This window comes from Adiantum capillus-veneris, chromosome 20 (genome assembly GCF_014529385.1).
Source record: "Adiantum capillus-veneris isolate H3 chromosome 20, ASM1452938v2, whole genome shotgun sequence".
NCBI classification, from domain to species: Eukaryota; Viridiplantae; Streptophyta; class Polypodiopsida; order Polypodiales; family Pteridaceae; genus Adiantum; species Adiantum capillus-veneris.
In genome coordinates this window covers 99,640,647-99,712,735 of record NC_140950.1, presented here as the reverse complement: position 1 = coordinate 99,712,735, position 72,089 = coordinate 99,640,647, and the positions used below count along the sequence as shown (strand labels likewise).

The following is a 72,089-nucleotide window of genomic DNA, read 5'->3' as shown; positions in this document are numbered from 1 at the left end:
CACCGGTCCAAATCCTTCGACCACCTGTACAACAACAACCACCACCCCAACCTCTCATTCCACCACTACCCCCACCACCTGCTGTGAACCAAGTGGTGAGTGTTATTAGCTTGGAGACTAAAGGGAAGGCAAAGGTAGAAGAATCAGATCGAGAGAAGCACAAAGGGAAAGCGAAGGTAGAAGAAGTGGATGCTATGGGAGTGAAGCGTGCCAGGCACGAGAAAGCCTCTCAAAGAGAAGAGAAGATGAAAGGGAAGGACGAGTCTAGCAAGCAAGCAGCTAGACTGCGACGGAAGATAGACATTGTGGACTTATCACTAGGTGAGTATGCAAAACCCTATGACTTAGTTCAGGATGTGCTAATGCAGGACCCAAAGATAACCTGGCCCCAATTACTCCACCTTGCACCAAGAATGAGGAGGCAATGGACAAAAATGGTGAGTACCAGGAATCAAGACCCAGGATAGCTGGGGCTATCTCTGGAAGGGATCTCGACGACATCCTACCAACTATGGATGCCCACATCAAGGGGCAACGGATCTCAAACGTCTACATAGATGGTGGCGCGCAAATATGCGTCATGAGTGAAAAGATGATGCACCATCTAGGTCTAGAGGTAAGTAGGCCGGCACCCTGCCGAGCCAAAATGGCAAACAATGTAAGAGTGAAATGCGTGGGCATTGTGAATGCGGTCAAAGTAAAAGCATTCAATACAGCCACACAAAGGGGAGGGCTACCCCATCATTCTTGGGAGGCCTTGGCTTATGGCTATGGAGGCTAAACAAGACTAGAGCACCGGAATGATTCAGATGAAGGACGCTAAAGGGAAGTCCATATTCTACGACATGAGGACTGGGAAGCAATGCAACATGATCTTGGAGGCTTCAGAAGATGAGTCCACCAACGACTATTCGTCTACCTCAAGAGAAGAGACAACCACCACTGACGGGAGTGACAGTAGCATCGAAGTGATGGGGGTCATTCTTAAAGACCCGAAAAGATTGACACAATCTGAAACACCCCCGACAAACCAAGAGGAATCATCAGGTACGCAGTCCTTGGAGGATGCAGGTAAATTACAAAAAATGCTCTCAAATGAGTTAACTAATGAAGAAAGGAAGGAATATGTTTCCATGCTAGGTAACTTCACTACTTTGTTCATTGATGGCTATGATAAGATCACAGGAATTACAATAGTGCAACACCACATAAAACTTAAGGAAGGCAGTAAACCCGTAGTGCAGAAGCTCAGAAGACTTGGAGTAATCCAACAATAGGCACTACTTAAAGAGGTGATAAGTTTTCTACAAGCAGGTTTCATCTACCCTGTCGAAGACTCAAAATGGGTCTCCCCAGTAGTAGTCACACCAAAAAAGAATGGTAAGTGGAGTGTCTGTGTGGACTATAAACCTCTCAATGCAGCCATGAAGAGGGATCACTTTCCCCTCCCATTCCAGGATGAAATTGTCAATGAAGTGGCGGGTCACAAACGATACACAGTGTGCGATGGCTACTCAGGATACTTCCAGATTAGCATTGCGGAAGAAGATCAGAAGAAGACAACCTTCATCACACCTTGGGGATGCATTGCTTACAGGGTGATGCCTTTTGGCCTCACTAATGCCCCGACCACATTTCAGCGCTATGTGACCTTTGTTTTCCAACCCTAGTTTGGAACATCAATACGGGTTTTCATAGATGATTTTTGCATCTATAGTTCACAAGCCCTTCATTTAAGCAAAGTCTATGATGGCTTAACCAGGCTGCAAACCTTGGGTGGCCAGCTCAATGTGGATAAGTGTCACATTGGTGAAAGCAAAGTCACTCTCCTTGGCCATGTAATTTCAGCAAAAGGGATTGAGGCTGACCCTAGCAAGATCCAAGCCCTGGTATCTTTGTCGTCAACCACCACCGCTAAGCAGTTGGTTTCTTTCCTTTAGAAGGTAAGATACTTAAGCAGGTTCATTCGCTTGCTATCTCAAGTGGTCCTTCCCCTACAAAAACTAACCCAGAGGGATGTATTCTCATGGAGTGAAGAGAATGAGCAGCAATTTACTGAGGTAAAGCAAATCATAGCTAAGCTTCCCACCATTTCACCCCCTAAGTGGGACGAGCCATTTTATGTGAACCCTAGTGTAGGAAGTGATACACTCGGAGCCGTGCTAATGCAAAAGGACCCCCAAACTTCTTTCATGCGTCCTATTTACTTCTCTAGTCGTGTCATGACCCCGTCAGAAAAGGGATTTACTAAAGTAGAACACATGGTTCTGGCACTAATGTTTGCTACCACAACGTTCCGCTCCTATCTCCTACCTAGACCCTTTGTAATCCTGACAATGGAAGAGGTTTTCCCATATGTAATGCGACACATGGATGTCTCATCTAGGATATCTAAGTGGTTAATTAGATTACAAGAGTTTGACTACACCATGCAAGTAGAAAACTCCACAGGGCTAGTTTAGCGGGAATTCTCACTCATCGCCACTATGAGAAGAAGCTGAAGGTCAACATGGAAGAAAAGGAAGAAACACCAATGGTAGAGAGTCCTACGCTAGAAAGAGCTCACTCTCTTTTCTTTGACGGAGCATACAAGAGAACAATGGACCAGCAGTCTGCGGCTGGCATAGTCATTTTCAATGAGCAACAAGAAAGAGTATTCTCCATTGGGCAGTTATTACACTCCCACTCCAACAATGAAGCAGAACATGCAGCCCTAATTCTTGGGTTGGAACAATGTATTTCACAAGGAATTCAGCCTCTAAATGTGTTTGGCGATGCTTTGCTTTTGATAAGGCAAATAAATGGCACTTGGGTTTGTAAAAATCAGGTTTTACTTGGTCAACTATGCCAAGTTAAGGATCTTCTAAGGAAATTTGAAGCAGTGAAACTATTTCATGTCTCTAGAGCAGAAAATCAGGAGGCAGATGCTCTAGCCAAAGAAAGAATACAAGATGTTCCCGTAGGAGCCATCAAACTGAAGCTACCTCTCTTTCAAGGTAGTGATGCTATGCCTGATGTCGTCAGCTTTCTAGATACAGGAGAATGTCCGGAAGGATACACCAAAGGCCAGAAACAATGGCTGGTAAGGAAGGCTACTAGATACCGCCTTGTAAATGACCACTTGTATTGTAAGGGCAAGGATCAAATTCTCAGGCGAGTGCCAAACTCCAGTGAGATCACAGAGGTAATTTCAAGTTGCCATGATGGTGTCAGCAGCGGTCATTTTGCTTTAGATATCACCAGTAGGAAGATTCTACAAGCAGGATACTCTTGGCCTAGCTTGAACAGGGATGTACACCATTGGTGTAAAACATGTAAGGCTTGTCAAGTGGCCAGTGATCGCACATTAACCTACGAACCACAAACTCCTATCATCTCATATGGTCCATTTGAGAAATGGGGAATAGATGCAATCGGTCCTTTACCAAGGGCCCAATCAGGTAAACTGTACATCATAGTGAGTGTAGACTACATGACTCGATGGGCAGAAGCAACAACCACCACCCGCATTACAGCCCAAGAGGTAGCAAAGTTCATTTTTGAGCATATATGTTGCCGTTTTGGCACTCCTCTTGAGATAATATCAAATAGAGGACCAGGTTTCAGAGGCGATATGGTGGGAGAATTGATGAAGAAGTTAGGCATCACACGCCAACATTCCGCACCATACTATCCACAATGCAATGGTCTGGTAGAGAAGGTAAATGGAATGATTTGTAAAATCATCACAAAACAAGTGAACAATCACACAGGAGACTGGGATAAACATCTCATGGCAGCTCTTTGGGCCTACCGAACGACATTCTGAACATCACTAGGTTTCACCCCTTTCCATCTAGTTTATGGGAAGGAGGCAATTCTACCCATTGAGGTACATATAGCTAGATTACGAGTCTTGGCTAGCCAGATACAACGCCCAATCGTAAATCTCCGAAACCATATCCTGGATCTGGAGAGGCTCCAACTAGATAGGGAAGAAGCCATCAATCACTATGCAGCGCAGGCAAAACGACGCTGGCTCACTTTCAATCAAGGGCTTAAAGAACAGGGATTGGAAAAAGGTATGTTAGTGCTGAGATACAACAATAGATCCGACACCAAGAAGGACAAGAAATTTCAACCCAGATGGGAAGGATCATTCATTGTTAAGAAACGCTATGACAACGGCAGCTATAAGCTGATGGAAGCAAATGGGAGAATTCACAAGACTAGGGTCAATGGATGGAGGCTAAAAATGTATTTTCTTAGGTTTGATCCAGAATTCATGCTAGACATTCCAGAAGAGGGAGAACCCTCTAAATCCACAACTAAAGATGCAGAGGAAGGGCTAGAAGCATGAATGCCTCTAGCCAGATGGGAGGGCTAATGATGCCCGGCTTTCGAAACCATGACCGTGAGAACCACACCCTAAGGAAGAAAAGGTTTGTTACCAAAAAGAGAAAAAAAAAACAAAAAAAGAAGCCCTTTACCATTCACCATACCCCCCCAAGGTTAACCACCAGTGGGGCCAGTTTGGCCACACCCCTCTATTATCACCAAAAGAGTGATACACTCGGAGCCGTGCTAATGCAAAAGGACCCCCAAACTTCTTTCATGCGTCCTATTTACTTCTCTAGTCGTGTCATGACCCCGTCAGAAAAGGGATTTACTGAAGTAGAACACATGGTTCTGGCACTAATGTTTGCTACCACAACGTTCCGCTCCTATCTCCTACCTAGACCCTTTGTAATCCTGACAATGGAAGAGGTTTTCCCATATGTAATGCGACACATGGATGTCTCATCTAGGATATCTAAGTGGTTAATTAGATTACAAGAGTTTGACTACACCATGCAAGTAGAAAACTCCACAGGGCTAGTTTAGCGGGAATTCTCACTCATCGCCACTATGAGAAGAAGCTGAAGGTCAACATGGAAGAAAAGGAAGAAACACCAATGGTAGAGAGTCCTACGCTAGAAAGAGCTCACTCTCTTTTCTTTGACGGAGCATACAAGAGAAAAATGGACCAGTCTGCGGCTGGCATAGTCATTTTCAATGAGCAACAAGAAAGAGTATTCTCCATTGGGCAGTTATTACACTCCCACTCCAACAATGAAGCAGAACATGCAGCCCTAATTCTTGGGTTGGAACAATGTATTTCACAAGGAATTCAGCGTCTAAATGTGTTTGGCGATGCTTTGCTTTCGATAAGGCAAATAAATGGCACTTGGGTTTGTAAAAATCAGGTTTTACTTGGTCAACTATGCCAAGTTAAGGATCTTCTAAGGAAATTTGAAGCAGTGAAACTATTTCATGTCTCTAGAGTAGAAAATCAGGAGGCAGATGCTCTAGCCAAAGAAAGAATACAAGATGTTCCCGTAGGAGCCATCAAACTGAAGCTACCTCTCTTTCAAGGTAGTGATGCTATGCCTGATGTCGTCAGCTTTCTAGATACAGGAGAATGTCCGGAAGGATACACCAAAGGCCAAAAACAATGGCTGGTAAGGAAGGCTACTAGATACCGCCTTGTAAATGACCACTTGTATTGTAAGGGCAAGGATCAAATTCTCAGGCGAGTGCCAACCTCCAGTGAGATCACAGAGGTAATTTCAAGTTGCCATGATGGTGTCAACAACGGTCATTTTGCTTTAGATATCACCAGTAGGAAGATTCTACAAGCAGGATACTCTTGGCCTAGCTTGAACAGGGATGTACACCATTGGTGTAAAACATGTAAGGCTTGTCAAGTGGCCAGTGATCGCACATTAACCTACGAACCACAAACTCCTATCATCTCATATGGTCCATTTGAGAAATGGGGAATAGATGCAATCGGTCCTTTACCAAGGGCCCAATCAGGTAAACTGTACATCATAGTGAGTGTAGACTACATGACTCGATGGGCAGAAGCAACAACCACCACCCGCATTACAGCCCAAGAGGTAGCAAAGTTCATTTTTGAGCATATATGTTGCCGTTTTGGCACTCCTCTTGAGATAATATCAAATAGAGGACCAGGTTTCAGAGGCGATATGGTGGGAGAATTGATGAAGAAGTTAGGCATCACACGCCAACATTCCGCACCATACTATCCACAATGCAATGGTCTGGTAGAGAAGGTAAATGGAATGATTTGTAAAATCATCACAAAACAAGTGAACAATCACACAGGAGACTGGGATAAACATCTCATGGCAGCTCTTTGGGCCTACCGAACGACATTCTGAACATCACTAGGTTTCACCCCTTTCCATCTAGTTTATGGGAAGGAGGCAATTCTACCCATTGAGGTACATATAGCTAGATTACGAGTCTTGGCTAGCCAGATACAACGCCCAATCGTAAATCTCTGAAACCATATCCTGGATCTGGAGAGGCTCCAACTAGATAGGGAAGAAGCCATCAATCACTATGCAGCGCAGGCAAAACGACGCTGGCTCACTTTCAATCAAGGGCTTAAAGAACAGGGACTGGAAAAAGGTATGTTAGTGCTGAGATACAACAATAGATCCGACACCAAGAAGGACAAGAAATTTCAACCCAGATGGGAAGGATCATTCATTGTTAAGAAACGCTATGACAACGGCAGCTATAAGCTGATGGAAGCAAATGGGAGAATTCACAAGACTAGGGTCAATGGATGGAGGCTAAAAATGTATTTTCTTAGGTTTGATCCAGAATTCATGCTAGACATTCCAGAAGAGGGAGAACCCTCTAAATCCACAACTAAAGATGCAGAGGAAGGGCTAGAAGCATGAATGCCTCTAGCCAGATGGGAGGGCTAATGATGCCCGGCTTTCGAAACCGTGACCGTGAGAACCACACCCTAAGGAAGAAAAGGTTTGTTACCAAAAAGAGAAAAAAAAAACAAAAAAAGAAGCCCTTTACCATTCACCATACCCCCCCAAGGTTAACCACCAGTGGGGCGTCGCCAGTTTGGCCACACCCCTCTATTATCACCAAAAGACGATCTCACTCTCTTACTGCCCGGCTCCGCTAAATATTCTCTCTCTCCTACTTTGCCGCTGCATTACACGGCCCGGTAGGTGCATTGGTGTCTCTGTCACACTCCAGCCCTGGCGGGCCGCCACAGATATTATCCTCTCTCTCTCTCTCTCTCTCTCTCTCTCTCTCTCTCTCTCTCTCTCTCTCTCTCTCTCTCTCTCTCTCTCTCTCTCTCTCTCTCTCTCTCTCTCTCTGTGTGTGTGTGTGTGTGTGTGTGTGTGTGTGTGTGTGTGTGTGTGTGTGTGTGTGCTTGTCCACACTCCAGCCCCGGCGGGCCGTACCCCCACCCCCTCTCGTCCACACTCCCTTCGGCCTTAAGCACCCCCCCCCCCCCCCGTTTTTTCCCCCCACCCTGGCGGACCACTGGCCTAAACACCCCCCCCGCCCCCCCACATCTTCACCTAGCTCTCTCTCCTCTCTCCCCCATCTCTCTTCTCTCTCCCCCATCTCTCTTCTCTCTCCCCCTCTCTCTCCCTCTTCTTCCCTTGGCGGGAACCTGCCTTAGGGGGAGATTATTTATATATATATATATATATATATATATATATATATATATATATATATATATATTCTCTCTCACCCCCCCCCCCCTAGTTCTCGGCGCCTGATGGCCCACGGCTCACCCTCCGCCCTCGCTCAGTCCGCCCAGCCCTGCCGGGCGCCTTGGATACCACACACCACCCACCCCTATCCTCTCACCCCCCCCCCCCCCCCCCCCCCCCCCCCCGCCCCCTCTCTCTCCCCACCCTCATTCTCTCCCGCTCGCGCTCTGCACCAAGCCCGCAGGCGGCCCGTCGTCACCCTCCCGTCGCTCGCACTCTCTCTGTACATAGCCGGCAGACACACACACACCACACACCCACACACACACATACACACACACACACCACACACACACACACACACACACACACACACACACACGTTGCGCACACACACACCCCCCATTTACCATCTTCCCCTACCTCCGCCTCTGTGTCGCCACAACGTCGCCAAAAAAAACCAAAGAATATATATATATATATATATATAAAATATTAATACACACAACAGCCCCCCGTTCCCACGTAGACACCCGCTTCCATATACATATATACGCACCCACCCATACATACACACACACACGCATATACGCACGCACCACACATAACATACAAAAAGAAAACCGAAGGAATTCTATGCAATTGACATCGACAACAAAGAAGACGGCCTGAATCACGCACCGCCGACAACAAAAAGAAGAAATGCGCCAAAGGCATGCCCCGGCCGACCCCAAAAAGACGTACACGCTACACCAACTCACCGGCAACACACCATTCACCGACATCACGCAACCACGACGCCATTTTCAGTAATTTGTAGGTTATGATCATCATTTCTTCAGTTTTCACCCAAGCCTTGTAAATTCCCAATTTGTAAATTCCCTCTCTTTAGGTGATGGTCACAAAGGCCCACCTAAAGGTTTTCATTTTAAATAACTCCCAAGACAAAGCAAGGGTCAACCACACCGGGCCCACCACCTTGCTTTGTCTCCCCGATTAGCTTACCCTAATCAAACCGGGATTACCCTAATCCAAGCAGCCAACACCTATAAAAGGGCACTGAGAGGTCACTATCGAGGGGGCAGTTCATGAGAGGTCAGCATTTGGTAGAGTTTTAGTGGGAAGAGTTGACACGATTGGCATCACGGGGAGGGGGCTTGTGTGATGGTTTGCTTTGGGAATTGCATCATGTGAAGGGAGCCACGTCCACCTCTCGACTCCAATGGTCGATGCACACACACACATACACGTTCTTGGTAGCAAAGTTTCACAATCATCGAGTCGTCTTTAGAGAACGCACCAAGTAGTTTCACCATCTTTTCTCCCTACCTCTCTATCACCACGGTGTGCCGCCTTGCTGGAAGGAAGGTCATTGTAAATACTGCATAAATAATTCTCCCTCACACTCCCGAGGGTCTTCATCATTTGTCAATCTGTGTGTGTGTGTGTGTGTGTGTGTGTGTAAGTTTGCGGTGTTCACATCATCGTGGTCTGCGTCCTAGGTGCCCCCTGTTCGCTTTATCGTGACAGGCTCGAGGCGTGCCATCGGTCCCCGGCGTTTTAGAGGCCGTCGGGGTTTGGGTGTCGCTTTGCTCCCGTCAATACCCTGATCGCAAATCTATCTTCGTAAAGATATGAGAATGGGTGATCTTATCAAATAACTCATCTACTCATTAACCATGTTTAGGCCACGATATTCTATATAATTTATAGTAGCTCCATCTGATGCATCCAAGAAGTCCAAGTGGCTTAGGGGCCATTTGTCTAGTGAAGAGTTTGAGAAGGCTAAGAAGTGTTTAGGGATTGGACATGGAAAAAGGATTGTCCCAAGGAAAAATCTGCTACCCAAGGTGAGAAGAAAGCAGTGTACATGGTGCAAATGTGTCCTTCTCTCTATTTTCGAATGAGTAAGTAACACACACCAAAGCGATGCACAAGTGTTGTACCACGACCTCAATGTGGTAGCCGACCTTTGGTCCACACAAGCTAGTGTATATGCATGGGTTTATCCAAGGTCACACGGTGAGAATCTTGGTAGACGATGGTGCTTCACACAATTTCATTAACTATAAATTAGTGAAACGACTCAATTTTCCCTAGAGTCCTAGTTCCCACCATTACAAGGTAGTGATGATTAATAGCCATGATGCCATTGTGTGGGATACATAGGTAAAGGATGTTTTGTTGGAGATTCAAGTGTATAATAGGTCCTTAAATTTCCAAGTCATGATTATGGATCAAACAGATATGGTCCGTAGTTGAGAGTGGTTATATGGTTTAGGGTCATCATTAAAATGTAGTTATGAGCATAACAATTTGATGTTCGAGTCCAATGGTGTGCATGTGCTATCGTTGGGGAGAAGGATGTTCCTTCCTTGCCATTGATTTGTAAAACTGAGCTTATGAAGCTCTCTTCTCAAGATAAAATAGAAGAACTTTTTTGTATTACTTGTTGTGCCATTTTTGTCAAATGTTGATAATGTTTTAAATGGCAATTTCTCAACACCACATTCTTCTTCTCTTCCAACTATGGCTAATTCTCTCTCACTAGAACAAGCTAATGTTGCTGATAAGTTAAAAGAATTATTAATGGAATACAAGGATGTATTTCCAGATGATTTTCCACCAAGGTTACCACCGACACATGTTGTGCAACGTGGCCTAGACACGATTCCAGGCAGTAAATCCAAAAGTAAACCACCCTACAGAATAAGTCATTTTGAGGCTAGTGGGGCAGAACATCAACTTGCTAACTACCTTAGTAGAGGATTTATACAACCCAAGTCTGCACCATGGGTCTCTCCCACCTTGTTGGTGAGGAAAAAGGATGGTACTATGTGCATGAGCATATATATATATATATATATATATATATATATATATATATATATATATATATATACACACACACACACACACACACACACACACACACACACACACATATGTGCCCATGTTGTGTTCGTGTATTTGTATCTGTAGTGTCAAACATGTGAGTGCTATGCAATGCTTTTTAAAAATTTGGATTGTCGTGTATATGTGCTTTCACTATAGCCGCCTCAAGCGTCTTCGGATCTTAGGTTTTAACATGCTTCTTGAGCTTTGATGTTAGCCCACGGATGAACCCACACACTTGTTGAAAGGTGTCTAGGCCCTCCAACTTGAGAATCACATCACGATACTGGGAGATATACTCCAATAGTGTCTTATGTTGACGCATAGATCACTTGTCCCATGCAAACCAATTTTTGCATGCTTCACTTGTGGATATAAATTCTTTTCTAAACACATTCTCAAAGGTTGCCCAAGTTTGTGTTATGATGCCCTTCTCCTTGAGTGACGTCCACCATTTGTTGGCCTTACCCTCCAGTGCTAGACTTCTTGCATCTGGAGTGCATCTAGGAATATATTCACAGTATTTTTGTTGCACTCCTTTTCCTCTCCTCTAAAAATTGGTGGCTTGGCATTCTTTAACAAGTCATCCACCTCTTTTTGAGAGAGAAGGTGCAACCCCTCCAGATTGGAGCCTTGCTCTTGGAAACCAGGGGTGCTCCTGCCAAGCACTTATGTCGCAAAAACCCTAGTCTGCTCATTAACTCGGCCCTTGGCTGACTGTTGCATCAATTTCACAAGCACATCAGACATCTTAGTGACATTCACATTCAACATTGCAAAATTAGACTCTAAAACAATCATACATGTTTGCAATGCTTTAAACTGTTGGATGTGAAGCTATCATCTACCCCATTGCCATGCGAGCACCCTCTGTAAGAGTGGCTGACTGCGGGATCAACAAGCGGAATTGGTGTAGGATTCTCAAAATCAAACATATGATGCATGCCAATATATGAATCCATGGTGTAACATGTTGTACTAGCCAAAGAAAAAATGTACCTGATAGAAAAATTTCCTGCCAAAACCAAATTGTAACCGGCTATGAGCAACCACAAACAAAATTGACTAGCCTTGCTAAATCGATACCGGCAATTCGTAATCAAGTGCCGATGTCCATTGCAAGCTCTAAAAGTCACCATCCAGCCATGAAATTTGTCGATACTTGAAATCTCGTCGGGAAAGACCATGTCAAATTCGAGGAAGATAAAACAGTCACTTCGTATAGAGCAAAAAGAATTTTCTAGGTATGGTCGGCTTTGCTTGGCACAACACTTTGTTGATCTCATTTGCTAGTCAAAGACTTTGCCGATAAAAATAAGATCAAAGATATAAATTTATCCTTGAAAGTTTTGATTTTTTTTTTGAAATTGCAAAGGTTCTACAATGCTACCTTGCATCGATCTCTGCTACCTTCACCTTCAAACCCCTTTGCCCTCCACCGTACTCGCTAGGAGAGGGGATGTGAGGGGGGTGTGCCAGCATGCTCCCTTAGGGAGTTTTTTTGAAACCAAAAAAGGGGTAGTCCCATTGACCTTGGGCGTCCATGCGAAAAAGAAGCTCTTTGAGCTATGGCAGTGACGGTGGCTACACAGAGAAAGAGAGAGGGAGACACAACACACAACACAGCACTCGGTAAGGCTCGAACCAAAAGGAAAAAGACTCTTTGCTACAACACGATCTCAACGAGCCTGAGCTCATGCATTTTGGTAGTCGTCGACCCTTGCTCCCCTTCCCTTCAAGCGATCGTTCCCACACAATTTTATGTACGCAAGTCTCCTTCTCCATGATGATTCACATGCAAGTTAGCTAAAAATAGGTCCACGACTTGCTTTGCTTAACTTAGCTCTGATACCACTATGAGATTAGGGAGTCTGCAACCTGTCTCACCTCCCAGTCTCTACCCCTTATATAGGCAACCCCTGAGCTCGATTCAGATTGGCCCTTGGCCTGACAAAGACAACAACATCGACGAGGAGCTTGAGATTGAGCTCAATGAGGTTAAACCAACCTTTTTAAGAGGGAAATAAGGTACTTGATGTGTCATCTATAAAAATTAAAAGAAATCCACATGGTTCACTTTAGAAAGCTACAAATGACACAATCTGCTTTAGCCAAAGAGAGAAGAATGTTGCAAAAGCAACAGCAAAGGATCATGCTTAATTCCATGCCAAAGGATCTCAATCTTCCTGGGGAATAACTCATGCCAAGAACATGAGAACGACATCTCGCTCATAATATTAAGCAAAAGCAGAAGTAGGTAAAAGATTGACTACACACAACCTTGAAGAGTGACTGCAATGTCTATAGCCAAGATTGTTGCTGAAGAATTTGGTTGCAAGTTTGGTCAAGAGGTTGATTACAAAATTAGATTTGAGGATTCAATCGGGCCTCAGACAATAATCAAGCATATGATAGATGGAATGTTAGAACCTCATAATACCACTATAGACTTTAATGGTGATGCTCTTCCCTACCATCGATTGATGGTGACCAAAGAAAAAAGGACATAATTAAAACTCTCTTGGTTTTTGGATGGGTATTTGAAGCATTTTCCAACATTTACAGTTTCAAAATATTGTCGGACAAGCTCGGAATTTTAGACAATACTTTGTGGTTCTAGCCAAGTAAAAATACACTAAATCCCTTTTTTTTTGCAAAAATTGACGCAAGGAACTTCAACATTATTATTAATTTTGTTTTGGCGTCTAAAATTCAAGACAAGGTTAATAACAACCAACACTCATACAAATAACAACTAACACTTATACAAACGATTCACTTATATGAACATTAGGATTTTCATTTCAGTCGAAAGGAAGGCGGTCTAGTGGTAAAGGTGACGGCTTTAAGCGTACCCACTATGGTTCAACCCTTGAGACATGTGGGTGTGAGTGAGTGGGCGCAATCCCGGCTTTAAAAAATAAATAAAATTCATTTCAACCTCAAAAATTACACTTCAAACTAGGAGATGTGACCATTAGTGTTTGCAAAACACCACACGTGTATTTTTAACTTGAAGAGTTTTAAGTGTCTCCTATTTTGACAATTGGGATTTATGCCAAAATCTAGGGGTTTTTTGGGAGAAGTTTTAGGGCATTTCGGAAGTTTTGGGTTGAAATATGTCAAATTTGAGAGAGGCATTCACGAGGTTTGAGGGTTGTCCTCGCAACCTCCCCATCCCCTCTCCCAACCCTCCCACATGCATATAGTGGTAGTGGACAAGAGTTACACCATATCTTCTCGTATAGGGACTTAATGGGCACTGGATCTAGTTGCTACATTAACAAGATGACTAGTCACAAATGGCTTGTGAGATGATGGGAGAGTGCATGTGTTCCCCAAGTTCTTTTTTCTTGTCCATCAATGCAACGGAAGGAAGTAGGGAGAGTGCTATGCATATCCGTGTATTTACAACTATACATCTACACCCACAAGGGGACATATAGTGGAAGCAACTTTTCCAATCGGGAAGTGGTTAACACACCCATAGAATGCAACTTGTGAGCCTTGAACTCACCTACCTTGCGGTTATATCATGAAGGCTCAAGCAACTGAGCTACACTCTTTGGTTGACATTTAATTAGAATATTACTTTACAGGCATCCAAGAGTTCCAAGAATCTACTAAGGCCTTATGCTTGACTAGAATATTAATTTACTAAGTGCAGGAGTCTTCAGAGTCCTACGATGGTTAACAATTGACTTTTCCATGTGGCCCTATTCAACAAGCTTAATACAATGGTTCGAAATTGCTCACAATAAGAGTAATCCATGGTCCACAATTAATCCGAATCTTTCTAGATCCCTCCTTGCAACATCATCAAACAGACAATCTCACAAGCAAAACTGTGACTGCAAATTGAACTTTGATGGGCACAAGGTGAAGCATGTGTCCTAACCACCACACCATCGCACACTTGTTGTCCATCAAGCAAAACTTTTAATATTAAAAAACAAACTTCTTCATATCATGGGCTCTACATGTAGCCTTTGCATCCCTTCTTTGCCTGAGTCGGGATGCCTCTACATGGTGCTGCCCATCCCCTCCAACTTCGTGCGGCGTGACGTGCCTGTCTTGCCCATCGTTTGGCTCCGCCCAATATGATTGACTCCCCGCCACACGCCCCCTCTCGCTTCCCTTTTCCTGCCATTGCAAAGCTTTCCCTTTTACTTCAGCTGGCACCCCCTACTTGCGTCCAAGAGTTCTAAGAGTTTAGGAAGGCCTTATGTGGTATAGGAGAATAAGTCTTCATACGATAAGAGTTAATCCAATGGTCCACACTTGCACCCAAGAGTTCTACCAAGGCCCTATGCTGAATATTACTTTACTAAGTGCATGAGTGGTCCTGAAGAATATAGGGTAAGGGGGCCAATAAACCCCCCCCCCCACCCAAAGAAAGGACAATGACACCCCACTAGTAAGATAAAGTTGGGCCCACTTTGTGCAATTAAAAAGAGCTCAACTTCATTTTATTTGAAATGAAACCTTTTCATTGGGCAAATAGGTGACTTTAAGCGTTGTTGGCACCCATGTCTTTCTTTTGGGGTTGGTGTGTCTTTTTTTTCACACCCATTTTTGTTACACGAGAATGTACAAATGGAATCGTAACTTTCGGCTCCGATCGTCAAAAAAGTTGAGATCAAATTTTTTGGAAAGCTTTCGACGAGGCGAATCAAATGAGCTATTGGCTGGTTATAATTGGTACATATTGGTGCGTTTCTAATCTTATTGGATGGAATCTTCTCAAATTCCTTTTAAAGGATGGAGAGTCTCCAAAATTCATTCGCCTGAATGAGATAGAGCTTGTGACGTGCAGCTTCAAGTAAAACTTTTTGAGCTAAGCCAACCCACCGTGAAGCCTCTTGTGCAAACCCCACTACGAGCAATCTTTAGAAAGAAAAAAAACCGTCTCAGCCTGCCCTGTCGCAAAACCTCCCCCACCACCTGGCTTGCGCCCCTCCTGGGCCTGCATTGCGCGAGGGTTGGGAGCTGCCTTGACTTTCTCCTGCGTTGCGCTTTCGCTGCCACACACCATATTCGCCCCTTCCATAACTCCTCGCTCCCTTGCCCCTACGTTGGCTACCCTCACAACCCTTGTCTCACCCATCGCCCACGGTGCCTAGACACGCAGTTGCATGCTCAGGTCTCCCTGTCCGCCAATAGCTTTACCTTGCTCCTCTGTACTAGCCATCGTCCCCTTCTCCGTAGCCATAGCTAGCTCTCTCTCTCTCTCTCTCTCTCTCTCTCTCTCTCTCTCTCTCTTTCTTCTACCCTAGTTTGCATGCTCCCTCCTTGAAAGAAAATTGTAATGTCCACCTGGGTTATCTTGCGTAATTCCATCGGCTATCAATTCAAAGATCCAAGAGGGAAAAGGAGGGGGTATAAGTAGAGGGCTAGCTGAGCAAAGCCAGAGAGAGAGAGAGAGAGAGAGAGAGAGAGAGAGAGAGAGAGAGAGACGCCATGCAATTCTCTCTCCTTTTTTGTTTTCCAAAAGGTGAATCAGAGATAGAGAGAGAATCTTGATAGATTCTTCTCTCAATTTCTTTCTCAAGAAGGGTATCACCTACTGGCTGGCTATAATTGAGGTCGGAGACCGGAGATCTAAAGCTCCCTCTCTTAAGTGGCCTTATATTGGATGTACTATGGAGACCTGCTCCGATGCTCGTCGCCATCGAGTCGTAGCATACTTCGTAAGAGTGTGTGTGCGCATGTGTGTGTGTGTGTGAGAGAGAGAGAGAGAGAGAGAGAGAGAGAGAGAGATGTTAATGTGTCTCGTCCAGGATGTGGATTGCTTCTATGCTCAGGCTGAAGTGCTGAAACGCCCCTATCTGCAAGGACGACCTGTTGGAGTCACTCAGGTACCTTGTTACAATGTCTGCAGTTATGGGTTGAAAACATGAGGTCTTGTCGCAAAGGGATACTTGCTTGTCTAGCAAGCGTGCACATTAAAAGGTCATATCTATGACTACTAGGATGCAAAGATAGCCTACGTGATGCATCAAGTCTGCTCAAGCAACCAAGGAACAACAGGGTTTTATGTAGTTGATAGATGTGGGTCATTATCCGCTTTCAAGGAAGAAGTCCTTCAAAGACAATAACCTTCATTGGCAGAGTGCCAGTGTTCAGCCCGTGAAGCTACGCATGCGCATGTGCGAGATCACCTTGAGGAGGTGAGGCCATGCAAGATTATGTACTGCTCATGGAGAGTGCCATTGGTCAGCCCGTGAAGCTACGCATGTGCGAGGTCACCTTGAGGAGGCTTGCAAGACTATGTGCTGCTCATGGAGTAGTTCATTTCTTGGACTCGTGTCTCCCTCATGTGTTACGCATCCTCAGGCCAAAGAAGTGCTCATCAAATTCCTCTTTCTCCTTCTTCTTCTACATGTGATGCCCTTTTTCTTGCAACCCATTCTAAACAAGCCAAAGAAACGGAAAGTTGGCATTTTGAAGAGGTGGTTGATTGAAGGAGTGGATGTTGATACCATGAGGTTTTGAAGATTGCAATGAAATAGGTAGCCATGACTATTCATATTCTTGTTCGGGCATGGAAAGTATCTAGGTTTAGAAGAATCACAATCCTTTATGTTCCTTGACATCTATAGGCAAATCCAAGAGAGATGGATCTGCTATAGACATATTAGATGTGAATAGAAAGGTGATAGATCTTTCTATATATATATATATACACACACACACACACACACACACACACATATATATATATATATATATATATATATATATATATATATATATATATATATATAAGCACCAGTAGTACCAAAGTACCCCGTAGTACCAAGCACCATGTACTCGCAGTATCCAGTCCTTAGTCTCACAATATCAAGCACCTCCAGCAAGTACCCATCAGTACCTCAACAATACCCATCATCAGTAGCATCAAGTACCCATTAGCATCTCACATATATATATATATATATATATATATATATATATATATATATATATATATATATATGTATGTATGTATAAAGCACCAGTAGTACCAAAGTACCTCGTAGTACCAAGCACCATGTACTCGCAGTATCCAGTCCTTAGTCTCACAATATCAAGCACCTCCAGCAAGTACCCATCAGTACCTCAACAATACCCATCATTAGTAGCATCAAGTACCCATTAGCATCTCAGTATCTCATCAGTTAGCATCATTGTATTAACATTTTGTGCAAGAAATGAAGCAAGTACTTCCTCTGGCAACAGAGCAAGGGGGCCCTTGAGGGTGGTTGGGACACGATACGACATGCCATGTCGTCTCTCTCTCTCTCTCTCTCTCTGTGTGTGTGTGTGTGTGTCTTTTTGTCTTTCATTCAGTTCAGTCCAGTGCTTTCAAGTGAAGTAAAGTAACCTTGTGTTTGTGCGGAGTACTAGATCTGAGCAAAATCCTTAAACACTTCCGTTGCACTTTGACATTGATATCAGAGTTCTGTGCGTGCTTCAACTTTGCGAACTCAAGGAAAGAACCCAAAGAACCCAAGTTGAACCAAGAACCCAAAGAACCTCTCTAAGTTTTTTTCTTGAAAGAATCTTCGTGTCCCGATCTCTAACTTATCAACCACTCCCGTCCTTTGTCCATCGCGCATTGGGCATGCTCCCGTCTTCATCGCTATGTCTTTGAAGTTTGAACGAAGATCGACATCGGATATACGACAATCAAGATCTTGAGTACCAAGATCTACTCACCTCCTATGCGGATATGGAAGGAGTTGGGAAAGAATCTCTACCCCTCTTCTACATTCATTTAGCGTGCATCCACTTTCGTCGCCAAGCAACCATTAAAAATACCTGCGAGCATCCTTACCTTTCATCTTCACCCGTAATGTTTTCACGACATGACTATTCGAGTGGTCGTACTTGCTCGCAAGGTAGAGTCAGCATCAAGGTTGGTATTCTGCGACAGTAGTAAGACTACCTAGTAACTCGTATGGTCGGTGTTTACATCGCAACAGTACCTACATCCGCAGTATCAACAAGTTTGGAGGAGTTTTCATCGGTTTATGCATCCACAAGTACAGAAGCATTCAGCATCAAAAGTATAGATAGAAGTGCGGCAGTTGTGCCTCACCTTTATAACAGGGGATGTCATGTGCGCACTGCAATTGAACCACATAAACAAGATTTTGCTAGAGTCTAGCGTCAGTCTTAGCTTAGGACCTAACCTGGCACCCTTGTGAGCCTCTAGCAGGACGTGCATGCCGAGGCCGGTCATAGTTGCATACCCTCTCTTGCACAGTTAAGTCACTTAAGCATATAGGCATATGAACAATCACTTAAGTCATTTATTAATAAGTGACTTTGACATGACATTTATTAAAAATAGGTAGGGCGAATGACTAAGAGACCTATAAATAAAGCCCCTTGGGCACCAGTAGAAGGCAGAGAAGCAGTAGAAGAGCCTCTTAGTAGTACCAGCGCTTGGGCAGCCATCAGCCAACGTTTTCTCCAGTAACCATCAGCGTTTTCAGCCCTATGGGTGCCATCAGATTTCAGCCCCCATTGTTTTTTGCATAGCCTTGTCCGCAGCTGCAATCCTTGCCGCATTACCACGAGCGTTTTCAGATTTCAGCCATCTTTATCTTGAGTGTTTTCAGTTTTCAGCCCATCGTTGTCCCCGGAGATAGCAAATCAGTCCACAACTTCGTCATCGCCGTCATCGTCGTTGTTGCAGTACCAAGCATCTCCAGCAGTACCCATTAGCACCTGAGCAGCACTGTAGCATAAGTACCCCTCATTGTCGTCGTCGCATTTTTCCCAACATCTAGCACCCCTTGCGTTTTGGCTTGGCTCTTGCCTAGCCTAGAGTAGGGACCATCAGGACCTCTGTGTCCTTAGCACCCAAGTACCTTCAATACCCAATATTTTTCGCAATACCAAGCACCAGTAGCACCAAAGTACCCTGCAGTACCGAGCATCAAGTACCCGTAGTATCCAGTGCTTAGCCTTGCAGTATCAAGCACCTCAACAAGTACCCTCCGTACCTCAACAATACCCAACATCAGTAGCATCAAGTACCCATTAGCATCTCAACATCTCATCGATCATTGTATCAACATTTTGTGCAAGAAATGAAGCAAGTACTTGCTCTGGGAACAAAGCCAGGGGGCCCTTGAGGGTGGTTGGGACCCACCATGCCATGTCGTGTGTGTGTGCGCGCGTGCGCGTGCGTCTCTCTCTTTCATTCAGTTCAGTACAATGCTTTCAAGTGAAGTAAAGTAACCTTGTGTTTGTGCGGAGTAATGCTGAATAGTTCTTAAATTTCACTAAGAACCGCCAAATACTTTACCTTTCACATTTCTATCCTTATGTACCAAAATCTGTTCTGGAACCAGTATCTCCTCGCTCTCTTCCACTTCGGGTTGCTCATCAGGCTCCCCATCAACTGGCACCTCACCCTTAAAGGGTTTCAATAGACTCACATGAAATGCATTGTGAATCTTTCAAGTATTCGGCAACTTGAGTCTGAAGGATACATCATTTATCTTTTCTTTAATCTAGAAAGGGCCGTAATATCTCACGGTAAGCTTTGGAAAAAGCCGCTCCTTTCCCTTTCGTTTCCTTAGGTGTGCCTTTTTAAAACGTAAGATCACCCAATCATTTTCCTTCAACTTCAAGTCGCATCGATGTCGATCTGGTGCCTTCTTGTGCCGTGCTTGAGACTTCTCCTAAGTCTCGCGAACCTTGGCAAAAGCAGTTTCCAAGTCCCTCGTGTACTGATCGGCTTCAAAAATCTTGTCTTTAGTGCTTAGAAAGGGAGGGACCTTCTTAGCACCTTCGATTACCTCAAATGGTGCCTTCCCCGTCGAGGAGCGAATCGTGTTATTGTAGGCAAATTCCACTAAAGGCAAATATTTTTCCCATTGAATCTTCTGATCAGAGATGTAAGACTTCAATAAATCCAGAATCATTGAATTGGCTATCTCAGATTGCCCATCTGTCTGCGGGTGGAAAGATGACGTGAACTGCAACCGCGTGTCAATGTTCTCCCAAATAGCTTTCCAAAACAAACTTGTGAATTGGGGATCTCTGTCGGAGACAATGGTCGGTATGCTATGTAATCAAAATATCTGAGCAATGAACGGTCTCGCTAAATGATCCGGCTTGACTGTTTTCTTTAATGGAATGAAGTGAGCTTGCTTGCTGAATTTGTCAATGACAGTCTGTAATAAACTTGGACACTCCAAGTCAAGATTCTACCGCAACACAACAGAGATTCATATCAAAACAGTTCACAGTTCACAATTGATTCGACACGGCTCGACGGAGTTCCGTGCCTAGAGATATTGGCTCCAAAGACTGGCGCCCCTTTCGATATTTCTTTTTGTACTAAATTTGTGCTCAAAGTACAAGGGAGTGGGAGGGTCTCACTCTCAGACTCTGCGTCAAGATGCTCTGCAGAGTGGGAGCCCTGCCCACGCTTATAAAGGTTTACAAGGGATGCTAAAAGCAAAGCCCCAAAAGCTGCCATAAAAAGCCTAAATAAAGCAGTTAATCTCACAAGCCATTGCTTGGTAAAAAAAAAAAGCAACTAATCTTCAAAAGCTGCTCTCTCTCTCTTTTGCGTGTATTTTGCATAGCCAAAAGCTGCCAAAAACAGTGAGTTTTTTCGTATAGCCACCCATGCCCACACCCGCTTTTTGCACCATGATTTATGGGGGTCCATACAGCAGTGCCACGTCAACCTGCAACGCAGATTTCGGGAGTGCTGTTACATCACTGCCATGTCAGCATTTCAGCCAGCCCGGGGCGGGGGTGTGTGTACAAGGCAGCCGCGTCACCAGTGTCACAAACTGGTGACGTGGCTGCCAGTGTGTGCACACACACTTTCCCTCTTTGGCATGGAACAGTCCCGACTGCAAGCAGAAAGGATGATGTGGCAGCCCGTGTGGCATGACTGTACGGAAGCCCGCTTTTGCGGCGCGACAGATTTTGTACGGAAATGCTAGCTTTTTGTGTGGGCTGTTTTCTACGCAAGGGGCTGGGAAATCTTACACTTTTTGGCCTTGCTTTATTTTACGCAAGGAGGTAGATAGAGAGAGAGAGCTGTAAAAATTAAAAGCTTGCTTTAATTACTCAAAGAGAACTTGTGAGAGCCATGCTTTATTTTTTGAAAGCTTTTAATTCTCAGCTTGTGGGGCTCTGCTTTTAGCATCCCTTGTAAACCCTTTAAATATATGGGTAGGCCTCTCACAACTCAGAGCATCTGGACGCAGAGTCTGAGAGTGAGCGCCTGCCTACACTCTTGTTGTCACAAACGGGAGCGCATAACAATATAAAATATACTCGGAGAAATAGAATTTATCACGTAATAGTGAAGCCAAAGGATATAGAGAGAAATAAATAGAGAGAGAGAGAAGATCGACACAGTACTGGGGACCAGAAGATGGGCTGGTCCCCCCCCTTAAAGAGTATTCTTTATTAGGGAGAATCTTTTTACAAGCACAAGAACCGGAGAAAACCCCTCCGTTCTAAATCTCTGACTCGATGGTCGTTCCTTCTCGTAAGGGAAATCCGAAAGACAAGCTCTCAATCCTTTTTCCGTCTGTACTCGGAGTTGAGACTCCGCAGACAATTTCCGAATTCTGTTTCCGGAATTCCCAAGTGTAGGCCGAAGCCTTCTCGCTTCTCCTTCGCGATGAAGTACCTGCAAACACACACGCAAACACACGACAACAATTCGTATGGCGAATCCACAATAGGTACCTGTCGCTCTTGCGCGAGAAAAGCGACTTCCGTGCTTCGTAGTCTCACGATCTCTCGCGTCTTCTGGCGGCAGAGTCTTCTCTTGCTGGCGTTGGCAACCTCCCTTCAGTGAGGGCATGTGATGCTTTTATAGCTCCTTCACCACAGCACGAATAGCGGCTCGCAGAGAGATCGCGGCCGGTTTTTTTTTTTTTCTGTTCTATCCGAAATAGGGAGAGAGAATTCGTTGGCTGGTTTTGTTGCTTTATTTTCTAAGTGGCTGCCCACTTATTAAGTGGACGGCCGGCATATTTTTAAAATTGGTATGAACCTGCCCAAAAGCTCAATAAAACCTTATAAGTTAAAAACAATGCTTTCACAGCACTTCCCAGGCGTCCCTGGATGCAACCACATGCACGAATGCAATGCAAACATAGATTCCTCGCGGGAAAGCGTTTGCTCTTCCCGGAAAACACGTTAAAATATTCTGCTTTTTAAGAAAAGCTTCTCAGAACCCATCTTTATTCTTGTGCTTGCGTCTTTACGCGTATTCCTCTTTCCAGTTCGGATTTCCTCTCGACTATGGATATCCCCTTTCTGATGCACCCGTTACCCACCTTGTGACGCATCAGGAATACCCATCACCTAGTCCTTTCCTATCGAACTTACGGTACAATCTCCTTCACGATGCTCTATGTCACCCATCCTATGACGCATCAGAGATGTCCGTTCCCGAATGGTCGGATACTTCTTCCCGATGCTCCCTGTCACCCATCCGATGTGACGCATCAGAAGTACTCGTTCTTGGTGGCCTTACATATATTCCCGTTCACAGTGCTCCCGTCATTACTTTGAATGACGCACTAGGAATACTCTGTACTCGGATGTCTCCAGTGAGAAAAACCCTCTCACTTAAAATTCCAATAATTCATTTAGAATTGGTTTCTTGGTGTTCCAAGCGAGAAAACCCTCTCACTTATAAATCCAATAATTCATTTAGAATTATTTTTCTGTTAGATAAAGCCAATTTAGCACCATCCCTCTCACTTATAAACAGTTGTCCTCAACTGTAGAGGTCCAACTGAACTGCCGGGGAGAAACCGGAAAATTTCAAATCTTGCTCAATGGTGAGTTGAGCAAGTCCTTTCTCAAAAGAGAACTTAGAAATTAAATTAAACAAAAATTCAATAATTCAATACTTACCTTGTCACCAGCGTGTGACTACTATCTATCCTTTTTGTTGATTTCTTTCTTATTATCTATTTACTTTCACTTTTTGGAAACACCCCTCGGGAAATCTAACTGCCCTGCATTGCATAGCTAGTGTGGAACTGTCCAGAGGCAGTCCAGGCCTGAGGGCAAGAGAGCACTAAGGTTGGACAAGGACTATGGTTAGCCAAAGTGGGGTCATTGACTAGCCAAAGTGGAATCCTTTGCTACAGAGGCTACATTTCAGTTCTGGATGTGGTCGCAGTGTACAAAGAGGGTCGGATGACCTAGAAAGATACAATGGCAGCATCTCCTAAAATTTAGGGAACTGCTATTTTGGGACCTGAAAATGTGTTGACGTCATTATCTCCGGAATGACAAGGGGAACATTTTCTTACTCTGTCGTGAAGTCAACTGGGCAACCGGTTGGGATATTTTTAGACGGCAACCCCGAAACGGGAAAATGCTTATAAATGTGCCAAGTGGCACCTTCTGGTGCACTTTCCTCATGCAAGAGAAGGGGGCGCTGAATTTGAAGAGAAAAGAGCCTCATTTTCAGTTTTGTCATAGGTTAAGAGCTATGGAGTGCTTGCTTTCCCTCTTATGCACAGTGCGGTGCCAGGAGTGATGCCCTGCACGCTACGCACTGCCCTCTCTCTCCCCTTTGGCAGTATGTTATGCCCCTCTAGTGGGCTTTTCATTTGACCAATGTACAGTTGTGTGGGTTCATGCGCGATTGCCGAGGCAAGAGCCTCTTGCACAGGTACTGGATTAGCTAGCGGCTAATCCCCCCGCAGGTACAGGTGAATTCGGAGAGGTTTCACGCCAGAAATCTCGTCCGATTCAAAGGGCAAGTAGCCCTACAGGTGCGGGAGCTTGAGGACTTGCTACGGATGCGACCGGCACGCGAAACGGAGCCCGAAACAGTGAATTACAGCCTGCTGTGTATTTTTGCAGGTTTAGGGTTTTGGCCCTAAACGGACCCTAATACCCCCAGGAGGTTCGGGGACGCAAGGGGACCGCTGTACAGGTGATCTGGCGCATTTTAGGGCTGAAAACAGAGAATTCAGCGTGCTGCAGATTCTCGCCAGGTTTTGCAAAGTGCCCGTATGCGTCGGGAAAGTCATCCAATGCGTGGGAATACTGACTGTGAAGGGTTCTAGTATAGTTATGCTACCGAAATCAGGCTGGAACAGTGGAAATTCAGCCGAGTTTGTGCGGGGCAGCTTGTAGGGAACCACAATGTTTATTCCCTCTTTTGAACAATAAAGAAATACCGAAAGGGGCGCCTAAGTTAGGGGCCAATCTGGTGTCCGTCTACTCATACAGGTGCAATCTAGCAGCCTGTATCCCTCTCCTCTTTGTTGTGTCTTGAAAGTACAGGTAAAATAGACGACTAATAATGGGTGAAAGCTAAATCAAGGTTTAAAGTAAAGTCTACCGCCCTTTTTGGATTGAACAGGCCGGTTTCATGGTTCCATCGACGGGATTAAATCACTTTTTCCCATAGAAGTGAGCCCTGGTCAGTTTTGGGCTTGAAGACACAGGGGATCATAGACCAGACACAGGGAATTGCAATTATGGCTGACAGACCAGATGATGTGACTGAAGAGGTTTCCTCTTCACAGGGTCAACAGACACATGAAGTGGGTGAGTCCTGAAGACCACCACAGACAGATGACGATATATTCAGGACCCAGTTGACTTCTGCTGTGGCTATGTTCACACAAGTAATGCAGAACCCGAGGTTTTTAGCCTTTCTACAACCTCCTGTTCCGTCTCAGCAAGTTGGGTCACTGGATCATATTCAGAAGCCTGTTAAGGCTCGAGCACAGGTGATTCATACCGCACAGTCAATGGAAACACCTGTACACTTGACGGAGAACATGCAGTCTCCACAACCTATGCCTAAGGTGCAAGAACAGGTGGCTGAGATGCCAGTATTTCAAGCTGTACCAGTTCAGCCCGCCACCTTTCAGCAGCCTATAGCTGGTTCTAATGGGCAGGGAAGCAACCTACAGGCTATGCAACAGGTCTTCCCACCACCTTCAGTACACCCTGGCTATTTTGGAGGTGGATCGGTATTCCAGAGCATGGTTGGTCATGCACCTGGAAATCAGTTTTACATGCCAGGAACAGTGTTCGGGAGTGCTCAAACGATGATGCCTAACCCCATGTACAGTGTCATGGGTATGCAACCAGGGTTTCAAAGCACTCAGGGCCAATTTGGGATGCCACAGGCAAATTTTGGTATGGCTGGAATTACAAATCAGCAGCCAAATATGGCGTTTCCAGGTCAAGTTAATAGCGGCCAAGGAACACAGATGAACCTTAATAGTGTTCCCATGTTTTAGTCACTTCCATATGACAATTTAACGCCGCTGGAGAGGCCAACTCCGTACAAAGAAGGTGGCAAAGGTGTGTCATTCACGACCTTTACAGGGTTTGATGACAGAAAGAAGGCTCTTTCATTCCTCCAGCAGTTTGACAAGGCCTATGCAGGGGGAAACTTTACAGAGGCTTCAAAGGTCCGCAAGGCAGCCACTTTCTTGACAGGGAATGCGGGACAATGGTGGACAACTTTATTGCTTCAAGGGCAAGCTCCGTCCACATGGATTTACTTTAAGCAGATTTTTGCAGCAGCATGGTTATCTGATGACTTTGAAGCAGATGTCATGACAGAATGGCACCAGCTTAATGCTGCCACTTGCAGAAATCTGGATGATTACAATCGGAAGTTTTGGAAAGCTCTACTTCCAGTAACTTCCTATAGGTTTGTGCCATTGACAGAACAGATTGAAAAATACTATTGTGGCCTATCCAAAGGATTGAGAAAATACTTCACGAAGACAAAAGTCACTACTTTGACGCAGCTCATCGAGGTAGCAAACACTGGCAATGGTTTGCTCAAGGGAGAAGATTGTGAATTTAACACTGGCGTCAAGGCAGGATCAGGCAAGAAAAATTCAGCCAAGAAGCACGTTCCCAATGAGGCTCCTAAAGGGACTCAAGAGTCAGCCAACGCAGGGAAAGACAAAGCTACGGCTGAATCAGAAAAGGGACCAGCAAAGAAATGGAAAAGACGTTTTCCTCGCAAGTCAGAAGAGCAAAAGAAGGTCCTGAGGACAGAGAACAAATGCTTTATATGTGAGCAGCCTGGCCACATTGCTTACAACTGTCCTACAAAGAAAAGGCAAGCTGATTCTGATGACAAGGAAGACAAGAAAGGAAAGAAGCCCATGGCTGGTCTAGTGCTAGATATGGTGGGCGACAAGCCAAATTCAGATGCAAGTGAGCTTTGCAGAGCATGGGGGAAGGTCAGGGATCAAACAGTGCTTATCTTCTTTGATCCAGGTGCCAAAGCCAACTTCATTTCCCCAGAATTGGCTTCAAAGTTGGGAATCAGACCTGAAGAGATGGGGTATACAGCAGAGGCAGGTGTGGCATGTCCTGGCCATACAGAGGCTGTGACACCCATCATTGGAAAGTTGCGTCTACATATCCAGTCCTATGTAGATGCTGAAGAATTTTACATCATGCCACTGGACGGATGTGATGTGTTGTTAGGTATTCCTTGGTTGTTTCGTGTACAGGGAATCCTGGATGCCTACAACAAAAAGATCACTGTACAGAGCAAGGGAAAGACTCACATTCTGGATGTAAAGCTTAAAGGGGAGTCTATTCCTACTGTATCAGCTTCTGCTATTACTTCTGTAATGAAAAAGCATCTTTTTGCGTACTTGGTTTTTGCACGTGAAGTGTCAGATTGTGATGAATCAAATTTATCTGTGCTAGATAAAGAAAGGTCAATGTTTTTACAACAGTATAGTGACTGTTTTTCCGATTCATTACCGTCTCAATTACCGCCAGAGAGACCCGAGGACCATGCGATAGATTTGGTGCCAGGCAGTAGCCCACCAAATAAGCCTCCGTACAGGGTTAGTGCGGCTCAACAGAAAGAGATAATGGGCCAAGTACAGGAGTTGTTACAAAAGGGGCTGATTCAGCCCAGTTCATCTCCATTCTGTTCTCCAGTGTTGTTGGTGCAGAAAAAGGATGGCTCATGGCGTATGTGCATCGACTACCGTGCACTGGACAAGAATACCATCAAGAATAGGTTCCCTATACCTAGAATTGATGATATTATGGACAAATTAGAAGGAGCAGCTATGTTTAGCAGGATAGATCTAAAGAGTGGGTACCATCAGATCCGCATTAGATCAGAGGATGTACACAAGACTGCTTTTAGAACGACGTTTGGCCTTTACGAATTTTTAGTGATGCCCTTTGGTCTCACAAATGCTCCTGCTACGTTCAATAGGATGATGGACATAATTTTCCGTCCACACTAGCAGTTTGTTGGTACATTCTTTGATGACATGATAGTCTATTCAAAGAATGAAGAGGAGCATAGGCATCACTTGGCCATTGTGTTCAAAGAGCTACGCAGTCATAGGTTGCTCATCAATGCAAAGAAAAGTGAGTTTTTTCTGGAAGAGATTCACTTTCTGGGACACATTGTCTCAAAGGATGGTGTCAGAATGGATCCTGCAAAAGTTGAAGCGATCAAGTCATGGCCAAATTTGAAGACGGTGCATGATGTCCGAAGCTTTTTGGGACTATGCTCCTATTACAGAAGGTTTATCCGAAATTTCGCTGAGATTGCTTCACCTTTACATGCTCTTCAAAAGAAGGCAGTCACTTTTAGATGGACACAAAAAGAGATTTCAGCTTTTAATCTCTTAAAGGAAAAGATGACTTCAGATCCAGTCATTGTGTTGCCAGATCTTAGGAAGTCATTTGTGGTCCAGTGTGATGCCTGCGGTAGTAGCATTGGTGCAGTGCTAATGCAAGATGGCAGGGTAGTAGCCTATGAGAGCAGAATTTTGCAAGGGCCAGAGATGACCATGCAGGTCTATGAGAAAGAGTTACTGGCTGTGATTCATGCGCTCTTAAGTTGGAAACACTACCTGCTAGGTGCAGACTTTGTTGTCCAAACGGACCATCAGACCTTGCGATACTTCTTGACACAGACAAAGTTATCTGAGAAGCATATGCGATGGGCAAATATCTTGTCCATGTTCCATTTTCAGATTGTGCATGTGGAAGGCAAGAAGAACGTTGTGGCTGATGCCTTGTCAAGGAAGCCACAGATTTCAGCTGTGTCAATTCCTTATCATCATGAACTTGATGATATGAGAGAAGAGTATGCAAATGATGAAGATTTTGCAAGGGTCTTCGAGCAACTAATGGATGGACAACGTCATGAACACTATCTTCTTAAAGACGGGTTCATGATGATGCATGGCAGATTGTGTGTCACAAAGCCATTGCGACGCAAAGTTATGGAAGAGAGTCATGTCCCACCGTATGCAGGGCATCGTGGTATTGATGCTACAGTTAAAGCGGTTGAGACATTCTTCTATTGGCCTACATTGAGAAGGGATGTGGATGCCTTTGTGCGAGAATGCCTAATATGCCAAAAGGTCAAGTTTGACAGGCAAAAGGCACCAGGGTTATTGCAACCACTACCTATTCCAGATAAACCATGGGAAAGTATTGCTATGGATTTTATCTTTGATCTTCCGAGAACGCAGACAGGAAACGATGGTATTTGGACCATTATTTGCAGATTCAGCAAACAGGCTCATTTTATTCCTGTCAGGAAGAAGATAAAGCCAGATCAGATGGCACGCTTGTTTATGAGCAATATTTTCAAGTATCATGGCATGCCACAGTCGATTGTTAGCGACCGTGATCTACGCATGACAAGTTTGTTCTGGAGAGGCTTGTTTGAGAATATGGGCACCACGCTCAAATTCTCTTCGTCATTTCATCCTCAAACAGATGGGCAGTCAGAAGAGGCAAATTCTACTGTCCTAGATCTGCTGAAGTGCTATGTGTCAGAGCATAAAGGAAAGTGGGAGCAGTATTTGCCATTGGTGGAGTATGCATACAATAATACAGTGCATTCATCAACTGGCAAGGCACCCTTTGAGATAGTTGAAGGTGGCAAGAAAGTTCCTCCCATACTGCATACAAAGGACAAGATATTTGAAGCAGATAAGTATGTTCAGGACATGGATGAAATGTACAAGAAGGTCAAAGTGGCCTTAGACAGGACTCAGGCAAAGCAAAAGAAAGCAGCTGATCGTCACCGTCGTGAAGTGGTATATTCACTTGGTGATTGGGTGCTTTTACGCTTTGAAAAGGCAAGGTTAAAGAAGATGAAGGGCAAGGAAAGACTGTTTCCAAAGCTCAGCATGCGTTACTATGGGCCTTTTCAAGTGTGCGACATAATCAGTGATGTTGCGTATAGACTGAAATTGCCTGACACTTGGAAGATTCACAATGCGTTTCATGTGAGTCTTCTCAGACCCTATGTGGGTGATGTGCCAGAAGATATGCCAGCTGAAGATCAGCCGGAAGTCGAGGAACTTGACGAGATCTTGGTCCCTGAACAGATTTTGGCACACAAAGAAAGGAAAGTGAAAGGCAAGGTTGCTAGGCGATACTTGGTAAAGTTCAGAAACTATCCACCAATGGATGCTAAGTGGATGGAAGAAAGTGAACTTGCAGAGTCACCAACTGTGTTATCACTTTACCTTGAAGCCTTCGATTTGCAACCTACCTTGACCCCTTGAGTTTCAAAGCTAAATGGATTGTCAGTGTGACAATGGCTTCTGAAACAAATGATGTACATGGTATTTAAAGTGAGCTCAAATGAAATACCTGTTACATGAATGTTAGAGCTGTACAGATTGTCAGTTTGGCAATTGCTCTTATGGAATGTCCAAAAGTTTGGTTAGTGCTATAGAAGTGAGTATTTCTTGTCAGTTTGTCAAGGATACAGTGATTGCTTCTATTGAAGAGTACATGTGTAACTGCATTCTTAAACTGTCGGTTTGGGTATGCTCGAAAGTGTTACGGGATCCAACGTGTACTATAAGACAGTGGCAAAATGTGCAGCTACCATTTTGTCATTGGAAAGTTAGTGACTCAAAGCAATGGCAGAGTGCGCAGCTACCACTATGTCATTGGGACAGGGTTCACACGCAGGCAATACATGAGTCGACGAGGTGTTGAATACACCAGGGTTGACAATGAGCATGTATGTGTCGTACATGTGTCGACAGGTGTTGAATACATCAATGTTGACTAGGAGCTTGTACGACATAGATGCAAACGAGGACGTTTGAGATTTCAAGAGGGGGGTATGTCACCAGCGTGTGACTACTATCTATCCTTTTTGTTGATTTCTTTCTTATTATCTATTTACTTTCACTTTTTGGAAACACCCCTCGGGAAATCTAACTGCCCTGCATTGCATAGCTAGTGTGGAACTGTCCAGAGGGAGTCCAGGCCTGAGGGCAAGAGAGCACTAAGGTTGGACAAGGACTATGGTTAGCCAAAGTGGGGTCATTGACTAGCCAAAGTGGAATCCTTTGCTACAGAGGCTACATTTCAGTTCTGGATGTGGTCGCAGTGTACAAAGAGGGTCGGATGACCTAGAAAGATACAATGGCAGCATCTCCTAAAATTTAGGGAACTGCTATTTTGGGACCTGAAAATGTGTTGACGTCATTATCTCCGGAATGACAAGGGGAACATTTTCTTACTCTGCCGTGAAGTCAACTGGGCAACCGGTTGGGATATTTTTAGACGGCAACCCCGAAACGGGAAAATGCTTATAAATGTGCCAAGTGGCACCTTCTGGTGCACTTTCCTCATGCAAGAGAAGGGGCGCTGAATTTGAAGAGAAAAGAGCCTCATTTTCAGTTTTGTCACAGGTTAAGAGCTATGGAGTGCTTGCTTTCCCTCTTATGCACAGTGCGGTGCCAGGAGTGATGCCCTGCACGCTACGCACTGCCCTCTCTCTCCGCTTTGGCAGTATGTTATGCCCCTCTAGTGGGCTTTTCATTTGACCAATGTACAGTTGTGTGGGTTCATGCGCGATTGCCGAGGCAAGAGCCTCTTGCACAGGTACTGGATTAGCTAGCGGCTAATCCCCCCGCAGGTACAGGTGAATTCGGAGAGGTTTCACACCAGAAATCTCGTCCGATTCAAAGGGCAAGCAGCCCTACAGGTGCGGGAGCTTGAGGACTTGCTACGGATGCGACCGGCACGCGAAACGGAGCCCGAAACAGTGAATTACAGCCTGCTGTGTATTTTTGCAGGTTTAGGGTTTTGGCCCTAAACGGACCCTAATACCCCCAGGAGGTTCGGGGACGCAAGGGGACCGCTGTACAGGTGATCTGGCGCATTTTCAGGGCTGAAAACAGAGAATTCAGTGTGCTGCAGATTCTCGCCAGGTTTTGCAAAGTGCCCGTATGCGTCGGGAAAGTCATCCAATGCGTGGGAATACTGACTGTGAAGGGTTCTAGTACAGTTATGTTGCCGAAATCGGGCTGGAACAGTGGAAATTCAGCCGAGTTTGTGCGGGGCAGCTTGTAGGGAACCACAACGTTTATTCCCTCTTTTGAACAATAAAGAAATACCGAAAGGGGCGCCTAAGTTAGGGGCCAATCTGGTGTCCGTCTACTCATACAGGTGCAATCTAGCAGCTTGTATCCCTCTCCTCTTTGTTGTGTCTTGAAAGTACAGGTAAAATAGACGACTAATAATGGGTGAAAGCTAAATCAAGGTTTAAAGTAATGTCTACCGCCCTTTTTGGATTGAACAGGCCGGTTTCATACCTTACCAGTTCATGTCCTTCCTCTAGTACCTCGAGGATATCCTTCACCATTCATTAAACTTACGAGCCATGTAAGAACTCGTCATTCGCGTCTTTCCGAGAATCTGTTAACTCAATTCCACCTTCTCAATCCCGAGAAGAATCATCCTCCTAAAAATTAATTTAGGTCTATGTCCTTGCGCATAACCTTGCACTATTAGTCCTGAGGATATTAAACCTTTTGTGTCCTCCCACATAGGGAATGCTCAAATCATAAGAGTATTAATCTTGATGTCTTCCTTCACAAACAAAGTGTGTGATCACCTTAAAGAAGGTTCTTGTTTCGGGCCGTCGCTCAACGTAGGCGGACGGTTCCAATCCGAAGATTCCTTGTGCACGGCGCACTTCCTTCCATTCTTTTCCTCCTTGCAAGCATCAATGACGCCTTGCAAAAATCTCTGGCAGATAGGATTCTAGCCATAGCATTTTCTGAACGTACGTTCAAACCTAATTCACAATAGAGCGAACCCTCTTTGATTCTCAGGGATGTTCTCCCATATGTAGTTCTTACCATTTTGAAACGGTTGGCGAATCATATTCTTACGAACAAAATAGTTCGAATTTATTCCAGCAGTGTGTAAATGCTACTTGACCTGCTCATGGAGAAACATATACCGCAGCCAAAAGTTGCTCTGTAATGGTAAAAGCACATAGCGTACTCAATGATCAACGACCATCAGAAAACCTCTTCTCCGTAGAGAAACTCAAATTCCTTCTACCAAACACATCTCAAATAGAGATTCTCGTGTCGGAATATCCTTGCGCGCAAAAAGGCGCTCAAGAGAGTATAACAAACTCTCGTCCAGTTCCTTGGCATAGGTCTGCATCTTCGTGTGTTATCCATGTACCCAAAGTTGTACATAAGTTTCAGTGAGCCTAGGAAATTACCTTCCCTTCGTAAGATCCTTAGAGCGAAGACGCTCAACCTGACGATCCCTTGGCTCAATCTTAGAGCAAAACCCGCTCATCAAATAAACTAGGAATTCAATCCTTGGATTCCTCGAGCACAGGCTGTAGTCGTCGCTTGTTTCTTCCCTCGTAATGAGAGTGTTCATTCACTTGTGCGGAAAGCACTACCATATCTTCCCTTATCGGGTAGGGGGTGTGGGCTTAAAGAGTATTCAAGCTTAATGAAAGCTTTTCTTTGTTGGAAAACTCAGAATGGTTCATTCATAATTTCCTACCCACAATAGCAAGTAATTTGTTGTAGAACTACCGGATACCATATCAATCATGGACCTTCCGGATGGTTAAGCAAAGCAGTTCATCGTATAAAACAATGTTCTGACTCAACCTTACTCTCATAAACACTCGAGAGTGATTGTCTTGGTTAGAGACGTGCATATTTCGTGCATAAAAGCAATACGCAGTTGATGAGTTTCTCAAAGATTTAACTTTGATCAAAGACCTGTCCTCTCACTTAGAGTTTGAGGGTCTTCTATTCAAGCATTCAGGAGTTAGATTGAATTCCCTTACTCCAAACTTTCTCCGGATAGCAATGTATCCTTCGAGGAGAGGTAACAAAAATTCGTTGTTTCTGTGTTCAATGGTTCTCGTCCCACTGCAGGGATAGTATTCTATGTACATCAAGGTGTACACTTTCAGCTTTTATTGTTGACTCCACCATCTGCTGCAAAGTATCTTGCAGATGCGTTTACAAATTGGGCAAAAGTCCTTCGTTAAATTTGTTCACCTTTCCTCCCTTAGAGAGGGTCGAGAGTGGAGCTACCTTGGCAAGAGTGAACCACTACTTGCTTTGACTCACTCGTGTTCCTATTGGGCAAACCGATCCCAATCTTCTTGGATGCCTTCCTCAAAGCATAGAGGAAAAAAATTTGTCGAAAAATTCAGCCTTGAATTGAATCCAAGTTGTAAGTTCCTTGCAGAGCTTTGGTATACCACCAAGTACTTGCAATTCCCCTTGAGGTGTTTGGTCACATGCCTCACCTTTGATGCTTTTCAGAAATTGCCGTTTGCAAAGGCAACTTCAAACTGTCAAATGAAAGCTACCAATGAAAGCGGTAGCTTTCGGAACATCTTCCCTTCTGTCAAAAGTATGAAACTTGACCGGAGTGTTCTAAGGTCTAAAGACCTTCTTCATATCCTTCCCAGAATGACGGGATTTCTTGGCTATGGTTCTGGATTGATGTTCATGGATATTTTCTGGATTCTGAAGGATCTTGAGCATTCCGCTCCTTGGATTCTCTAGGTTCTTAAGCATCATGCTCTTGTCGCCTTCTCAGAGAATCCCAAGCCTTGTGTCGACTTCTTGCAGAGAGAAAAAAAATTTCCAACTCTGCGAGCTTTTCCTTGCAGGACTTAGGGTTCCGCCTGCTTACTTCTCTCTTGGCTTGTCATGGCTTCTTCCCGTATCTTCCCAGAGTCGTCCTCCTTTACAGAGAAAGAGAGGAGACCATGCTCTGATACCATTGTCACAAACGGAAGCGCATAACAATATAAAATACACTCGGATAAATAGAATTTATCACGTAATACTGAAGCCAAAGGATATAGAGAGAAATAAATAGAGAGAGAGAGAAGATCGACACAGTACTGGGGTCTAGAAGATGGGATGGTCCCCCCCTTAAAGAGTATTCTTTATTAGGGAGAATCTTTTTACAAGCACAAGAACTGGAGATAACCCCTCCGTTCTAAATCTCTGACTCGATGGTCGTTCCTTCCCGTAAGGGAAATCCGAGAGACAAGCTCTCAATCCTTTTTCCGTCTGTACTCGGAGTTGAGACTCCGCAGACAATTTCCGAATTCCGTTTCCGGAATTCCCAAGCGTAGGCCGAAGCCTTCTCGCTTCTCCTTCGCGATAAAGTACTTGCAAACACACACGCAAACACACGACAACAATTCGTATGGCGAATCCACAATAGGTACCTGTCGCTCTTGCGCGAGAAAAGCGACTTCCGTGCTTCGTAGTCTCGCGATCTCTCGCGTCTTCTGGCGGCAGAGTCTTCTCTTGCTGGCGCTGGCAACCTCCCTTCAGTGAGGGCATGTGGTGCTTTTATAGCTCCTTCACCACAGCACGAATAGCTGCTCGCGGAGAGATCGCGGCCGTTTTTTTTTTCCTTTTCTTCTGTTCTATCCGAAATAGGGAGAGAGAATTCGCTGGCTGGTTTTGTTGCTTTATTTTCTAAGTGGCTGCCCACTTATTAAGTGGACGGCCCGCATATTTTTAAAATTGGTCTAAACCTGCCCAAAAACTCAATAAAACCTTATAAGTTAAAAACAATGCTTTCACAACACTTCCCAGGCGTCCCTGGATGCAACCACATGCACGAATGCAATGCAAACATAGATTCCTCGCGGGAAAGCGTTTGCTCTTCCCGGAAAACTCGTTAAAATATTCCGCTTTTTAAGAAAAGCTTCTCAGAACCCATCTTTATTCTTGTGCTTGCGTCTTTATGCGTATTCCTCTTTCCAGTTTGGATTTCCTCTCGACTATGGATATCCCCTTTCTGATGCACCCGTCATCCACCTTGTGACGCATCAGGAATACCCATCACCTAGTCCTTTCCTATCGAACTTACGGTACAATCTCCTTCACGATGCTCTCTGTCACCCATCCTATGACGCATCAGAGATGTCCGTTCCCGGATGGTCGGATACTTCTTCCTGATGTTCCCTGTCACCCATCCGATGTGACGCATCAGAAGTACCCGTTCTTGGTGGCCTTACAGATATTCCCGTTCACAGTGCTCCCGTCATTATTTTGAATGATGCACTAGGAATACTCTGTACTCGGATGTCTTCAGTGAGAAAAACCCTCTCACTTAAAATTCCAATAATTCATTTAGAATTGGTTTCTTGGTGTTCCAAGCGAGAAAACCCTCTCACTTATAAATCCAATAATTCATTTAGAATTATTTTTCTGTCAGATAAAGCCAATTTAGCAACACTTGTATCTTGAACACAGATTAATACAAAAAGAAATACCGAAAGGGGCGCCAGTCTTTGGGGCCATTATCTCTAGGCATGGAACTCCGCCGGGCGAGTGTCGAATCAATTGTGAAGTGTGAACTGTTTTGAACTAATTATTTGTGTTGTCGTGGTAGATTCTCGACTTGGAGTGTCCAAGTTTGTTACGATGGTATCTGAGCATGGCTAATTTCTCCTCTACGGGGAATCTGATCTCTTTTTTTTTTTTTTTGCGCGGCACTTATGGCTTCGGGCAGAGATCGGATGACTTTCTCTGCATCCGGAGATGTGGGAAGAGATCACAACGAAGATTCACGCGAGGAGTATGGCTCGCCTTGGTCTACTCAGGCGAAGCTCGAAGAGATAGAGCGTCGACGATTGATCGGCAATGCAACAAAGATGATGCATAATTTTGCGAAGGACCCAAAATTTGCAAAATATATGAGCGAGACCTCTTTCGATGAGGTGCACTCACAGTGGAAGAAGACCACAGAGCCACCCCTCAAACCGGCTCTCAAGAAACCTCCTACGCCCAGGATGTACATAGAGCAAGAATTAGAAGAGGTGGTTGATGCAAGAATTGCTCAGCTTTTTGACGCGCAGAACAAAGCTAAAAAGCACGACAAAAAGCAGAAGAAAGGCACTGACTTCCCAGGTTATTTGGGTCGTCAGTCTACTTTTGAATCGGCAAGAAAGCAGAAGAAGCATGTCCGATTTGAAGGAGTACCCAGTTCTTCTTCTTCTTCTTCTTCTTCTTCTTCTGACAGTTCTTCTAGCTCATTTGACTCAAGCGAAGAAGACAGAAAACGCAAAGCTTCGGAAAGGGCAAGAAAAAGGCAAAGAAGTCTAAATCTCGCCCCGTGGTTGATAGTTCTACAGAGGACTCGTCTTTAAATAGTTCAGACTTTGACGACAGCAGCTTTTATGCAAAGAAGAATAATTTTTATAAAGCCAACTAATATGACTTTTTGGAAGACAAAAGCAAGAAAGTCCGAGAGTTTAAGGAAGGTGGACAGTCAATTAAATTTGACACGTTTTCTGGTTATAGAGATGCTTCGAAGGCTTTGTCTTTTATATAGCAATTTGACATAGCTTTCTCAACAGGGCGTTACTCAGAGCACTCTAAGATTCGGAGAGCTGCCTCTTACTTTGAGGGGAATGCTCGAACTTGGTGGTCCATGCTTCTATGAAACAAGACAGCGCGAGTCAAATGGCTGAAATTCAAGAGGCTTTTTATTTCTTCATGGCTGACTCGAGAGTATGAACGCGACATACGAACTGCTTGGAACCATCTTCGGATGACCAAGAAGGACACAGTGGACTGTCACAAGACGGGCACCACGTGCCAATAGAAAAGAACAGACTGAATAGACTTTTAGCACTTCAATAACAACTGAACTAAGTGAGAGAGAGAGAGAGAGACGACACGCGACACAGTGGCGGAATTCCACCCCAAAGAGTATTGGCCCCAAACCTTGGCGCCCCTTTCGGTATTTCTTTATATTGCATCAACATAGTACAAGCCGGTACTCCAGACTCTGCATCTTCTCCAGGAAGCATGCTAGAGAATGAGCCCTAACCTCATATTTAAAGGCCCTAGGCCCCAAAAGCAGTTTACAGTAAAAAGCCTTCAAACTCAAAAGCATCTGGTCCAAAAGCAAAGCCAAAAAGCTGCCAGCATAAATCACGGAAATCCGTATAGCCTGCCACATCATCAGCCAATGCAAAACGCAAAAATCCGTACAGCCTGCCACGTCATCAAACAATCAAATTAATTTTTGGAAAAACCTGCCACATCATCAGTTCCACGCAATTTTTTTTATTGTTTGTGTGTGGGTCCTGCTTTATTTTAATCCTTTATGTCACTTGGGCCCCATCGGACGGGGTCCCCATAAGTTGGTAGGACTTCTTCTTCTATTACTTGTTCTCTTAGGGTTTAGGCCCCTCGGCCGGCATCTGCAAGTTGGCTCCATTCTTCAGGACTTTGACACGTCAGTAGTTTGTTACATGGACGCTTATTGCGAGAGAATCTGGAGCTCTTTTCTACCCGCCTCTTCATTTAAGAAGATCTCGTTCAGGGAACAGATTGAGCGGTTTACCTTGGGTCTTCCTACAGAGATCCGAGATCACTGCTTAGAACAAAAGTCAGCTTCCATTCAGGAGTTGATGAGTCATGCGAAACGGGGTTTTGCCATTCACTCTGGCAGTCTGACATACCCCACAGATGAGATCATGACGCAAAGAGCCAAACAGACTTCGAAAATGAAAGTAGAAAGAGAAAGAGTAACCCATAACAGAAAGAAAAGGATGCACGACCCAAACTTACTCCTCAACAGAGGGCTCTCTACATCAAGGAGGGGAAGTGCTTTGGATGCGGGGAAACTGGGCATATCTCCGCGAAGTGCCCTAAAAAGGCACAGAAAGAACATAATGACAAGGACGACGAAAGGCTTGAGAGTTTGAGAGTAGCTGAGGACCGTGGAAGAAAAGGCAAGATGAAAACAGGACTGGTTCCAGATTGCGTGGGTATCAATCCCAGCACGATGGACGAGAGTACAGAACTTTGCCGAGCTTGGGGCAAAGTGAAAGACCAAGAAGCCCTGATCTTCTTTGATGGAGGAGCCAAGGCGAACTTCATTTCACTGGAATTGGCGGTGTTGCTTGAGATCACTCCCGATCGGATGGGACCACTTGCAAAGGCAGTTCTAGCGGTACCCGACAAGGATGTAGCCATTACACCTATCATTGGCAAACTTCAGTTGCATTGTCAGGGGTATTTGGGGTATGAGAACTTTTACATAATGCCTTTGGAAGGTTGTGATGTCCTCTTGGGAATTTTCTGGCAAGGAAAGCGACATTGACCACAGAGAAGGGCAGAACCATTGTACTCGATGTAAAACTTAAGGGTGAGTCTGTCCCTATTGTATCGGCTTTGGCCATTTCTAAATTAATGAAATCCAGTCTGCTTGTTTACTCGATCTTTTTGAAAGAGTTGAGTGATGAGGATAGGATAAATATGTCTGAACTTGATAAAGAACGCTAAGATTTTCTCCACTCATGTCGATTGCTTCTCAGAGGGCCTGCTAGGCGAGCTATCACCCGCTCGTCTTGAAGATCATACCATTGATATGATACCTGGAAGCACACCACCGAACCGACCACCTTACTTTGTGACCAAGCCCAGAACGAAGAGATTATGAACCAAGTGAAAGACCTCTTGGAAAAGGGTCTTGTCTAGCCTAGTACTTCACCGTATTGCTCTCCAGTGTTGTTGGTTTTGAAGAAAGACGGATCTTGGAGAATGTGCATCGATTATAGAGCTCTCAACAAAATCACCATCAAGAACAAATTTCCGATTCGTGGGATCAATGATATACTCGACAGATTACATGGATCCCCGTGTTTTAGCAGGATTGATTTGAAGAGTGGATATTATCAAATCCGAATCGCGCCGAAAGACGTTTATAAGACAGCCTTTTGGGTTATTTGAGTTTTTGGTGATGCCTTTTGGCTTAACCAATGCTCCTGCGACATTTAACTGGATGATGGATAGGATTTTTCGAGAGTATAGACTATTTGTTGGCACTTTCTTTGACGACATTGTTGTTTTCTCCAAGGATGAGGCAGAAACCATAGAGACCATCCGCTTCAATTCTTTCAGGCATTACGAGATCACAAGTTAGTGATTTGTCACAAGGCGGGCACCACGTGCCAATAGAAAAGAACAGATTGAACAGACTTTTAGCACTTCAATAACAACTGAACTGAAAGAGAGAGACGACATGCGACACGGAGTGGCGGAATTCCACTCCAGAGAGTATTGGCCCCAAACCTTGGCGCTCCTTTCGGTATTTCTTTATATTGCATCAACACAGTACAAGCCGGTACTCCAGACTCTGCACATTCTCCAGGAGGCATGCCAGAGAATGAGCCCTAACCTCATATTTAAAGGCCCTTAGTCTGAAAAGTAGTTAGAGTGAAAAGCCTTCAAAACGCAAAAGCTTCTGGTCCAAAAGCAAAGCCAAAAAGCTGCCAGCGTAAATCACGAAAATCCGTACAGCTTGCCACGTCATCAGCCAACGCAAAACGCGGAAATCCGTACAGCTTGCCACGTCATCATGTCAGCTCAAATTTCAAAAATATGCCACGTCATCAGTTTTTGTGTGTGTGCAGGTCCTGCTTTATTTTAATCCCTTTATGTCACTGGGACCCCATCGGACGGGGTCTTTATAAGTTGGTAGGACTTCTTCTGTTACTTGTTCTCCTTAGGGTTTAGGCCCCTTGGCCACATCTGTAAGTTGGCTCCATTCTTTAGGCTTTGACACGTCAGCAGTTTGTTACATGATTAATGCCTAGAAAAGTGAATTTTTCCTACCAGAGATACACTTTTTGCGACACATTGTATCAGCAGGCAGCAGGACTAGACATTGAAAGTGAAATTGACTACGGGACCAGTTTTGACTTTGTCGGACTTGCAGAAGTCATTTGAAGTATATTCTGATGCTTGTGGTCGTAGTCTGGGTGCGGTCTTAATGCAAGAAGGCAATGTCATTGCTTACGAGAGCCGATTGTTCTCAAGGCCGGAGATGACATCACAGATTTATGAGAAAGAGCTTTTGGCAGTTATCCATGCTCTTACTTAGTGGCGGCATTACCTACTCGGAGCGGATTTTACTGTCTTTACAGACCATCAGAGTTTGCGCTACTTCTTGTCACAGAAGCAGCTTTCGGAAAAGCAGATGCGGTGGACGAACATCTTGTCACAGTTTCACTTCCAGATTGTCCATGTGCAGGGACAAAAGAATGTGGTGGCAGATGCTTTGTCTCAGAAGCCGTTGGTTCTGGCTATTTCCGCGATACATCATAGGAGCTTCGAGGATATGGTCGACCAGTATGCCATAGATACAGATTTTGCAGACGTTTTCACACGGATATGGGATGGGGAGACAATAGCGGGATATTCCATTCAGGATGGCTACTTGATGAGAAAAACCATGTTGTGCGTGACATAGCCGTTGAGGGAAAAGGTTATGACTAAATGCCAATGTCCACCTTTTACGGGTCACCGCGGCATTGCTACCACCATGAAAGGGGTGAGAGATACTTCTTTTGGCCGAGACTCAAAAAGGATGTGGAAGAGTTTGTGCGCAGTTGCTTAGTATGCTAGAAGGTCAAGTTTGACAGGCATAAAGCACAGGGATTGTTACAGCCTTTACCCATACCCACCCGCCCCTGGGAAAGTATTGCAATGGATTTCATTTTTGATCTCCCGAGGACACAGAGTGTTCACGATGGTATATGGACTGTTATTGACAGATTTAGCAAACAGGCTTATTTCATTCCAGTGAAGAAAACAGTCAAGATGGATCACTTAACGAGACTGTTTGTGGCCCAGATCTTCAGATTACATGGCATGCCTGAGACGATTGTCTCCGACAGGACCCGAGATTTACGAGCTGCTTTGGAAGGCAATTTGGGAGAACATTGGCACACGATTGCAGTTCTCGTCATCTTTCCACCCGCAGACTGACGGGCAATCTGAGATTGCCAATTCAGTGGTTTTAGATTTATTGAAGTCTTATATCTCGGATCAGAAGACTCAATGGAAAAAGTACCTACCTTTGGTGGAATTTGCCTACAATAACACGATACACTCTTCGACGGGGAAGGCGCCATTTGAGATTGTTGAAGGTGCTACAAAGGTTCCACCCTTCCTAAGCACGAAAGATAAGATTTTTGAAGCGGATGAATATACGCGAGACTTAGATACAGCTTTTGCCAAGGTTTGCGAGACTTTGCAGAAATCTCAAGAACGACAGAAAAAGGCAGCGGATCGCCATCGTCGCGACTTGAAATTGAAGGAAGATGATTGGGTGCTCTTACGTTTTGAGAAGGCAAGCCTGATAAAGAAAAAGGGAAAGGAGAGGCTTTTTCCAAAGCTTAGTATGCGATACTACGGCCCTTTCCAGATCACTGAAAAGATAAATGATGTCTCCTTCCGACTGAAACTGCCAGATACTTCGAGGATTCACAATGCATTAAGGTGATGTGCCTGATAATGGGGAGCTTGATGAGCAACCCAAAGTGGAAGAAAACGAGGAGATCCTTGTTCCTGAACAGATTTTGGCACATAAGGATACGAAGAATAAAGGTAAAGTCCGAAGGCGGTTCTTGGTTAAGTTCAAGAACTATCCTGCATTGGATGCGAAGTGGATGGAGGAGGTGGACCTGGCAGATACTCCTCAGATTGTGAAACTTTACCTCGATGCTTTTGGTTTAGCAAATAGAAGCCAGAATTCAGCTTGGCTGGAGATCTGGTGCAGTGGGATGCACAAGAGGGGAGTCACCGCTCCTTTGTCAACATATGCCTTGATTTTGATACTAGAGTCACTGATGTCTCTTTGAGATTGAGGGATACTGAAAGCTGACAGTATTCTGTCGTATGACTTTTTATGATACTGATTTGTTCTTGACTTCTTTTAAGTGCAGGAATTGATAGACGAAATGACTGCAGCATTTTGGTCTGATTGATCTCGAATAGACATGGTTGCAATAGGGGTTAGTCAATCGGACATCGATGAGGTCCCGATTGGATCTAGATGCGATTGGTAGCTACATTGCCGATAAATCATGGTCTAAGATCCGAATGAATGTTGAATGTCATGTGATGTCCCGTGATGTCTAGTGATGTCCTGTGATGTGACTGTCGATTGGTACATGTGCTAGATGTATGTTCCTAGTACGTAGGTACTAACAGTCAGTGTCTGCTAAGACGGTTTATGGCCTTTGTCTGTTTTGCAGGCGTAATCGAGGGCGATTACAATGCTTTTAAGAGGGGGGTATGTCACAAAGTCATGACGTGGCTGCCCGAGATGAAACCCTGACTGCTTTTGAAAACCCTAACACCTGCAAATCCTAACCCTAAAACCTGCCAAAAACCACCCTAACCCTAAATTCTGACCTAACCCTAAAACCTGCCAGAAAACCCTAACCCTAAATTCTGACCTAACCCTAACCCTAATAGGCAGCAGGGCTGAGAATTCCGTGAAATGCGCTGGCATGCTGACGTGGCACCGTACGGCAGTCCCGGAAAAAGCGGCGAGATTTGCGTAAATCCAGCCAGCGATCAACTGCTTTTCTCTACGCAATTGTGTGTGAGAGAGAGAAAAAGACTTTGCTTTATTTCATTAAAAGCTCAAGAGAGCTTGTGAGAGAGATTCTGCTTTTGATTTGAAGCTTTTGGGGCTCTGCTTTTGGCAACCCTTGTAAACAATAAATAAGTGGTGAGGGCTCTCACTCTGCAGAGCATCTGGACGCAGAGTCTGAGAGTGAGAACCCGACCCACTCTTGTACTTTGAACTGATTAATACATAAAGAAATACCGAAAGGGGCGCCAGTCTTTGGGGCCAATATCTGTAGGCACGGAACTCCGCCGGGCCAGTGCAAATCTATTGTGAACTGTGAACTGTTTTGAAGTGGTTATTTGGTGCTATCGTGATTGATTCTTGACTTGGAGTGTCCAAGTTTGTTACAGAACGGGGGTTCTGCCTCATGCTAGCCTACCGGGTGAGCAACACCGTGGAGTGCATCGCCAAGAACAGGTACGTCTACCTCAGATACGGCTGGGCACAAGCACAATCACAAAACAGCCCGCACTCTCTAATTGAGATATTGAATCTACCACCAGACAGGAATCTGAACTAACATTTTGTTCTTTTTGCTGAGGTGTGTTGTGTTGAACACCGCTTGAGTTAAGAGTGCTATATTGTGCTCTTAGTGCTAACCATAGAGGGCATTGCACAACGTGATTGCACATCACAGCACCTTGAAGTGAACCGCGGACAACAAGAAAATTGTGCATGCTATGAACGTCACAAAATAATGACGTGGCATGTCCGTTGGACAAGAATCTAAAGTTATAAGTTGTATTAACTTGCAGGGTCCCGTCCTATGGGGCCCTGAGGACACTAGAGGAAATAAAGAGAGAGAGAGAGAGAGAGACTCGAGAGAGATCACGAAATTTGCTGACGTGGTTGTTGTATGGACGCTCCGCACTTCGCGCTGGGCCGGGGCTGGCTGATGATGTGGTAGTTGTGTGGAATTTTGTGATTTACGCTGCTGCCCTAAGGCAGCGCCAGCTTTTGGTGCCTAGAGCTTTTGAGTTGAAGCTTTTCATGTACTGCTTTTGGGAGGCCTTGGAGCCTTTAAATATGAACTGAGAGGGCCTTCTGTCTCAGTTTTGCTGACGAGCAGGTGAGCAGAGAGGACCCTTCGACTCTGTAACTTTGCTCAAGCATTAATAGAAAAATATATACCGAAAGGGGCGCTAGACTTTGGGGCCAATACCTCTAGGCACGGAACTATGCCGGGCCGTGTCGACTCAAGTGAATTGTGAACTGTGATTAGGTTTTGTGAAGTATTTTAAGTGATTCTCTCGTGTGTCGTGCCAGATTTCCGACTTGGGGTGCCCAAGTCTGTTACAATGAAAGTGCCTCAATTTCTAGGGGTCCTCATGAAAGCGTCGTACATAATCTTGGAAGACGTGTGCCTGGGATGCCTGGTATTAGTTCTTGTTGGTTTTCTTGATCTTTTTCTATTTTTTTATTTGATGCACAAGTGTGCACATTTCAAGGCAGTCTTCTTTCAAATGTGAGATTTTATTTCAAGGCTTTGCTTGCCTGAGAAAATAGCTTCTCGCAATTATTGCCTCAGACTGCTTAGGGTATTAAAAGCTGCCTCTTTGAGCAGGGCACATGGCATGAATCCTGATGGGGCTTCACCGTTGGGAGCCGAGTCAATGTTGCACCCTTGGGTTAGTTCATGTACAATTGATGCTGTATCGAGAAACTATGTGGGGTGTTGTATGGTTCACGTGAGACTACTTATCAGCTGGCCAACTTCGCCCAAATGGTTTGCTAGCTAAAACTGCCTCCTCTCACTCTCTGATAGATCTAGAAGATCATTATGTGTATCATTCAATTTTTACGACTTGACCATGTCACTGCTGAAGAGCATGCCATCTTGACTTCGTAAGGGTTGGTTAACACCCCATGAATTTAATGTGGAGCTTCTTGCCGATAGAAGTGCCTTGAAAAATGCAGCTTTTTGAACCATCTGTGGCATGCCGCATGCTAGCTTGAAGAAATCATGAAATGTTTTTTGTGCGACCTTGGGGAAGAGGTTTATTTTTGCTTTTTGTGACTTCAAATCATGAACAAGTGCATTTTTTTGCGCAGAAATTTTTGGTTGTCACATGCAATTATGAAGCCCGTCAACGAGGGGTGCCAAAGATGGCATCAATTCAAACAGCTAAAGAAAGGTATGTTAATTCTCCACAAATTTTTTATAGTAACTGCATCTTGAGTTAGTATTTTTCTACTCGAGGATGTAGAATTAGGAGTTGAACTTTTGAATATGGGTTAAAATCTAGGAGTGAAATTTTTTTACATGAGGCTTAAATTACTCATGAGGGCAGTCTCCTGCATTTGTGGCACTTCCTAGGTGTCACATTGGCTTCTCAGCGAGGAGGGTGGGATGCATTATGGAAGAATGTGTGGTGCTTCATAGATCACTCTGCTCTGGCCTCCAAAAATAAACAACAAGTTATCAGATTATTACTTCCAAGTAAAGTTGAGGCATGTCATTGAATAAATACTTGGAAGTAAAGTTAAGGCATGTATTATTTGCCTTGTGCAAAAACAGCCTTAACTATCCCAGGAGTGTCTGCGTTGGTATGGGCATTGTAGAGTTTGCTTATGCCTATACGTTGAAAATTATTTCTGTATCCTCTGAAGCTTTCTGTGATTCTTCTCAGATGTCCTGATTTGGTGCTTTTCAATGGAGAAGACCTGACCCCCTACAGAGCTGCAAGCAAAAACATAATGGCTGTTCTTGGTCGATTTGGTGTGTTGGAAAGGTTAGTTATTACGCATTTCTTCTGAGATATTGTTAACCAATTATCAATGAAGAATGACGTGTGCTACTTCATTGACATTATTTGTGTAGGAGAGGTCTTGATGAAGCCGCTCTAGATATTACAGAAGAGGTGATGAAGCGTATGGTAATGCCAAAGCATCAGGGATTTCAAGGCCATGTGGTTGGCTTAACGCACTTCAATGAGATTGGTTACAACTTGCATCTTGATTCAAATAGCAGTGATTATTACCTCATGGTAGGAAGCCAGCTTGTTTCCGAGATTCGTGCTGCTATTGAAGGAGAGACAGGATTTAGGTGCTCTTCTGGAATAGCCACTAATGTATTATTTCATGCCACAACTTCTGTATTATATTGTGGAGGGTTGCTTTTGCGTTTGTCACCTTTGAGGGAGCTTTTCAAATATTTTATGCTTGAAAGGAGTTTACTAAAACCTGCACTTGTTTGTTTGCTCATGTAACAGAAGATGCTGGCAAAGCTGGTGTCATCGGCAAATAAACCAAACCAACAAACGTGCATACTTGAATCTGCAGTAAATGGATTTCTAACCCCCCTCTGTGTACGAAAGGTTAGCCTAGGCATTGACTCTTTTGGGACATTGCGGAATAAGTGATTTTAATTCCTCTAGGCTAATATGAACATGTTGCAGTTGCCAGGCATTGGTCATCAGACCGAGTCTTTGCTGAAGGACATGGGCATAACCACAGTGGCTGATCTTCAATTAAGTACTTTTCAGCAGCTATCAACCAAGTAAGTTACGCTATCTTAGGAACTGGACTAAGTTCATTACTGTGAGCATAGGTTTTTCTGGACCCTACGATTGGGACTACTGGACCCGTCCAAGTCTGATTGAAGTATGATTGGGTTTTTGGGACTCCCAGAGCGATAAAAGAAAACCACTATCGACTATGAGTCTTTGTACTATGATGGCTGACCTTGGATTGAGCTAGATTTTAAAGTTTCTATGGTGTTTCATTACATTCACTGTTTTGTGCTCCTATGTACTGTTCTAAGTGTTATATGCAGACTTTTTTACTAATCCTCAGAGGGTCTAATCCATACCTATTCCATTCGTCCATAGCTGTCCGAGTCCTACGTATGGAAAAATTATGACAGTGAGCAAGGTTATTAAAGCTAGCAACATTTGATGGTATTCCAACAGGTTTGGGAACAGATTGGGCACAATCTTGTTTGACAGCTGCAGAGGTGTTGACGAAAGTGCTGTACAAGACAAAGGGCCGCTTAAATCCCTTTCAGTTGAGGACTCTTTTCAGCCTTGCACATCTTTCAAGCAGGCAGAGGTATTTTGCTTCCTATTATGCTGCTAAGAATGTGTATTAGTTCTGTCAGTGAATAAGTAAAGCTAATGTGAGGACTAATCAGGGCATCATCAGAGGTTTGGCTCCTGATTTGATTGCAAGGCTGGATGAGGACAGAGATGAATATTGTAGAAGACCCAAAATTTTTACGATTAAGTGGAGATATCCAGGAAACTGGTGAGAGCTCTTGCTTTTGTGTATAGGTCCTCAGTTTATTTCATTTTGCCTTCTCTTTTGACTTGTACTTGTTTGCAGGGCTTTCAGAAGTTCTTCGGCTACTATGCCACTCGAGCTTATTTCTACAATTGTGTCTATGGAGAAAAGGTTAGAAACGGTTGTTGAAGTGGCTATGAAGCTTTTGTCACAGTCATTGGGAAGGCAATCTTTCTCAATTGTTGTGCTCAATATTGGTGCAACAAGCTTCACGGCTAGCTCAAATGGTAGCTTTGGTGCTTCTCATGACATTCGCTCCTTTTTAAGCAGCCCCTCACAAACTTCACAGAAAACACTTCGCAAAGTTGTAAGCAAGCGGGAGGCAAGGTTTAATAGAGAGGAGACTGAAAAAGGAGGGTTGAACATCGAATCAGCTCAATCTGTCTTAAAGAACAGTGATAAGAATGATGCATGGCAAGGCAATTATTTGCCAATACATAATTATGATACACAACTGTCGGATGAAGATGTTTGCGAATTAGATTTGAATGAAGGTGGTTCTCCCAGACCCAGTTGTGGGCTTTTAAAATTTTTTATGCAAGTGCTTGACAATTTGGTTTATGCGTGTGTAGCAGATAGGTGGCCGTGGATGCTTGATGGGTTCTGCTCTTCTAGGGATCAAAGGTTTCGAAAATTGAGAGAGTTGCTGCCTTCCACAACTGACCATGCTGCATCATCTTCCATAGGGCTAAACAAAGGCTTATCAATGGAGGCTTCTGATGCTGTTTTACATGGTACATCTGATGTAGGTGATATAACCACAGATGTGCTTGAAGCTGGGAGTCTAGTCGAGGGAAGTGATGGGAATATGACTGCTGTTGCTAATTGTCAAGTAGATTTTTGTACCACACTGGTAGATAACATACCTGCAGAATATTTTGAGAGTTTCGTTTGTGAATTGTGTGGACAAGAGGTCCAGGGAGATATACAATCTAAACAGGAACATGCTGACTATCATTATGCCTTAAAACTGAACTCTCAGGAACAGACTTTTGCAACCTTAGCGACATTTGAGCCCACAAGGAGCAAGCAAATGTCTATGAAGAATGTTCTCCATCACCAGTCTCCTAATAAAAGAGCAAGGACCCAAAATGAACGAAAGAGGAGCCAGAGTGGCACATTGGACTGTTTCTTTGCTCAATCTCAACGTTGACATCCTCTTCTGTTTGTAATGGCGAACCATGCAGGGCTTGCAATTTACTGAGCGCATATTCTACTTCCAGTGGTCTATTGTGGCAAAGACCAAGGAGCGGTTTACAGTGCCAGAAGGGGAAGTTTCTATCTTGTTAACAGGACGTCTCTTTCCTGGCTTTGGTAATTGTCCCGCTCTACTTATGTATGCCACTGCCCTTGTATATTCTCATTTGTCTTGTAAATTACGATGTAGCCATTGTACTTGTCATGTGACAAGTAGTTTCACGTCGCTTTGATGCTGTCTGGGTAAGACTTTGTTAGTTTCAATATGCCATCCTTCAGTATGAAATGATCAGTGACGAAGTCGATCGGCGTGAAACAAATGTCTTGCATTCAGTAATGAGTAGTCTTGCCACTTCTAGCAGGCTCTTCACTGCGTCTCTGCTGAGTTTTTGAGAGTAACTGGGGTTCAATACAAAATGGCAAGAAAGGTGACATCTATCACTTTGGTTTGCCATTCTCCAAGAATATGTAGATTATGATGTAAGGTACAACCTGCTACATCATAGAAAGGGGAAAACAAGAGTAACAGTATTGAAAAGATCGTTCGAAGTTGCTCTCAAAATGTGGAGACAAATCTAGGTACTGATGCTGAGTACATGCATATACAAGATAAGCCACATTATTTGTAATGCCAATCAAAGCGAGATGCCAATAATTTTTTAGTGGAACTTATCAACCGCATTCCGTTTGTAATGGACCTGTTGGAAGAGCTGTGCATCTTATATATCCCTGCATTTAAAGTAAAGGATGCTGTGTGTTGTAGTACAGCCATGGGGTCGTTCATCAGTAACGTCCTAGGATTGTGCAGGTAATGACTGCTTTGGAAATCCATCCTTGAAGATTGCTATATTGCAATAGTGAATGCCGTCCCTAAGACTGGTTGGGCATCGTTTGAGCTGGGTTTCTCCAGCCAGTGAAAGAACTTTCAGTTTCTTCTACTGTATATCCAGAAGGTCTATCAATGTTTCCCACCCTAGGCAAAAATCATTTTCATAACCATAAACAAATGAAGTGGGTTTAGACTTGGAAGCCTTAAGTTAAGATGACTTTTAACTCCGTGTGCAAGTTGTGTAAGTAGGAGCCAAATGTTTATGCTTGGATGCTTGTGTTTCAGCCTTAGGTATATATCGGTGCCTATAAGGATATATCTTGCAAAAGGCTCTCTTGCCAAACGCTTTTTGTTTTGTACTAGCCATTTCCCCTCTTTTTGAAACTTGTTGGCTTGCTAAAGGCCTTAGTATTCATATAGGTGAAGGTCGTTCAATTCTAGTTGCTTGACATGTGTCCCTCAAAAGTTGAAGAGAGAAATTATTTTCTTTCACATGCTATTTCCCAAAGTTGCTTTCATTTTTCTATTTTGCATATTGAAAAAGACTTGAGAGAAAAGATTAAAGAGTATTCATAAGAGTTTGATCCATGATGTGAAGTATTCATTCAATATATAGTTTTCAATATTCTCATCTGTAAAGATTCTTTTTATTTAAGGACTTCACAAAGATTCATTTCATCAAATTGTTAAATTGTTTTATCATTCTTTATGCCTATTAAATCTATCATTTTTTAGAAAGACTATGTATTCTTTCTTTTTTTTATAGTTTTTCAATGTTATCTTTTTATTTTCTTTTGTTTTGTTTTTAAATGATAATGTGCATCATGGAGGTTGTCCATTGGCACAAATGAAATTAACACTTCTCTAAAAAAATTAGCGAGAACCCCCCCTCCCCTCCCCCCTCCCCCCCTGCCACCCACCCCCCCCTACCCCCATCACTACCACTAGACTATAGCTCAAATATCAAAATCTTGCAGAATAAAATCTATAGAGCTATCTCCATCTTGTGTGAACGAAGGAAGAGGTGGAAGAAAGAGTGAGGTTTTTGTCGCTAGCTCTTGTGAATCTAGCTTGTATATGTATAATGAATAATATTATGTATATTTTTATTTTTATTTTTTTTATTTTATTTTGTTTTCAAATGATAATGTGCAATGTATATGTTTCACCTTATTATTTAATTGAGACATTTCTTGATATATAAACCATTTGTGATTATGTATGTATAATGAATAATATAAATTTATATTAAAACACAACAAAATTTTTATGTGATTGTAGACAGTCGTTTAAACTTGCTTTTCATAAATCTCATTCCCTGCTTAACTTAGTAGGACTTCGTGCCTCTTAGATTTGCCTTGATATATAGGCCTCTTTTTATGCAAACCCTTTACTTGGATTACTTAACTTATGTGCCTTTTGATTTACATCCCTTGTTGAAACATCCATGATCACTCCATTATATGACAACAAGTACTCAAGCTCCTATGAAGGCTTACCTTTAAATGACAAACAACTTTGGGTACTTCTGACTATCAACAAGGTTATATTCAAAGTGCATTCACTATTATTAGTAGTGGTATACTGGAAATGTCCTATGAACTTTGAGAATAGTAGAATTAACAGAATTAAAGAAAGAATTTTTGTGAGACTACTTTTAGAACATAGAGGGTGAACTTGTTTAGCAGTAGCAACTTAATCATGATACTTAATTTATTTGGCATGAACAATACTTTTGCAAGAGAGTTTAAAGAACTTGACAATAGTTGCGGACCAGATTTATGTGGAGTCGATCCCCCCTCCAATAGGCTTTTGTATTGTAGATTCTCCCATCTAGAGAGACTTGGTACAATACAATCTTTGTGTTCCTTGTGACTTAAGTGATGCAATGAAGATGGAAAGCTTCATGCATCATGAGCATAACATAGACTTTGTAAAAAGCATTAACTATCCTCAGCCTCAGTCCCAATGCCTCAAACACCTTCAAAGGTGGAGAGAGCTAGCGAGGAATGAGGGTAGGGAGGAATAAGAAACATTCATAGGAGAAACAAATAGTTCCTCACTTATCATCACTCTTCTTGCTAGCATACATAATAGCATGGTAATGAAGGTGGAGAAGATGGCAAGCTTAAGGATTGAAGATGGCTCTTGGTTGGATTTGCATTCTATAGCCAAGAGTGCTGGTGTAGATTCTCAACTTCTCTACTAGCTTGGAGAAGGAGACGGAGCTCTTGCACTTTGTACTTCACACAATGGGAGTGTGTGTGTGTGTGTGTGTGTGTGTGGGACAATATATCCCCCAAGCTAGCCCCCTCCTTGCTTTGGTCGACCCCCTCTTCTAGCACTATCTGGCGTCTGATTGGACCTCCTCAAGCTTGGCCAATAACAGGCTTAGTGCATATCAAGTTGCAAGGGTAGCCTTGGGATAAGTGTCCCCCCTTTCCCCTTTGAGAAAGAGGACTTGATAAATGCATAGACAATTAACTAAATTAAGTAAATTATCATTGGACCCCTTGGGAGGTCAACCAATAAGCTTTAGGCACACCATGAGGGCAACATGAAGAGAAGCTTGACAAGTGTCCTATTTTCTTTCTTTGTACCAAGCTTGTCTTGTGTGAGGGTGTGTGTGTGCTCTCTCTAGCCCCTACAATGAGGGCTCGTCTCCCCTTGAGTAGGGATATGTATTGACTTTGTGGAACACCTTACCGCCTCAAGCACCTTAGCCATTAAGCACCTCAGGCACCTTAGTCAGCAAGCACGACAAGCACCTCAAGCACCTTACTCAACAAGCACCTTAGTCAGCAAGCACGACAAGCACCTAAATCTTGGGCCAGGTTTCCACCTCATGCTCATCCTTAGCTTGCCTAAGGTCAAAGGACTTTAACACTAACCTTTGGAGGTCTCTAATGAAGCTAACCCTAAGGTCTTTAAGTTCCATTAGTGTGCGCTCCTTGCTGCATTGTCGAAGCAAGGGACTTGCCGATACACCGTGTGCGAGCCACAAATGGCTCCCAGCACACAACAAGACTAATCTAGCAAGCTCAAAAGAGGTCAATGGTGTGTCACTCACCGCTCTATGCTCCTGCCGTGGAGGATTCCTCGTCGCGATAAAGAAGAAGCTGCAGTCGTGCCACGCTCAACCGCTTCGCCGCCGTCGTGCCTTCGTAATGCTCGATCGCACACACACTCTCCCTCTCTCTCTCTCTCACACATACACACACACATGAGGAGGTGAAGAAGAAGAAGATGCAGATGGAGATGGAGCAAGAGCACTCTTCTATTGCACAAATGAGAGAATGAGTGAATTTTAGGTTTAGTTGGCTTTTATATGAGCTCACCCCATTCACACTTGGGCGCCCATGCTTAGCCAACTAATCCCTTGAATGTCCCAGTTAGAGTGCGCCTCTCATCGACGATCACTCTTACCCTTTTCCTATTGGTCCGACAAGCCCGGTACCTAACTCTACCAAATACATAATACACGTCCGTCGTAGGTGATGGGGTGTCCGTGAGCCGTGAGGGTTAACATGCCCCCCTTCTTGATGTAGATTCCGTCCTCGGAAGCTATTGAGTTGAAGCTCGTTCGTCGAGGTGGAAGAGCATTTGAGATGAATTTCCTTAGCCTTCTTCAGTCACTGCAAAATCAAACAACATTGGCACAGTAATTGCATTCTCATAAGTGATTAAAAAGCATATGCAGTTTTAGGTAGACAAATTGATTGGTAAAAGAATTTCAAACAATTTGTCAGCAATGAACATTAAATTGCAATGTAATCAAATGCATAAACAGATGTAAAGGTAAAAAATTAAACAAGTCTGGGGTCGCTAATTTGACGGTCGAAAGGCACTAGGGATCGAATATTAATACCATGGGTAAGCTTCCTAATTTTCTGGGTCAATTAAGTTGTTTAATCGCGAGAGCCAAGTATTCATGTTCGAGGGCTGACTAGAGACTATATCTAGAAGACCTTGTAGTTAAGCTACCATAAAAGGAATTTCTCATGAAATCATTGCCTGACTGATTACTTTTTCTTTGACCCCCCAAAGTCTTTTCACAGTGATTCAATTTTGATGTGTGTGCTTATTTTGTATGCCTTGGGTTTTTTGCTTTTCAAGTAAAAGCGCCCATACTGGGAACCTCTAGGGCTCTAGTACCATAGGCAATACATGTGAGTGAAGTACCAAATCAAGCTGAGATTTCTCTTCCAGCTTAACATTTTACAGTGTGGCACTTTGATTTTTGGTTTGTTCATTTTCAGCATTTTAATTTGGTAACTTTGGGGGGTCATATAACACTGATACACCTCCGCAGGCTCATCACACTAGTAAACTCCCTTTATAATACTTAAGCTAAAGGTCAATAGGGTCAAGCCCACTAGAAAGCCCTAGTACATTTCACACAATGCTGCCTAAATCGGATTAAGAACCTAAGTAACCATTGCTTATTAGGAAGGCATTCCCCATGGTATTAAGAGAAGATTTCTAACACCTAGCTTGGTCAAACTAGCTTAGTCGGACTGCTTGATTTTTAAACCTAGACAAGTGATTATGACAAAAAATTACATTGAATTAAATGTTTGATACTAAGCAAATGCGGTGAATATTAGGCTACCAATCACAATTAAAGCAGACAAACATGGATGCAAAATAGATAGGGGCAATGCTAATGGACAAAAAACACCTGTTTGTGTTGATGGTCACGCTTGATTTGAAGAGTGAGTTGAGATAAAGATTCCCTGAAGGTCCAAATCCTACCAATAGCAACACGCTCCTGTACACACTAGGAAACAAAAGGAATACCTCCAGGAGGCACATTAGTGGAAAAAGGTACTAACACTTATTGAACACAACAAAAAACATAAGGAACCCTAACCTAATTATTTGCACTCCCCCTAGAGAGTCAAGGGAATAGGATATTGTAGAGGTTGGGGGGAAACCCTAAGGCTAAACCCCTATCCTCGTCGTCGAGATAAACAAAGTCATCATCCATGAGACCATATGTGCCATCCGTGTAGTCGTGTAAATTTTCTTCTTCATCATAGGTGCCCATGTTTACTAAGAAGGTCACTAAACGCCTATAGTCATCTTGGTCAAAAGGGTAGGCTTGTGCAATGGGAGAAACGCTCTTTGCTAAGTATGGATCAGACGTGGTCAAGAGACGTATTAGCCATTCTAACTCCTCAAAATTCCTCTCACATGCTAGAGTACCTATCAAATCCCATTCACATGCAAGCACTGGAAAGACCATGTGAAATATTTGTGAAAAGTAACGAGGGTACCTCTCACCCAAGGCAGGAGTGGATGACTCTAGCGTACTAGCCATATCTGTACACGCAAATAGATGATGGTTAGAGTGCAAATATTACAAGGGTCGTGTTCTTGTGCATAATTTGTTTTTATGATTTTGTGTTATGGCTCTTGCTCTTTTAATTTTTTATCTTGTTTTTGTGAGTATAAGGCTTTATATATACATTCCCTAAGATTGGAGATTAAGAGGTCAGGGAGAAAGGTTGAGAGGGAAGCAAGTGAATAATGGATGTTACCAAACACTCCCCCCTTCCTTGGGTAGATCATACCGTTTGAAATGATGTCGTCACCCTTTGAAACCAATTGTTCCAGTTGGTAATAGGTGAGGATTTTTGCCAGTAGTTTTCTATTACCCTAGGTGCCTCGTCAAGTTGCAAGGGTGGTAAGGTACTCTCCCAGGATCGAACTTGAAGTGGTTCATCAGGTGATTCCCCAAGGACACCTCAACAAAATGGGATTTTCCAAAGGATGAACAGGACAATCATGGAGCAAGCACGAAGCATGCGGCTACATGCAGGCCTACCGCTTGAGCTTTGGGAGAAAGTTGTAAGTATGTCTGTGTACTTAATCAACCGGTCACCTTCAACAACATTGAATGGGGGAGTTCCAGAAGAGGCATGGATAGGTAAATCGATGAATTATGCATTTCTCAAAGTGTTTGGGTGTGAGGCTTTCATGCACATAGATAAAAGCCTAAGATCAAAGCTAGATGCAAAGTCTAAAAAGTGTTTCTTCATTGGCTATGGAGAAGGTGACTTTGGGTATCGCCTATGGAATCCTGAAGATGGTAAAATCTTAAGGAGTAGGGATGTAATTTTTGACGAACAAAATATGTACAAAGATTACTTGGAAAGAAAACAAAAAAAAGAAACAGGTGATGAGTACATGGAGCTTGAGGACGGTGAAGACTCAAGGACTGCAAACGGTGACAATGTGCAACAACGTCAACCAAATGAGGAGCCTCAACCTATTCCCCGAAGATCTATAAGAGCAAGTAGACCTCCAGAAATGTTTGTTCCTTCCTTCAACCATCTCTTGATCTCAGATTCTAGAGAGCCGTAATCATACGAAGAAGCTATGCAACATGAATCCAAAGAAGAATGGACGAAGAACATGCAAGTGGAGATGGACTCACTACATCGCAACCAAACATGGGAGTTGGTTGAGTTGCCTAAAGGTAAGCGGGCACTTCAAACATATGGGTGTACAAACTGAAGGAAGAAGAAGGTGGGAAGAAAAGATACAAGTCTAAGCTTGTGGTAAAAGGGTTTTCTCAAAAGAAAGGTATTGACTTCAATGAAATATTTTCTTCTATTGTAAAAATGAACTCAATTAGGTTTGTCTTAAGCCTTGTGGCTACTCATGATTTAAATCTCGAGCAAATGGATGTAAATACGACATTTCCTCACAGTGACTTAGAGGAGGAAATCTACATGCTTCAACCAAAGGGGTATGAAGTAAAAGGTAAGGAGAAAATGGTTTGCAGATTAAAGAAGAGCTTGTATGGTTTAAAGAAAGCATCAAGACAATGGTACTTGAAGTTTGATCGATGGATGTTGGATCATGGATTCACAAGATGCAACTCGGATCACTGCGTCTACACAAAGAATTTGAGAGATGGGAAATTTATCATCCTAATGTTGTATGTTGATGACATGTTGATTGCAAGTGCTAACATGCAGGACATCAAAGACCTAAAAGAGGAGCTGTCTAAATCTTTTTCAATGAAAGATTTAGGTGCTACAAAGAGGATACTTGGTATGAAAATATCAAGGGACAAGACGAAGAAGACAATAAAGCTATCTCAAGAGGATTACATCAAGAAGGTACTAGAAAGGTTTGCAATGCAAAATGCAAAACCAGTTTCTACACCTTTGGCTGGTCACTTCAAACTAACGAAGGATATGTGTCCAAAGACACAAGAGGAGATAGCCTATATGTCTATAGTTCCATATGTTGCGGCGGTAGGTTCTCTAATGTATGCTATGGTCTGGACAAGGCCAGACATTGCACATGCAGTGGGAGTTGTGAGCAGGTTCATGGACAACCCAGGTAAAGAGCATTGGAAAGCTGTGAAGTGGATACTTAGGTATCTAAAAGGGACAACAACAAATGCTTTGTATTTTGGAGGAACTAATATTTTTCTTCAAGGGTATGCTGATGTAGATATGGCAGGTGACAAAGATACTCGAAGGAGCACTACGGGCTATGTGTTCACGGTTGGAGGCACAGCAGTAAGCTGGGCTTCAAAGCTGCAAAAAGTGGTTTCACTTTCTACCACGAAAGCAGAGTATGTAGCAATGACGGAGGCAAGCAAATAAATTCTGTGGCTTCACAGATTCTTAAAAGAGCTTGGATTCAAACAAGACAATTGTGTCTTGTATAGTGATAGCCAAAGCGCTATTCATCATGTGAAGAACTCAACCTTTCATTCAAGGACAAAGCACATTGAGGTGAGATATCACTTCATACGCACTCTTTTGGAAGAGGGACAACTAAAGCTAGGAAAGGTGCACACAAGTGAAAATCCTGCAGACATGTTTACAAAGGTGGTCAAGAAGGAGAAGTTGAGCTTTTGCTCATCTTCAATCGGCATTCAAGGATAAGAAGCCATGATAGAAAGCAGTCACATGTTTGGTTTGGAGATTAGTCTCCAAGTGGGAGGTTGTTAAGTATGGAGCCTGATTTACCCCTTGTAATTTCCTTTGGTAAAAGCGCACATTTGTAAGGCCCCCATTATGAGGAGAAGCCATCGTGCGTGAAGGAAAATCACTCACCGGAAATAAAAATCACTCGCCAGAAACCAAAATTTTCATGGCAAAAACCAGAGGCCTTTTCACCGAAATATTCCTTTTCATCGGAATATTATGGCCGGACGGCAGCCGGAAAGTGGTCGGAAAATGACCGGTTGGTTGGCCGATGGCCGGTGGTCGGAAGTCAATGGCCGGTGGCTAGTGGCCGAATTAAAAAGCGGATTTGTCTACACAAGGGTGGATTGGAGGGTCCAATTTGGACTTATTCACACAAGGGCGACTACACATGGCTGCCTCTCATAAGAGAGGGCAACCCTTTTGGCCTATAAAAGGAGGCCACTTCTACACACATTTCATAGTGTAAAGGGAAGTGCCCTACCCTGAAGAATTGATCTGTCCACAAAGGGGAGTAATCCCAAAGATTTGTGGAAAGTTTCAAACTTCTCATGAGACAATGCCTTTGTGAAAAACTCTGCAAGGTTATCCTGTGTTGGCACATAAGCCAAGCTAATCTCTCCTGTTGAGAGCCTCTTCTTGACATAGTGGTAATGCAACTCAATGTTCTTTGTGTGAGCATGAAAAATTGAGTCCCTCGCAACTGCCAATGCGTTCTGACTGTCAGTGTCGATAGTGTTGGCAGTGTCCTGTCCAACACCCAAATCATCAATAAGGCGTGTGAGCCATACACACTCAACCGTAGCTGTGAAGATTGCCATGTACTCAGCCTTACAACTAGAAGTCTACATAGTAGGTTTCTTACTCAACCATGATATACGTGAACTGCCAAGCATGAAACAATAACCGCTTGTGGACACTCGCAAGTTAAAACAACCAGTCCGATTTGAGTCCAAAAAAGTATGTAAGTCTAGCGGCAATGATGACCCCTTGGGATAAAACAAGCCAGGATGTAAACTTGCACTCAAGTAACAAAAAATCCTCTTGACTGCCAATGCGTAGACCTTGGGCTATGCATAAACCAGCTGACCTGTGAGACTGCAAACTGAATATCTAGCCTTGTGTGTTGCATACATAAATAAGGCAACATCAACGGGATCATCAACATCATGAAGACTCAATTTCAAACCTGTTTGCATGGAAGTGGCATTAGGTTTGCAATTCTCAAGTCCAAACTTACATAGGCAATGTCTCTATGTAACTTTTTTGACACAAGGCAATATCACCATCACACTACTCAAACTGTATACACATGTAATGATGCAACAACCCCAAATATTTCATCTTGCAAGGACCATTCAAATCAGCCTTAAATTCAGCAATATGTCTCTCATTTGGTCTAGTGATCAACAAATCATCCACATGGAGAACCACAATGAGAAGTAGATCAGCTTGATGCTTTACATACAATGTGCTTTCTGTTGGATTGTTACAAAAGCCTCGTTTGACAAAATAAGTATCAGCTTTCTCATACCAAGCACAAGGATATTTCTTCAACCCATATAAAGATTTCTTAAATTTGCACACTTTATCCTCTTGTCCTTTCTTGACAAAACCGCGAGGCTATGTTACATAAACTTCCTCAAATATGTCACCATTCAAGAAAGTTGTAACAATGTTTGACTGATACATCCCAACCAAAATGAGCTACCAATGCACATAGAAAATGCATGGTAGTCATACAAAAAATGGGAGAAAGATTCTCTTCATAATCTATGCCTTTTTGTTGTGCATAACCCTTTGCAACAAGTCCAGCCTTATAACGATTAATCTCACCATCCGGCTTGAGTTTCAACTTGTAAACCCACTTTGTACCAGTGGCCTTTTTGCCAGGAGGCAAATCACATAAATTCCATGTGTCATTTTCTATAAGTGCATCATATTCTTATTGCATGGCAATCATCAATTTTTTGAATTATGTGCTTCATCAAAAGATAGAGGTTTCTCAACATCATGTAAACTAGACACAGCGAAACCATAACAATATGATGCATAAGATGCATGGCAAGAACGTGAGGGAGTACGATAAGATAAAGGTGCATCCAATTTATTGTCACATAAAGTATGCACTAGACATTTTGGCATACCTCTAGTATGCTCATTATCAGCCCTTTCCTCAACAAGTACATCATGTACATCTACGTGAATAATAGCCTGATTTGTAACATTTTTAGAAACCCCCATAGGCTGTACATTTGCCTCACTGGAATTTACATTCAAGCTTCCACCACTAAAAAGAGGCAACAAAGTGTCATAAATGTCCTGTGAGCTTAGATTATTGTCTCTAGTACATGACAGCAAGGACTGAATAGAATCTTCCACAGACACAACATCTCGTGAGACCAAGATACACTTTTTTTGTGGATGATACAACATGTATCCTTTGCTTTCACCACCTCTAACCAACAAAAATACATTTGATAGCCTTATTATCCCATTTCCTGCAATCTATATGTGGTACCAAAGCATATTCCAAACAGTCAAAAACATGCATGTGATGAATAGAAGGCTTTCTATCATGCCATGCTTTGTATGGAGTAATAAACTGCAACGCTTTCGTAGGACACATGTTAAGTACATAAGTGGCAGACATGATAGCCTCAAGCCAAAACAAATGAGACAAGCTTGACTTTTGACCATACATTGTGCCATTTTCATAAGTGACTTGTTTTTCCTCTCAGTAACACCATTTTTTTGAGGTGTATAAGGCACTGTACATTGGTGTTTTATCCCACAACTAGCTAGAAATACATTAAATTCACCCCCTCAATTGGAACACCCATACTACATTTCGAGACATTTTCAGCCATAGCCAGAAATTATTTGAAGCACATAAACACTTTGGACTTTGCTTTAAGAGGATATACCCATGCATTCCTAAAGTAATGATCAATGAAAGTCACAAAGTACAGGTAATTGCCCAAGGACAGAGTTTGCATGGGCCCACAAACATCACTATGCACAAGCTGCAACTTACATGTGGCCTTAACTGAACCATCCTTTGAAAACTTTGAAAGTTGCATCTTACCCAAAATATAGCCTTCACAAACATGTTTGACAGGTGCTTCAAGAGGCGGCAAAGAAGCAACCATATCATATTTTTCTTAACATGATAAATTGGAAAAATTCAAATGTCCAAAACGTGCATGCCAAAGTTTTGCATCTAAAATAGCCTTGGAATCCAAAACTGCAGCTGCAAAATTTTTCCCACACTTGTCATACAAAGTGAGATTGTATAGTCCATGGCATAAAACACCAAATGCAACAATTTCATCACCAAAATTGAGATCATGTACAGTACATTTGTCATCCACAAATTTGACTACAAGTCCAAGTCTAGCAAGTGCAGATACACACAAAAGATTCTTCTTGATTTTAGGTACATAAAGTGCTTTAAAAAGTGTGAAAGAACTACCATTTGTAGTAGTAAACACAATTTTTTCAACTCTTTGAATTAGATAAGAGGCATTGTTGGCACAAGTGACAGAATTCCCATGAGGGACATCCTTGAGAGAGGTAAATGAGTCACGATGAGAGGTAATGTGCTTTGTAGCACCACTATCAAAGTACCACACATGAGCATCTGCAATGACTGACAAACATGCATCATGGACATTAGGATCATAAGTGCACTCTGCATTAAAAGCCCATTCTATATCAACATCAACATCATAGTCTCCTTTCACAAAAGACTCAACAATAAATACATTTGTAGTGGAACCATCATTTGCAGTGGAACCAGCCTCTTTCTTATTAGCCTCTTTGTCCTTTAACTTAGTAAACTACTTGATCAAAGGATCATTAGCTTTATAGTAATGGTAGTGCATCTTCTTTTTCCCTTATTATTACCATATACATGTGTAGTGATGTGTGTGAACACGCTAGGACTGTCGGGGCATTTTTCCCCTCTTTAGGAGGTTTTCCCCCCCGAGCATTGTATATACGCCCATCACTCTAGGGCTATCTATCTTTCCATTGAACACTAAGTAACACACTCTCTATTGTGTGCCTTGAGCTTTCTTCATCTTCTCCAAGCTATGTGCGTTTATGTGCAACCCTAATCCCAACAATTGGTATCAGAGCAGCTTGCATCCTCTCGGGCTTAGTCGCCAGCTGCTCCAGCACACGCCTGCTCACTTTCTTCGATTTCAGTGAGCTTTGGCAAGCGTTCGCAAGTCGGCAAAAATTGCAGGCTCATTTCGGCCTCCGTTTCCACTACAGGCAGTACTGCAAAGGCTATTTTTCCATTTTGTGCAAAATTTTTGTTAGTGTCATTTTTTGCATAACAGGTGCGTCATAGTCTTCTACGGTTTGTGCTATATAGCACGTGTTGTTTCTGCTCCGTTTCTCCTATTTTTGGGCAGTTTTCACATCAGGTGCAACATTTACCATGGCTGACAACAACACATATGTGTTCAAGATGTTTGCTGCTGAGGACAGGTTGGATGGGGACAACTACCCTATGTGGGCTTATATGATGCAACATGTTCTTGTGTCAAAGGGCGTCTGGAACATTGTGCAGGGCATTGATGTACGTCCTGGTTCTGAGGATGTAGGCAATGTTGAGGATGTTGTAGGTCGTGCTGCAAGGATTGCTGCTATTAGAGTTGTTTTGCCTACGATAGAATAAGCTCATTGGGATGTAAAGGATGCTCATGCTCATGCATTGATTGTGTTGTCTATGAAGCGCACCATTGTTCCTCACATTCGTTCAACAAAATATGCAAAATAGGCTTGGGATATTCTAGCAAGTCTTTATGCAAGCCGCAATGAGGCTAAAATTTCTTTGCTGCATAAAGAGCTGGAGTCGAAGATTATGCATGAGGAAGATAATATGGTTACTTTCCTTGTTGGAGTCAAGGATATCAATGAGCAACTTATTTTTGCACAGGTGAAGTCATTTCAGACAGTTCCTTTGTGCAGACTGTCCTTGATGCCTTACCAGATTCCTACCAGACTTTTGCTAGTACTTGGAGACTGATGACCCAAGGAAATCCTGAAGTTGTCAAGCTTGATGCATTATGAACATTGCTATTGCAAGAGTCACTCTCTAGAAAAAATAGAACTAGGCAGCGTGTAGTTGAACAGGCTTTTATTGCTTCTCAAAGAAAAGGTGGTAACAACAATGCGGCCACTTCTTATGGTTCTGTTGCGAGTGGCAAAACTTCTGTTCCTAATGCTTCTGCTGGCAGCAATTCATCTGAAAATTCTGGTGATAAGGGCAAAAAGAAGATGCGTTGCCATTATTGTAAAGCTAATGATCACTTGATCAAGTCGTGTCCTAAGTTGAAGGCCAAGGAGGCTAAGAAGAAAGAGGGTGGTTCCACTGCAAATGCTGGTTCCACTACAAATGCAGCCATTGTTGAGTCTTCTGTGAAAGGAGACTGTGTTGCTGATGGTGATGCAAAATGGGCTTTTAGCGCAGAGTGCACTTACAATCCTGCTGTCCATGATGCATGCTTGTCAGTTGCTGTAGATTCAGATGTGTGGTATTTTGATAGTGGTGCTACAAAGCATATTACCTCACATCATGAATTGTTTACCTCTCTCCAGTCTAACCCTCATGGGAATTCAATCACTTGTGCCAACAATGCCTCTTATCCGGTTTAGGGAGTTGGAAAGATTGTGCTTACTTCTGCAAATGGTAGTTCCTTCACACTTGTTGATGCACTTCATGTACCTGGGATCAAGAAGAATCTCTTGTCTGTATCCGCACTTGCTAGACTTGGATTTGTAGTCAAATTTGTGGATGACAGACGTACACTTCATGATCTCAGTTTTGGTGATGCAATTGTTGCATCTGGCCTTTTGTGCCGTGGGCTGTAAAAGCTCACTTTGTATGACAAGTGTGGACAAAGTTTTGCAAACACTGTTGCAGATTCAAGGGCTATTTCAGATGCAAAACTTTGGCATGCACGTTTTGGTCATCTTAATTTTGCGAGTTTGCTGCGTTTGCTGAAATTTGATATGGTTGCTTCTTTGCCGCCTCTTGAAGCACCTGTCAAACATGTTTGTGAAGGATGTATTTTGGGTAAGATGCAGCGTTATAAGTTTCCAAAGGATGGTTTAGTTTGGGCCACATGCAGGTTGCAGCTTGTGCATAGTGATGTTTGTGGGCCCATGCAAACTCCGTCCTTGGGCAATTACCTTTACTTCGTGACTTTCATTCATGATTACTCCAGGCATACATGGGTGTTTCCACTTAAAGCAAAGTCTGAAGTTTTTATGTGCTTCAAAAAATTTCTGGCTATGGCTGAAAATATCTCGAAATGTACTATGGGCACCCTCCGTTCCGATCGAGGGGGGGAGTATATGTCTCATGAATTTAATGCATTTCTGGCTAGTCATGGGATAAAACACCAATGTGCAGTGCATTATACACCTTAGCAAAATGGTGTTGCTGAGATGACGTATGGCCAAAAGTCAAGCTTTGCCGCATTCTGATTGGCTTGAGGCCATCATGTGTGCCACTTATGTACTTAACAGGTGTCCTACAAAAGCTTTGCAGTCTATTACTCCATATGAAGCATGGCATGATAGAAAGCCTTCTATTGAGCACATGTGTGTTTTTGGCTATTTGGCATATGCTTTGGTGTCACAAACACAACGCAAAAAATTGGATGATAAGGCTGTCAAATGTATTTTTGTTGGTTATAGTGCTGAAAGCAAAGGTTACATGTTGTATCATCCACAAACAAAGTATATTCTGGTTTCACGGGATGTAGTGTTTGTGGAAGATTCTTTTCAGCCCTTGCTGTCATGTACTAGAGACAGTAATGTAAGCTCACAGAACATTTATGACACTTTGTTGCCTCTTTTCAGTGGTGGAAATACTAGTGTAATTTCTAATGAGGCTAATGTACAACCTATGGGGGTTTCTGAAAATGTTACAGATCAGCCTATTACTGATGCAGATGTACATGATGTACTTGATGAGGAAAGGGCTGAAAATGAGCAGGCTAGAGGTATGCCAAAATGGCTGGTGTACACTTGGCGTGACAGTAAATTGGATGCACCTTTGTCTAGTCCTACTCGTTCAGGCTCTCACCATGCATCTTACGCATCAAATTGTTATGCTTTGGCTGTGTCTAGCTTACATGATGTTGAGGAGCCTTTGTATTTTGATGAAGCATAGAATTCAGAAAATTGGATGGCTGCCATGCAATCAGAATATAATGCACTTATAGAAAATGACACATGGACTTTATGTGATTTTCCTCCTGGCAAAAAGGCCATTGGTACAAAGCGGGTTTACAAGTTGAAACGCAAGCCGGATGGTGAGATTGATTGCCATAAGGCTCGACTTGTTGCAAAGGGTTATGCACAACAAAAAGGCATAGATTATGAAGAGACTTTTGCTCACACTTGTCGTATGACTACTGTGAATTTTCTATGTGCATTGGCAGCTCATTTTGGTTGGGATGTACATCAATCAGACATTATTACTGCTTTCTTGAATGGTGACATATTTGAGGAAGTTTATGTAGCGTAGCCTCGCAGTTTTGTCATAAAAGGACAAGAGGACAAAGTGTGTAGATGTACGAAGGCTTTGTATGGGTTGAATCAATCTCCTCGTGCTTGGTATGAGAAATCTGCCACTCATTTGGTTAAATGAGGATTTCGTAACAGTTCAACAGAAAGCACATTGTATGTAAAGCGTGAGGGTGATGTACTTCTCATTGTGGTTCTTTATGTCGATGATTTGCTGATCACTGGACCAAATGAGAGACATATTGCTGAATTTAAGGATGATTTGAATGCTACTTTCAAGATGAAAGATTTGGGGCTGTTGCATCATTACTTGGGTTTACAGTTTAAGCAGTGTGATGGTGGTATTGCCTTGTGTCAGAAAAGTTACATAGAGACATTGCTATGTAAGTTTGGACTTGAGGATTGCAAACCTATTGCCACTCCCATGGTAACAGGTTTGAAGTTGAGTATACATGATGCTGGCAATCCTGGTGATGTCACTCTTTACCAAACTGATGTTGGCTGCCTCATTTATGTATGCACCACAAGGCCATATATTCAGTTTGCAGTCTCACAGGTCAGCAGATGTATGCATAGCCTAGGGTCTAAGCATTGGCAGGCTGCCAAGAGGATTTTTCACTACCTTAGTGGCACTTTACATCTTGGCTTGTTTTATCCCAAGGCGGGATCATTGCCGCTAGACTTACATGCTTTTTCGGACTCAGATTGGGCTGGTTGTTTTGGCACGTGATTGTCCACAAGTGGTTTTTTTTTCATGCTTGGCAGTTCAAGTATATCATGGTTGAGCAAGAAGAAACCTACTGTGGCCACTTCGAGTTGTGAGGCTGAGTACAGGGAAGTCTTCCCAGCTACGGCTGAGTGTGTATGGCTTAGACGCCTTATGGCTAATTTGGGTGTTGGACAAGACACTGCCAACACTATCTACACTGACAGTCAAAGCGCATTGGCAGTTGCAAGGAACCCTGTTTTTCATGCTCGCACAAAGCACATTGAGGTGCATTATCACTATGTCAGAGAGAGGCTCTTAGCAGGAAAGATCAGCTTGGATTATGTGCCAACACAGGACAACCTTGCAGATCTTTTGACAAAGGCATTGTCTCGTGAGAAGCTTGAAGCTTTCCGCAAAGGTTTGGGCTTACTCCCCTTTGTGGAATGATCATGTCCTCAGGTCATGGCACTTCCCTTTACTCATGTGCGAGCTCTCGTTCACCGCATCACTATAGCGGGGATTTGTTACCATATACATGTGGTAGTGATGTGCGTGAACACACTAGGACCACCGGGGTATTTTTTCCCTCTTTAGGAGGTTTCTCCCCCCGAGCATTGTATATACGCCCATCACTCTAGGGCTATCTATCTTTCCATTGCACACTAAGTAACACACTGCCAGACTTACACACTTTTTCGGACTCAAATTGGGCTGGTTGTTTTGACACGCGAGTGTCCAAAAGTGGTTTTTGTTTCATGCTTGGTAGTTCATGTATATCATGGTTGAGCAAGAAGAAACCTACTCTGGCCACTTTGAGTTGTGAGGCTGAGTACAGGGCAGTCTTCCCAGCTACGGTTGAGTGTGTATGGCTCAGATGCCTTATGGATTATTTGGGTGTTGGACAGGACATTGCCAACACTATCTACAATGGCAGTCAGAGCGCATTGGCACTTGTTGCGAGGAACCCAGTTTTTTATGCTCGCACAAAGCACATTGAGGTGCATTATCACTATGTCAGGGAGAGGCTCTCAACAGGAGAGATCAACTTGGATTATGTGCCAACACAGGACAACCTTGCAAATCTTTTCACAAAGGCATTGTCTTGTGAGAAGCTTGAAGCTTTCCGCAAAGCTTTGGGCTTACTCCCCTTTGTGGACTGATCATGTCCTCAGGGCATGGAACTTCCCTTTACTCATGTGCCAGCTCTCATTCACCGCATCACTCCAAGGGGGATTTGTTACCATATACATGTGGTAGTGATGTGTGTGAACACACTAGGACCGCTGAGGCATTTTTTCCCTCTTTAGGAGGTTCTTTCCCCCGAGCATTGTATATACGCCCATCACTCTAGGGCTATCTATCTTTCCATTGCACACTAAGTAACACACCGCCAGACTTACATGAATTTTCGGACTCAAATTGGGATGGTTGTTTTGACACGCGAGTGTCCACAAGTGGTTTTTGTTTCATGCTTGGCAGTTCATGTATATCATGGTTGAGCAAGAAGAAACCTAATGTGGCCACTTTGAGTTGTGAGGTTGAGTACATGGCAGTCTTCCCAGCTACGGTTGAGTGTGTATGGCTCAGACGCCTTATGGCTGATTTGGGTGTTGGACAGGACACTGCCAACACTATCTACACTGACAGTCAGAGCACATTGGCAGTTGCGAGGAACCCAATTTTTCATGCTCGCACAAAGCACATTGAGGTGCATTACCACTATGTCAGGGAGAGGCTCTCAACAGGAGAGATCATCTTGGCTTATGTGCCAACACAGGACAACCTTGCAAATATTTTCACAAAGGCATTGTCTCGTGAGAAGCTTGAAGCTTTCTGCAAAGCTTTGGGCTTACTCCCCTTGGTGGACTGATCATGTCCTCAGGGCATGGCACTTCCCTTTACTCATGTGCCAGCTCTCGTTCACAGCATCACTCGAGGGGGGGATTTGTTACCATATACATGTGTTAATGATGTGTGTGAACACACTAGGACCATCGGGGAATTTTTTCCCTCTTTAGGAGGTTTTTTCCCCCGAGCATTGTATATATGCCCATCACTCTAGGGCTATCTATCTTTCCATTTCACACTAAGTAACACACTCTCTATTGTGTGCCTTGAGCTTCCTTCGTCTTCTCCAAGTTGTGTGCATTTTCTGCAACCCTAATTCCAACACTTATCACTAGAATTTCCAGACAAATTGCTACCAATAGAAGCATTAGGAACATGTGATTTTCCACTCGCAGAAGAACCATGAGAAGTGGTTGCATTGCTGTTACCACCTTCTCTTTGAGAAACAATAAAAGCCTGTTCAACTGCACTTTGTCTTGTCCTATTTTTTGGAACGTGACTCTTGCAAACACCAATGTGCATAATGCATCAACCTTGACAACTTTAGGATTTCCTTGGGTCATAAGTCTCCCGGTACTAGCAAAAGTCTAGTAAGAATCTGGTAAAGCATAAAGAACAATCTACACAAGGGAATTATCAGCGATGACTTCTCTTGTAGAAATAAGTTTCTCATTGATATCTTTGACACCAGCAAGGAAAGTGTCCATGCCATCTTCCTCATGCATAATCTTTGACTCCAACTCTTTACGCAACAATGCAATTTTTGCCTTGCGACTTGCATAAAGACCAGCTAGAGTATCCCAAGATTGTTTTGTAGATTTTGCTGAACAAATGTGGGGACTAATAGTGCGCTTCAAAGACAACATAATCAATGCATGAGACTGTTCATCTTTTACATCCCAACAAGCTTGCTCAACCATAGGAAAAATAGCTCTAGCAGTAGCAATCCTGCCACCAAAACCTGCAACATCCTCAACATCGCCTACATCCTCAGAACCAGGACGTACACCAATGCCCTACACAATGTTCCAAATGGCCATTGATACAAGGACATGTTTCATCATGTAAGCCCACACAGGGTAATTGTCCCCAACTAATTTTTCCTCAGCATTAAACATCCAATCTGTCCTTAGCATCAAACATCCATGGCGAATCCTGCACCTGATGTGAAAACTGCCGAAAAAGAGGAGAAACAAAGCAATAACAACACATGATATATATCACAAACCGTAGAATATTGTATAGGACTTGTTATGAAAAAATCGGCACTGATAAAAATCTTGCACAAAATGACGAAATAGCCTATGGTGGAAATGGAGGCCGAAATGCAAAAGCAAAAATCTGAGCAGACCAAGCTCTTTAAGCTGTGTTGAAATATTTGTCAACATTAAAACGCACGTGAAAGCTCACAAAAATTGGAGAAAATGACCAGGCATGTGTTGGAGCTGCTAGTGACTAAGCCCGAGAGGGTGCAACCTGCCCTTATACCAATTGTTGGAATTAGGGTTGCAAGAAAACATACACAATTTGGAGAAGATGAAGGAAGCTCAAGGCACACAATAGAGAGTGTATTACTTATTGTGAAATGGAATGATAGATAGCCCTAGAATAATGGGCATATATACAATGCATGGAGGGGGGGACCTTCTAAAGAGGGAAAAAATGCCATGATGGTCCTAAGTGTGTTAACACACATCACTACCACATCTATATGGTAACACTCCTCCAATTTGGGATGGGAAGGAAACAACAAAGGAAAGGCCAGGGGTTGATGTACTTTGTTGCTCATGGTCAGAGAATCAGGGTCTTAGAATCTGTCAAAGGAGAAGAGAATCAGGGTCTTAGAATCTGTCAAAGGAGAAGAGAAGGCAGAAACAAGTTTGGGTTTTTGGGTTGGGTTCCTTTCGATTCCCTTGCTCTATCCCTTTGGCTCTCTTAACTTCAAAGAATGTATTCAAGAAAGAATATACTAGGTAGCAGAACCATGAAGCACTGAAGAGTTTGATTTATTTTCTCTCTTAAGGATGATGAAGGTTACATGATCAATTCTATGTGATGATTACGTGCATTGATTTCAACCTTCTTTTGTACAAGTTTTGATATAATTAATAAAAGTGATGTGCAATTGGACATCTATTGCAAAATTTGCATGTGTTTGTGCTCTCCTCTCATTAGCACCTCTCACATCCACATCAACCCGGCTCACCTTGCAAACACATATCCCTCAATATTTTTGGTGAGCCTGACACAAACTTGATTGAGGTGAGAGGTGCAGATGGAGAAGCAAGAACATTCAATGAGTTTTATTGAGTATTTAACTTTAAAAGAATGTGATGTAACTTTGATAGTTCCAAATTTTTCAAAGAGGCTTCAATTGGTTCAGGAATATCTGCCTGAAGTGGAATCCTTGAAGACAAAAAGGCAAATTGATCATGCAATGGAGAAGGCATTTGATACCATATATGACCAGTAGTGTTTTTCAAGGATAGGATGCAGAAAAGGGCTTTCTTGCATGCTATGAAGCCGAGATGAAGAGACGAAGGGCTCCAGAAGATGGGATGATTATAACATCTGTAGAACTTGTAAGCTTTAAGTTCAAAGATCAGGTTTGAGACATGGTAGAAACATATCCCACACAATGGGACTATTTTGTAGATGGATTTAATTATGAAATCTTGAGGATTATGGACTTGCAAATGAAGCAAATTACTTGGCAAAGTCAGATTATCTTCAGTAAAGGTGATGGGGATCATATGTAGTTCCTTAGCTATGATGAATTTTGGGAACAAATTTATGCAAGAGACAAAGCTGAAACAAATATACCTTTGAAAGTAGAATATTTAGTCCCAAAGAACCATGTATTGAGCAATCTATTAGAGGGATATAATGAAATTGATGCTAGAGCAAAAATTAATGGAAATTTTCCAAAGATTACTACCAATGCATTTTTCACAAGGTAGAAAACCTTTGCATAGATTGTTCTTAAGGAATTCAAGATGAGCCTTTACAAGTTATTAATGGATATTTCAGCACCATGGAGCATGTGAGGCCAAATAGAATAATAGGTTTGCTGAAGATGATTGTATAGAAAAAATTATTTATACGAAAATCAATGAAGTGAAAGAAATCATGAAGATAACAAAGAGCGTGCATGAGGGTATAAATGAATCTATATATCCTAATGATGATAGATTTGCAAGTGCTGATGTCATAGAGCAAGAAGAAGATGGCATTATTGATTATTTCTTAGTAGGATTTGATGAAGATGATCATAACAATATAGAAAGGCTTCTTGATGTATATACCCATTCAGAGGGGTTGCAAGAAAAACCTCCACAATTGCATGATATCTAGAGATTTCTTCCTTTTATGTTTTCTCATGAGTTGCAAGGAAAAATCAATGTCTAGCTCTTTGACATATGAAGAAGATTTTCAAGGCTCAACCCCGTGATATAGGTACAAACTGTGCAAAGGTTTGTGATGGCTATGAAGTTAGAGGGGGTGATGACTCTAAATCACCATGGTTATTGCAAGAAGGGCAAAGTTTGCTCCACATTTTTGGGCAATATACCAATTATGGTTGGGTTTGAATATTCTTTCTATTGATGTTAATGTCAATAATGCTATGGATGCTACTCAAAGGGATTCAATGCTCTTGTAGGCTTGTTGCTAACGAGATTAAGTTTCCAAGATTTTATGGGATGTGGGTATTGCTCTATGTTTCAGGGAAATCTCTAGTATAGTGTAGGGCTTATCAGTGTTATGTGCTCCCAATGGTATTAGAACCAAGAGATACCATAGATTTTCAAAAAAATCAGGTTGAATATGGATGGATGCTTTTGACTACATGTTATGGAAGCTTGCTATTTGATATAGGAATAGCATACTAGCATCAAGGATTCATAGGCAATGCATGCTCATGTAGATATTATATTACTCCAATGTTTGGGTAGTTTCTTCTTATTCTGTTCAATCCAAGAGGGCTAGATGATATCAGTCTATGGCTTTGGGCAGGGCATGTCTATGTGCCATGACATAGGGGACTCATTGGGTATAGAGTACTTATGCTTTAGTAGTTAAATTTTATTTATCCAAATGGGTATATTCTCATGGAGCCACAGGTTGAGATATTTTTCAAAGTGTGCTTACAATGGGGTAGTGATTGGGTGAAGATATGTGTATGCTTGCAATTTTGGATAATTATTGGTACATGTAAAAGGATGTGCATGTACAGAGGGGGTGGATGTCATGGAAGCGGACAAGTTGAGAGGGGGTGGATGTCATGTCACTCTGCTTCCATGATGGGAAATGGGGATAAAAGATGTAGATTAAGAAGAGCATGAGAAAATTGTTGCAAAGGTAGACAAAGTTCTGTCCGGAACCATCTTGGTGAATATTTGGGCCAAACTAGATGACATGCGATGCGTTGGGTTGATATGTAAGCCAAATGTAATACTCTCATGAAAGAAGATAAAGTTATTGATGGGTTTCCCATTCGGAATGTCATCACTTGGAATGCATTGATTGTGGTATAAACCCAACATAGT

At 43.1% G+C, this 72,089-nt stretch overlaps 1 protein-coding gene across 6 annotated transcripts; it reads left to right on the top strand.

Moving 5' to 3' along the window:
• Window positions 1-15,969: 15,969 nt before the first annotated feature.
• Window positions 15,970-49,100, top strand: LOC147432983 (uncharacterized). Of its 6 annotated transcripts, XM_086492726.1 has the most exons (13): window positions 16,083-16,111; window positions 16,202-16,279; window positions 44,737-44,898; window positions 45,225-45,307; window positions 45,490-45,719; window positions 45,803-45,904; window positions 45,994-46,243; window positions 46,385-46,489; window positions 46,571-46,671; window positions 47,084-47,222; window positions 47,305-47,417; window positions 47,496-47,947; window positions 48,029-49,100. In XM_086492726.1, exons 6-13 carry the CDS (start codon window positions 45,870-45,872, stop codon window positions 48,604-48,606), a joined length of 1,773 nt encoding a protein of 590 aa, XP_086348852.1. In that variant the 5' UTR covers window positions 16,083-16,111; window positions 16,202-16,279; window positions 44,737-44,898; window positions 45,225-45,307; window positions 45,490-45,719; window positions 45,803-45,869; the 3' UTR covers window positions 48,607-49,100. The 6 variants fall into 6 exon arrangements, with proteins under 6 accessions (XP_086348849.1, XP_086348848.1, XP_086348852.1 ...); XM_086492724.1 differs by lacking the exon at window positions 45,490-45,719; XM_086492723.1 differs by lacking the exons at window positions 44,737-44,898; window positions 45,490-45,719 and having other exon boundaries at window positions 15,970-16,111; window positions 45,994-46,159.
• Window positions 49,101-72,089: the final 22,989 nt, after the last annotated feature.

Bases quoted from the DNA above. Each gene is read 5' to 3' on its own strand.
- LOC147432983 (XM_086492722.1), top strand. From the start codon at position 16,064: ATGGAGACCTGCTCCGATGCTCGTCGCCATCGAGTCGTAGCATACTTC. The intron at 46,244-46,384 runs GTATTATTTCAT...CTCATGTAACAG, and splicing joins CTTCTGGAATAGCCACTAAT to AAGATGCTGGCAAAGCTGGT. The intron at 46,490-46,570 runs GTTAGCCTAGGC...AACATGTTGCAG, and splicing joins CCCCCCTCTGTGTACGAAAG to TTGCCAGGCATTGGTCATCA.